A 72,089-nucleotide genomic window follows, 5' to 3' on the forward strand; every position below is an offset into this window, starting at 1 on the left:
ACTTTTTAGAACGTCGCATGCCTTTCTTTAAAAACATCTTATATTTTGATTGAACAAACCTTAACAAATAATAGATAAAGAAGAAAAGTAAGCAAATTTTTACTAATTCAAATTTAAAAAGAAAACCTTTTTATTTTGTCACTTTACCCTGTCATATAATGCAAAGTGCGTTTAAATCAGTGATGCATTTTATTTTTAATGCAATATTGAATCAGAGGTCTGTCTTCAAACTTGCATTTAGAAATTTTCCATTGGAAAAAATAATATTTTTTCTTTTGAAATTTGCATAATCAAAAATGTAACAGTGCAACGAAAAACAAAAAAAACAGAAATAAACTGGATCATCATCGGCAACATAATCAAGATTATGGTTTAAACAATTCAAAACGCATTTAAAGTGCCTCATCACTTTTTTTTTGTTTCTTCTTTCGTGTTCGTCATCGCCATCGTTGCCACCGTCATTTATTCTTACACAATCAATCGCAATAATGCACTCAACCGGTATGTGTTGATGGTATAGCTGTGGCCTGTGGCTTGGTTTGTCTTAGCTTGGCTCTTGGCAATCAACTGCCAACAGTTTGACGGTTTTTTAGGATGACGAATTTATTTACCAAAAAAAAAAAAAAAACAAGAAACCAAAATAAAAATAAAAACGCTATTCGATGTTGTAACGTATTTTTTTTTTTTTTGTTTTTATATTTTGAAGTTGGCATATGTTATGTAAGAGAAAAGTCTGCATATGGCTGGTTGTTGGCGGGGTTTTTTTTCAGCTTCAACTTCTTGAAGGTAAAAATAAACTTATGTTTTCTTTCGAGAAGCGCACCGCCACCGAACAATGTTTCGTTGTGTGTATGGTATAACAAACTGTGGCTATATTGGTTTGGCTTATTTCCGGTTGAAGCATACAGACCGTGTGGTTACACCAATATCTTCTTTCTTTGGTTTTGATTTTTTCGTTTATTTTTTTGTTTTTTTTTTTTGCTTGCCTGGTTGTTTTGTTTGCGCACAACCTAACCAGCATATGCGTCAGTTATGCTGCAATATGCGGATGGAATGGAAATTTCTCTTCTTACGCAATATTTTTAAATACAAAAAAAATATATAAATCTCAATTTGAGAGAAGCAGATTAAAGTCGAGATAAATTTATATTGTTGTTTTGGTGTTTATTAATATGACAGATGCTTTAAAATGATAAACAGGACCACTTCAAGTTGTAGATTGCATAATTTTTTAAAGATTTTTTTTTTTGGTGTCAAAACGGAAGGAATTTGAGTGACTGTATTTTTTTTTTTTTTTTTTTGAGATATCGTAACAATTTACCTAAGTGATGGACTTAATGAAATTATATGAGATAATATATTATATTTGGAAAGTTTATTTTAATTAACATAAAACAATCATGGAGATAATTTTTTATTTGGGGTAATTTGTCTGCACAAAGAAAATTATGTTAATGAAGTTGTTGTAGTAAATTTGGTCTTGACTTAAATTTCTAAATAAAAAAGAGGACAATGTCAGTGTATGTTGTCGGAGCTTTCTGGTGTTGACCTCAAATTTATTTTAAAGAATTTTTATTTTAAAGAAATTTAAATAAATAATTTCAAATAGAAAAGGTTTTAAGAAAAAGTATGTAGGGTAATGGTGTCTAGTTTATGAATATAATTTAAGAAAATTCTTTAGTAAGCTTTGTTAGCTCGAGAGATTTTTTTCCATTATTTGTCATAAAATACTATTATTAGTCGAATTGAGTCCGATATTTGTTAGATTAATACATTAAAAAAAAACTTTGTCAAAAAATTTTTCGAAAAAAAAACTCCAACAAAAGTTTAACTAACAAGCTTTGTTCTAGCTCTGAAAGATCATATAATTGCTTCCATTTTATTCTTCCTAGAAAATAAAATTATTTTATTAATTTTTTGTTGAAAAGAAAAGTGCATTTTGTATAATTTAATATCATTTATTCTGATAATTTAGATTTATCTCTTTCAAACGAAAGAGTTGATGCAAAAACTCTTTTTTAACGCAAAATCTCTAATCACACAAATTTAATGTCAAACTGAATTACTGATAAGTAATATCAAAAGACTTAGAATAATTTATGAAACTGCAAAATTTAAAATTATGAATTTTAGAATAGTGAACGAAATAATCATGGACAAATTTATTTGTGTTGATTTTTCTCGATATCATGAGTTTTCTAATAAGGATTTTTATCAACATGTACAATTTGACTATGTTCATTTCATTTAACATAAACTTTTTTTGGCGAAAATTTACTCAAGCAGGAGAGTTTTAAGCACAACCAGTCAATGATAGTTTTCTAACACAAATGGGATGTGCTTCTGTCTTCAACGAGAAAAACCTTTCAATTTTTCTTCTTAAGAAATTATAAACATGAAAAAATTACACATAAAAAGCATTTGCTCTAGCTTATTTAATAAGCTTGACGTAACTTCAAGAAAGTCTCTTTGTTATTTAATAATAGATAACTCCTACTTTAAAAATTAGGTAAATTTGAAAATTACTGTTAAGGGAATAACAACACTACATTTACTTACATTAAATTGAAGGGCATAGTAAATTGTTGATAACCTGACAATTTTGCGCTTGAGTTGTTTAACAGTTGTTCAGTGTTATAACTTATAACTTTTATACAACTTAGCGCCAATTTTGGTGCAAGTTATTAGTTTCGTTAAAGAAATAAAAAAAAATCACATTATACTTTACATTTATAGATCTTCAGACCAAAACTTGTTATAACTTTCATTTTCATTTCATTCAAGTATTTTATAATAATTCCTTAAGAAACTAAATTGCATAATTTGAGTAAAATACGCATTATGTGATTAGGGAGAACAAATTTGGAAACTTAACTGAAGGTGTTATCACATTTATATGTACCTACTTTATTTCAGTAGTTAACTAACAAGTTGGTTTATTTAATGGAGTTTTAGAAACCTTTAGTGGAAATATAATTTGATTATATAATCAAATTGTCTGCTATAAATATTGCTATAAATATTGTGTGAAACATAATTTTTTAAGGAAATGAAAGTTGACGCTTGTAATTCAGGATTAGGAAATTGTGCTATAATAGATTTAATGAAATCTTTATGAAATATAGTCCAAATATTTTATGTACTTACTTGTTGGTACCTTAACTGTCTTAAGGATAATACATTCTAATTAAAGAATACAAAATATATCTCAGGGAACATAAAAACTTTGTTTTTTTTTCTAAGCTAAATGTTTAATTGTTGAATCTAATGACATACAAATCGAATTTACATTACTCAAGAAAATGTTTTTTTCCATAATAATGAATGCAATGGTTTCACTGCATTCGGAAAAATAAAACCGAACCCATATGGAAAAGAAGACACATTAGGTACTATTAAATTCGAAGTGGATGTTTAGATGAAATAGGTACAAAGAGTCCCTAAAACCCTTAAAACGATTTCAGGTCAAGGTTTGTTTCTTGGGATGTATTGAAAATCCACAAGATTTATGGAAATAGTGTAACATTGGAATTTTAATCTAAAGAAAGGTCATATATAAAAATTTCGAGTTAAAATTTTTACACAAATTGTCATTTCCAATTTTTATTGTCGACAAAAATGCACTGTACTGCTGTGAAGCCTGTCTAGGCCAGCTAGTATTGATAAAACTAAACATTATACAAAAAAAAAAAATAATAATAATAATAATGATGGTTAACATCATTTCTAAAGCCAATACAAAGAGATTTTAAAATTAGCCATGATCTGATATACATATAATATGAATTTGAATCCAAAACTTTTTATTTAAATTGAAATTATAGTAAAATGGCACAAGAGGACCAAAAACAGTAGATTTTAAAAGTCCATATTTTATCCAATTTCAGCGGTAGGTATTCAATTTTTATCTATAATAATTTTTGAAATATAATGTATTTCGTTTCTCCATTACATGTTCAATATCTAAAAAAAAATGATAAAAATAGACTATTTAGTAAAAACATCAAAAATTTAACTTTTTTCTCTTTTTTGATCTTTTACAATATTTTAATTTAATTTAATTGGAAATTTAATTATCTATACAAAATTACTTCATACAAATTTTCAAATTCGACTTCTTTTTCAAGTTATAGACAAAAACACAAAAAGTAACAAAAAGAGTCGAAAATATTGATCGTTTCGTTACAAGTACAATAAATTGCACGACTGGGGTCGCACGTACTTGCTCTTATGCTTAAACTAACTATAATGTTAAAGCTTTTTATTCAAGAAATTTAAAATTTGATATTTTGAAGAAATTTCATAAGTAGTATAAAAAAATTTAATCTGTTTTTATAATTAATTAAACTCCGTTTTAAATTATCTTAAAAATAAAAACAAATATGCCATTTTATTTCTTGTATAAAAAGTTATTTTTAGAAAAAAATTTTCGAAAATTGTAAGAGCCGTTTTTTAAAAAAATAATTTTTTATGTATAAAAATTTTTTAACATTTTTCAAAAAAAAAGTTGGTATGCCATTTTGAAGAAATAATTAATGTACACATAAAAACTAAATTTCAAAATTTTTCATTGATCCGTTTTCAAAAAATTGATTTTTCAAAAAAAAATTTTGAAATATTTTTTAAAAATCCAAAAATGCGTTTTTTGAAAATTTTCTAAAACTTTAATATTATCTTTACTTACACACGTTTGTATACAAATTTTCATTTAAATCGAGTTAATGTTGTACGAAATATTCAGAAACGAAAAAAACCGTTCTATGACAGGTACCGTTAATAACGGTACAAAAAATATTTTTTTTATTTAAAAATTTGGCTCTTATGTGTAGTACTACACACAAAAATTTGAATCAAAATCGTTAGAGCCGTTTTTGAAAAAAATTAACTTTTCTATTTCCGTTATATGACAGGTACCGTTAGTTTTGGTCATAAAAAAAAATTTCAATTTCCCCTCTAGGGAATCACCAAAAACTGCTAACTACCAAGTTTGAAGAAAATCACTTCACTCGTTTAGGCTGCAGCTCCAGATAGAGACAGACACACAGACAGACAGACAGAATTGCCGGACCCACTTTTTTGGCATTCTCCATCATCGTAATGTCATGTAAAATTGTTATCTCGAGTTCGATTTTTTTTACGAATCCTAAATTTGCCCTATAGTACCTATATCGCAAGTAAAAATTATCATATCTTTATAACTCATTCATAGATTTTGAAGAAAATTATTTTGTTATCTTTGTCAGAAAGTGCACTACACAAAAAAAAGAATAACTTCGAGGATTCAAAAGATTAAGATTTTTTATTTCAGTTAGAAATTTTTTTTGGCAAAAATTTCTTTTAATAAATCGATTTTTTAAATGTTTTGATACATTGCACTTTTGGAGTGATCCAAACATAAAAAAAAAATGAGTTTGAGTGTCCATTTTGACTGTAAATATGTACAAGTTTTAAAATATTCATGCACTCGTTTTCAGAAACCCAAAATGTGTTTTTTTGAATATTTTAGCCAATATTAATGTAACCGTTACTAAAACGCTTATTGGGGTTGAAATCTGATGAATCGTTTCGGATGAAGTCAGAAATCAAGAAAAAGGATGTATGACAGGTACCGTTAATAAAAGTTAGTAACAAAACTTTTTTTAGTTATCTACATTTGTATCATTGGTGTGTTGCAGCATTTTTCATTGTTTTTGCGTACATCAATAAAATGTTATTTCTCATGTATTCCCATCATACAAAAAATAAACAAAACATTTCTTTTTATAATCCAACATACAAAACTTTTAAAAGACATTGCATATTATGAATAATTATTTTATCTTTCCATTTTTCAATATACAAATTTTCCATCAGACCACTTCTCCTTTTTCTTTTCTTTATAGTCACCATATTTGAGTTACTATGAAATTTCGTGTTGTTTCCCCTTTTTTCAATAGTATTGAATAATTACTTCCGAAACGGCAGCCAAATAAATTCCGTGTCGACAATAATAATGTTTTAAATTACTTCTTTCAGCTTACTTTTCCACAAAGTAGTAAATAATACTTTTTTTAATAGTTTTTAGCATGTTGCAATAAATTTAATATCCTACACTTTCCAATAGACGAACAAAAAAAAACAATAAATTTTATTTACATTATTAAAAAATAACAAAAACTATAAGAACATCCAATTTACAATCTCCAAAACGTGCATGTTAACCATATTCCCATTATATGAAGATGGAGAAATGCACAAGGTTCCTCGAATCTCCAAAACTCTGCAGTAGCATTAACTCCTTGTGAGTCTGCGAATCTGCGAGAGTCCATGTCCATTTAACAAGTGCAATGACTTCTTGTTAACATAAAAAAGGCATTCTCGCACAATATCACATGTTGCAAGTTGCAACATCATATTGCAATAAGCGCACACAAAACATCCTCCGAACAACGCTGTTAACATTGCACTTCATCCAATTAAATTTGAAGAAAGAAAACAAAAATAATGTTTTGTGAGTATTTTATATTTTTTCCATGAGCTTGCAGAGCTCCCTGAGGTGCACTCTAGGCACTCTATAGTAGGTAGCGTGATTAGGACGTAATCGTAAATTTAATGCTCGCTTAACACAAACTATTTCGTTTTCGCCGCAGTTAAATTGTGGAAATTGCCAAGCTCTTGAAGAATTTTATTTATTTTTTACAATTTTTGTCGTAAAATCACTCAAAATGGCGTGTGAAATGAAATTTATTTTTATTTCTTCTTTTTTGAAATTGCCAGTATGAATGAAGTGAGTATTGTGATGGTTTTTGAACTCTCAAGACTGCGCATCAATGAGAAAAGAGAGAAGTTTAATTAAACTTGTTGCAACTGTCATGTACATGACATTCAAGTTTGACAGTTGCAATTATCTTCAACTTCGAAATTTTCGAAATCGAATTTGTGCTTAATTATTGACACAAAGTGACACATGGTCGTTCTGGTAACATGACCATGTCCATGGAGACAACTTCAATTTTCAATTTAATTAAGCAATCGATTGTTGGAGAGCTGTGGTCGGTCAAACAGAAGACATGACAACCCTACAATTTTGCAATTTCATAATTTTTTGACAAAAGCTCATTCTAGCATATCGATTGCGCTCTGTAATTTTAAATTTGTTGAAAGGTTTTTCGATCTTTTGAAATATCTGACACTCGATTCAATTATTCATTTGTTTGTTGAAACAAAGAACAATTTTGCAATAAAAATTACTCAATTTCTAGGCTAATGGTTAACTATAAAATGGTAAATGGTACACAACGACGACAAACTTCTGAAATAATAATTTTCTACCGTGTCAATAAAAATGGGAGGAGAAAAGTGTGCCATTATGGTTTATTATTACTTTTTTCAGTGAGTTTCTTTTCTATTTTTATGGCTTCATTTTGACGAGACCTTAAGGTTGAGTGGTTTATTATTAGAAATTTCATAGTTATAATCCGCATAGGGAAAGCAAATCAAAATTATTATTATTTCTTTTATTGTTGTTATTGTTATGGATATGAATAGGAAAATAAAAGTACAAAGTGCCTACCTACGCCACAGACCAAGAAATGTGTCTTTGTTGTAAAATTTATGAAAGAGATTTACTTTTTCTATATGCACAATCTGAGGAACGAAATCTTCATCTTGATTTGTAAAATGATATTATTATCATTCTAATACAATAACGCACATTTTCTCGATCTTTTTTCAATTAAGAAACACAAACGCACTGATAAAGGAAATGTATAGCTAATTCATATTATTCATCTTGTAATTTAAGTATGTATGCTACATTGCTACCCATCTTCTAAGAAACTTTGACCTGGCAAAAAGGACTTCTTCTTGGAATCATTTCATATTAGGTACTTGTTGGTGCAAGATGATTTGTCGGCTTTACATTTGGCAGTTTTCTTGGTTTTTAGATCAGAAGGTGACGAGATCCGTTTAATGATTTTTACAAATTACTTTGTATAAAGAAATCATCAAATTCTTTCTAAAATTGTCGGTTTAGTTTAACTGTGAAGAGATATTTAAACTATTGAGAAAAGGATAATGATAATGGGTGGATCAGTGCATGAATGAATTCATCAATTTCGATTAATTCAGAAAGCTCAAGTAAACAAATGTCAAAAAAAAACTTTTAACGAAAACTTTATCTTAATTTTACTCAGCTCAGCTACAAAGTTTGTAGATTAAATTTTTTCTCTAAAACTTACAGATTTCGATATACTAGTTTATATGACCTTTGACCCTTTTAAGCTGAAAAGCGGACGGATGAAACTTCTCGATTTTTCATAGTACGAACACACCGAAAAAAAAAATTGATAATAACAACTATCAAATTAACATTTTTCAGTGACAAAAGTCGTCCAACAATTAAAATATCAATTTTGATATTTTATCATATCATTTTCACATTTTTTAATTTCAGGTGGGATAGTGAAAATTTCACTTTGACAATTAAAACATCAATGTTGACTAGATTTTACGTTTTGGTTTATTATAATGAAACCTATTTTCTTCCTTTTCTTTTTTATTATTTTTATTATTTTAAGAATTTTCTTTCTTTTTTCAAAACATTACTGAAAGGGAATATTCTTTTCAAAATAATGGTGATATTATTTTTTCTATTATAGGTGATATAATTGTTATGTTATTTTCTCCCAAACTACCTACATATGTGAAGTAAAATCTTAGTGCCGATCAAATTTTCTCAGTAAATCATACATTTTACTTCGAAAAACACAAAGCGCCTTTTAATTAGTACACATTAAGAATTTTTTATTTAATATTTTTCAATAATTTGGAATGAGAAATTGATATGAAAAAATGATAATAAAATATCAAAAAAAAATTCCAAAATGTGACATTTAAATATCATCCTGATAGTAAAAATGTTGTTTTAACATTTTAAATATCATAAAAAACATTTTATAGTACATTTTTGGCTGATATTTAAAAAATGTTAATTTGATATTTTAAAAAATGTTAAATTGATATTGGTTTTTTATTTCGGTGCATGTATACCAAAAATCGGTAGGTACTATGTTTCGATTTTATTCTTTCTTAGACATTTGTTTGTCTATTTTATTAACGGGTATGAAGACCTATATTTTTTTATGAAAATCGGAGGAATTGATGAATGCAGAATTTTTGCTCTAGTTGATAAAATGTGTATAGAAAAAATATTTAAGTTGATGTCATACAGTAGGTACCTATATATAATTTTGACCATAGTTTAAAAAAAAGAACAAAACTTATTTAAAATGCCTAAATCTTAATGGTTAAATATTTTGTTTGGGGTTTTTAATGACAGCTTTGTTGATATATTTACTAATTAAAACCTCTTACATATGTACATATAACTAATAAATAGTAACAAGTCTTTTATTACAGAAATCAAATAATTATTGTTCTGAGCTATAATCTGAAATTAAAAAACTTTATCACATCATGTTTTTGAAATATTCCCGTAAGAAAATCGAAAATGCAGTGTTTTTAAAAGTTTGTGAGTTTCTTAACGAACTAACTTTTTTCTCTTAAAATCCATATCTTATCTTCATTTGTGTTAAATAGCAAATCTCGAAAAGCTCTTAATCGATCGCTTTCAAATTTTGAAAATTTGAGTTCTCGAGATTCTTTATTTTTTTAACAAGAAAAAAATTATATTCTTGGCTCTTAATTTTGATTTGAAACATCAATTTTTTTTTTATATTGCATTTTGGTGTCTGCGAATTTTCAAAATGGTATTTAAGGATTTTGTTGAAAATTTTGTTCCAATTTTTTAAATTTTTTTGGCTAAAAACCGGTTAAAAGAAAACTTAAAAAAAAAAATATTTTATAGCCTAGGGCAAAAAAGATAATGGAATATGTCTTTCAAATTTGGAATGAAATGATTTCAACCTCATTTGCACGAAGTGAGGTAGGACATGGAATAAAGTATTACTTATATCATCCTTTTGAACATTTTCTCAGTTTAAGTTTTAAATTGTATGCAATTTGGTCTAATCGAAGACTATTAGTCATTAGTCATTCGAAAAATATTGTTTCATTTGAAAATATTGTCGAATCACAACATTCAGACGTAAGAACAAATATCATATTTTGTAGCGACCTTTCCTCAAAAAAAAATCTTCTTAAACATTTTATTAGCATTTTCCTACCATTAAAGCAAAGCAGTCGTCCATTTTATTTACTTAAGATAAAATACCGCGATCTTGGCTTTCAATTAATCTTTATTTATTCTTTTAAAACCATTTTAACTCTTTCAAAATAGTCTTTAGTCAGCGTATTTTTGCTGAATCTTTTTTTTTTAAATTGTCAAAACAGTTTGCAGAATCCTTTTAGGAGATTGTTTTTTTTTTAATTCCATTTTTGACTCGGTTTACATTTCCTCCGTCGACTCTTGAGTTTAAAGAATACATAGAAATCATTTATGGTATTACAAATTTGGGAAGCAACGAGCCTTTGAAGGGCCAAGGTCTAGTGGCTAACAATTCTCTACCATTCCTATGTTCTTTAAGTTAGTTTTCAATGAAGGTGATGTGCAATTTTCTTCCAACTCCAAACGGTTAATGTTTATTATGTTAATTTATTCATGACAATTAAACTCTAGGTGTCTTTGTCAACTTCTTGCAAGATCCAGTAACACTGGAAAAATGTCTAGATGGTATAGAATGAATTTGTGTCCAGATGTTCTGGAGTGACTTATACATAATCGCACTATTCTCATTGTCCCACGAAAGGCAAAAATTTGGAATTTCAATCTGGTAATTTCACTAAGAGCCGTTTGCTGAATCTTAACATAAGCATTTAAGTTCAACATAGAGCCTTATTTGTCAAAGGAAAAAGTAGAGAATAGAAGTTTATGCTCAACATAAATTTTTTATTATATTTCGATTCGATTAATAACTTAATTTAAGTTATGCCTCGTAAGATAGAAAAAAGCATTCGCAAGCAAGTGCACAAATTTTTAGGTCGATAACCCATTTTTACCTTACCTACTCATACCAAACACTAAAAAACTTGCTAACGTTGTAGGTACATTTATATTGGTCTTGAAATTTAGCTGTTAAGGTTCTTAAGTAGTATTAGTATTGTAAAACCAAGATATAGCCCGTATAAAACCTACATACGATACGCATTTAGTTTAAAAGGTCTATACAATGTAGCTTTTTGCTCACATGTTGAATGAAACATAAAAAGTAGGCTTAATCACTTAAACTCCCATAAAAAGCAATAATTTCTAAAAACTCCAAAAAAAAAACCTCTTATAACATTCATTATCTACCTTCGAACGACCACGTATAATGTTTTCATCACGGAACTACCACAAAGTCAAAGCTCAACATTTAAAATAATTAAAAAAAAAAAAAAACAAAATTAACAAAAAAAAATTAACTAAAAGAAATATCAATGCCATCTCTAACTAACATAAAGTCATTGTTCGTGAAAACACGAAGCACGTTGAAAGTTTTGTATTGTGAACTCTTTGACATCTCTCGCAAAAAAGACGGAAACACAAACGACACGAATAAAATTTTCATCTCTCTACGCCACTGGCTTTTAGCTGGTGCTGATGATGATGATGATGATAATGATGATGATGACTTCAACTCTAAGATATGACTCTGACTACCTGACTCGTTTTTCTTTACGACAACTCAAATCCTCCTGTCATCATTTTGCGAAATTATCTATGTCCATTGTCAATTTGTCGGCATAAAAGATTTGTTATTAAGACGAAATACAAAAAAAAAAGTTTTTTCGTTGCTAAAGATAAATCAATCTGGAAGCTCAACATCCTCATCTTCACTTTTTTTTTTTCTTCTTCTTCTTCATTTCCGCTGTGTGTTATATTTTGTGCATCATCACCCAATATGCACCGAGCCGTGTGAGTGTCGTACGCCATTTTTCATAGTTTCGTTTAAGCCAACTCCAATCCATACAACCGAACGAATGAAGACGACGACGACAACAACGAAGTAAAAGTTTTCACTTTCGTTTTCACTGAAGCCGCCTTGTGTAGCACGGGTATAAATAACTAAACTACCATGCAGAATAGCATGTTATTTGCAATGTTTTTGTTGTGCCGTAATACCTGGTCAGCTGCCATTGACCGGACCGGTTCGGTTCGGTTTGGTTTGTATATCGTATATCGGCTTGGTTGGGTATTTTCCGAGATCATCATCAGCTATACATATTTATATTGAAAATTCATTGCACTTTGCATTCGCAGTTGTGGTTGTATATTCGTTTAGTTTGCAATGCGTGTATAACGTGTTTTTTATTTGGACTTGAGAAATACAGTCTTGGTCGCTTGGTTAGAGACTGAACAATATTGAAGTTTAGCCAATACAAAAGAAAATTTCGTTAAATTAAGTTGACACTTAACACGTAACTTTTTCACTCCATGAAGGGCAAGTTCTAATGATTAAAGGTTTTAACCATTCCCTTAAAAAATGAGGCATGGGTTTTAACGTAAAGATATAAAATTACAAAATGCGATGGTTGAAATGTTTTGCCATGAATGCAATAGCAGTAGGTATAAGTACTACGTATCGATTTTTTTTTATTTTTATCGTTTTAATTTTTCGGTTAATGACAATCACAACAAAAACATTACTGTTAAAAAAAGAGCCAAGTTCTCCTATGTTGAAATTATGCTGGCACAAAAAGTACTGAGATGTAAAAGTGTACCAAGTTCTAAAGTTTGGGTTCAAATTCGTATCAATAAAATATTGATTGTTCTCTTGACAATTTTTCTTAATTATCGATTTTTAAAGTTATTTCAAAAACTGCCAAGTAAACAACTTGGCTCTTTTTTTAACAGTAATGTTTTTGTTGTGATTTCACTACTTTTTGCAAGGTATGGCTGTAGAATATAAAATCTCTATATTTGATGAAAATTCAGTGAAAATGGGTGGTTGCCACGCCCCCTGCCTGAAATTCTCAAACTTTAAATTTTTTCCTTTGTGTAAACTACCAGCTCCACCATTCTACCAAATTTCAAGATTCTACGACAATCAGAAGTGCTCTATAATATTTGATGAAAATTCAGCGGGAATGCCGGTTGCCACGCCCCCTGGCTGAAATTCTCAAGTTTTAAATTTTTTCCTTTGTATGAACTACCAGCTCTACTATTCTACCAAATTTCAAGATTCTACGACAATCAGAAGTGCTCTATAATAATTTATGAAAATTCAGCGGAAATGGGCGGATGCCACGCCCCCTGAATTGAAAATCTCAAATTTTTTTTTTTTGTATACACCACAAGTCCTATCACCGTGTAAAATTTCAAGTTTCTACGATATCGGGAAGTTCTCCATTTTGATGATCTGTCAGTGAGTCAGTGAGTCAGTTACGGTTTTTGCGATTTTTGAAGCCCTATATCTCAGAAACTACTAGGAGGCTGAAATTTTGTTAGGAGTTTGGTTTTTACGAGCTCAACAAATGTAGTGAGTTTGAAATTTCTAGCATCTTTGGTGTGGAAGTTAGAGGGGGGTCGAAAATGGCCTGAGTTGTTTCCTGTAAATAAGGGTGTAGTGCCAAAGTTGCTAGAGAACTTGGCTGGGCACTACCGTGCCCCTTGATAAAATAGAAAAAGAAATCGAAAATGTTACCCCAGTCTCACTTCTTCATCAAGGTCTACTTTTTGATGAATTTAATTTTTTTTTTTTTTCAAAAAATCATTATTCCACTATACTATAACCGTTTTTCTAACATCTCCCAAACGATATTTGCAAACCTTTTTTATAATTTTATTATTACTCAATCACAAATTTTTTCAAAAAAATAAATTTTTGATTTAAAAAAAGATTGGTTTAAGTGGTTTTTGTATCTATACTTCAAAATGATATCTGAACTTTTTTAACTAAAACAAAAAATATTTATAAAAACCATCTCCAAGGATTTTAAATTATTTATTTCCTCAAACACATTTGTCTTCTGAATAAAAATATCAAGTCGCTTAATTTTAAGGATTTGTTTCTTTTTTATTTTTTGAAAAACGAATGTTATTTTTTTTAATTTTTGTAAAAATATTTATATAAAAAGTTTTCTAAATTTTTATACCATGAATACGTAAAGCATTTTTGTGCAAATCAGTCGTCATGCATTTTATTTCTCATAGAAAAAAAAAAATTGGCCAAAAATAAAATGAATTATTTTTCGCATTTGCGAGATTTAGTTTTAAGTCACTATCTTGGTTCAGTTTCAATATTGCTTTCCATATTGTAATATTCAATAAAAGTTATAGATATTGAAAACAAATAATTTTTCAAGTTCTTACTTTAGAAAATCTAGCAGATTTTTTTTAAGTAAGGAGTACATGGTCAACTTAATCAATATTTGAAGTAAAAAGAAGTCAAAATGTCCCAAAGGTGTCATCATGTCGTTTGATCGTCCGCAAAAAATGCTTTTACGAGTTCGATGACAATCAGTTTTGACTTTACGATGCGTTGAGTGAAGTAAATAAATAGCAAATGCAGTTTAATGCCCTATCGAATGTTTGAAAAATAAAAAAAATTAAGGGCTTATCATTTTATCCTTAACATTTTTAAATTCTTATTGTAAAAGTAATCAGTATTATCCTATGAAAAAATTGAAATAATTATTATAAAAAAAAGTGACTTTTTTTTAAATAATCTCATTCACGATATTAAGAAGATTTGTCCGCTAATTTAACACAGAAGTCTTCTTGTTAAAAAAAGTTTATTATACATAATTTGCTTAGGACAACTTACATTATATTTTAGTTGTATTTATAAAAAATGTGGTGCTCTGCCAATATCCGACTAATAAAACTAAAAAAACATATGCTTTTTAAAAGCAATCGAATCTTTTTTTGAAAAATTTCAAATGATGGATGACAGCAAACTCTCAAAATCAAAATTATTTTAAAAAAGGTTATTCAGAAATTAAAGATTAAGTTGTTCATAATGATGCTTTTAAAATGAGAAAGTATCATATATTACACTTAACAAACACTTTGATGCAAAAAACTTATTCATTAATTTTTTTAAATTTTTATAGGTTTTAATTTTATAGGTTTATGTTATTTTGGCTTTTAACAAACAAATTTAATGATTTATTTTTATTTATGTAGGTATAAAAGATAATTTTTAATAAAAAATAAAAAAAATATTTGAGTGTGTTAAGGCATAAATATCTGAAAAGATTCAGTGCGTTAAATTTTGTAGTGTTATATCTCTTCAAATCTATTTCACGTCAGTTGTACCTCAAGGTAGTCATCTAGGTCCCCTTTTATTCTTATAACTTATAACCAGCGAAATAGTAAGATGCTTCTAACATTACCTTATTTGTCAAGTTAAGATAAGGAGTTATGAAGGTATAATGAAAGAGATGAACGTAATTACATACCGGCCAAATACATATCCCTATTTTTGTACATTACAACAACATTAAATGTACCTATTCTTTAAATGTTTGTTAAAATATAAAATCCAATACAACCTTTTTTTTTACTTGCTCGTGAAAAACTAAACGGATTTAGATGAAAATTTTAAGCCAAAAGGTCTTAACCAGCATTAATAAATCATTAGATTTGAAAAAAGATAGTTTTTGGGTTCAAAAAACAAAGACGTTTTTAAATAATTTTTTTTTAAAATGGTATAATGGTTATTATTATATAAACTAAACTGAAAAGTTGACTTTTGTTGTGACAAATAAAATGATCAACTGGGTCTTAGAAATTTCTCTAATTGTTCAAGGCTATATGAGCGATTTATTGGTTAACATTGATAACATATATTTTTTTTCTTCGATCAACATTTTTTTAAAGTGAACATGCGAAAAATATTTGTTATACAAGGCGAATGAGCAACTTTGTCCATTGCAACACTAATTTCCCACTTAAACGATTGACAGCAATTTGGTAGTATTTTTTTCCGGAATTTTATAATTTTGTGTCATTATCGTGTTTAACGACAATAAATTCACTGTCAATGTCATTTTCAATCCTAAAATTAAAGAAAATGGTATTCAAGTGCATTTATTAAGTGGACAGCACTGTACTATTAAACGACGTGTGTCCCATGACTGTGCAGCACAAGAAGTTGTTTTTCACGTTCGCGAAATGAACTCACTTTCGATTTCTTTCAGCTCACGCGGATGGACGGACTTCGGTCGGATGCACGAGATAAACAACTCATCATCATCGATGGGTTCCACCAGAGGATGATCAGTTTGTTGTATTTTTTTTTTTTTTCATTGCAATGTTGCGCATGATTCCGGAATATAACTACAGTGGGGTAGACTCAAAGTATGTTGGAGTGTGCAACTGCATGTACTCTCTGTAAATGACTGTAATTTGCTGCAGATAAACACACACGCGCGCATCGAATCGATTTCATAACAACTTTCGTTCCAGCCAGCAGCATCAGGTAGTACATAGTTGTAGTAGCTGAAAGGAGGCGAGTGATTAAGCTTGGTCATTATATAGAAGGCCATAGATGGACACAAGTTTTTTTTTGGGTGAGCCTTACAGGAGCTCAATTCATAGTTTCTTCTATTTTTTTTACAATGAAACATGCGCCTAGGAAAGTTGTAACTACAAAAGTCTCCTACTCAAAATCAGTATGGGGCCAATCACCCATAAATCTGCCACCAATACCTCTCTCCGATTATGACGGATACTCTTGAAGATGCTTCAAGCTTCAATAATTATGCACATTAAGTCGCTATAATTTTTTTTTAGTTTCGTGCTACCAACCGTCATCGACTCGTTTGGTATACGCGTGCACGTCTTGCCTCCATTTTGGAATTTCTAATGCGCGCCAATGCGGCATAGGTGCCTCGCGCGATCATAAAGTAACGGCATCTATGTCGTAATTGATTGATATCGTACTTCATCGCATCAAAAAAAAATATTGCTGCCTGCCATTCCGAAGCTCCAAAGTGTCGTAAAACTCGTTTCTTCCAATATGTTGCTGATGTTGATGATGATGGTTGGTGATGATGCTGGCTTCGTCTTTTGGTGCAATGGCCACACAATCGAGCGGCAAGCGACAATCACTCCGCTGATGATGATCGTAATCAACAGAGTTTAATACTCCCATTGAAATAAAATAACAACAACGAAAGAAGAAGAAAAAAACAATCCCAGAACTGAAGAAAGGTGCGATAAACGATGATGGAGGAGAAAGAGTTAAATGGAACACACCGCATCATCAGCAGCGTTTACTGCAACTTTAGAGGCTTGAGACTCTGACTGATGGAAGCACACGTAATTATACTCGATGTTGATTGTTGATGTTTGTATACGAGTATTTCTGTTGTTTTTTTTTCGTGTTGCAATGGAATGCTGGGCTACCACATCAACATTAGAGTAATCTATTGTGTATTTTGATTGATTTAGTAACGGCCTTGAGATGAGGTCGAATTAGAGGAATTTTTTTGTAGGTATGATTTTTTTGTATTTGAAGAGAGAAAAAACTTTTATCGATAGAAAAATGTTGTAGGCATTTGAAACTAATTAAGCTGGGTAATTTATTTTATGATGTTAAAATTCTTCATTTTAGTTGCGTGGACACATTTTTGTTGGAAATTAGCGTTTAGTAAAAAATTTTATATCTCAGTATTTAATTGTATTATTAACTAATGGCTTACATTTACAAATCTTTATTGTAATTTACATAAATTTTGGTATAAACTTTGGAAGTTGTGCCGTTGTTGGAAGGTTTTCGAAAAAAAATTCTACTTTTTGCAGTTCTGTCAGTAATTTTCTCTTACCAATTTATAGGTTTTTATACTCTTATAGTAATTTCTCATTTCACAAAACAAGTTTTGGTCCAATTTTATCAAGTGATGTTAAAATTAGAGAAACAGCTATAAAAAGTCGTGTTGTTGTGTTAATAATACAATTGAACTGTACACTCGGGCGTATGCGTACTTTTTCATAGTACATATTCCCGCAATACGTTGAATTTCTCTCATCGAGTGCAACGCTTAAATTTTGAAGCAAGCAATATATTGCTGAAATAACAAAACATGCTAGGTTACCTGCCCTATATCCCAACAGTAGCAAGGGTTGCCATGTGTTGAGAGTTATTTATAAAATCTTTATTTAACTATTAATGCTAAAAATGAAAAAATGCAATGAAAAAGAAAAATACAGCCCACAAATCAGTTAATCTATAAAAGATAATCTAGTTTTTTTCATTAACTATGTCAGGATAATATACAATTTCCTGAAAAATAAAATGCACAACTGGGTCGCGAGTACTTGGTCTTAGAATTCAAAGTTCTAAAATTTTTAAGACAAATACAAATACAAAATTTTTAAATTTAGCTATATGAAAATAAAAAAAAAATAAAATTCGTTTTTCAAATGAAAAAAACCACTCTTTATATGAAATCTATCTCCAAAACAAGGATACAATTTGATTTCTTTTATAAAGATGCATTTTTAGAAAAAAATTTTCAAAATCGTTAGAGCCGTTTAAAAAAAAAAACAATTTTTTATAAATAATTTTAAAATAAAGTTGGTACTATTAATCACCATCTAAATCCAAAATTTCAAAAAATTCAATGTCTCGTTTTCGAATATTTGATTAAAAAAATTCGAATTTTGTTTTTAATCCAAATTTTTTTTGTCAAATTTTAAAAGGCTTTTGTTTAAAAAATTTCGCTGAAATTATAAAGCAAATTGTTTGGGAGAAAATAAGATTTAAAAAAAGAACAATTCTATGGGAGGTACCATGAATAACGATTTTTGAAAAAAAAAAAAACTTTTTTCGTGAAAAAGTAGACCTTGTCTAAGAATTAATACTTGATTTTTTTCATCGAAATCGTAGAAGCCGTTTTTGAGAAAATTAAACTTTTCCAAAATTGGTATATGACAGGTACTGTTATTTTTGGTCCAATTTTTTTTTCCAAATTTTGAAATTTTTAAATTTTGAAATTTTTAAATTTTATGTCCTTTGTGTCCTACAAAAATAATAGACCAGTGCCAATTATTTTTGAAAATAAAAAAATTATTAGCAGCATATGGGTGGTGGGAACATTTTAGGATAAATGGTATATGAAAGGGGAAAAATAAATTGTGGGTGCTTGGGTGGGCGAAAAATTGGGGTGGGTGTCAAAAATCATGGTTTTTACGATTTCTGTCAAAACTAGACGTCCTATCGAAAAAAGTCAAATGCAAAAGTTGTAGGTAGTATAAATGTCTACAACTTTTACTCAAACAATTTTTTTCTATTATTATATTATACTTTTCTAATGGTCATTGACCTTTTAAATTTGAATCAAGCACTAAAATAGCTCTTACGTGCAAAGTTTTTGAGATATTGAATTTTGAACGTCCAAAACTCTATTTTTCTGATTTTTGGCATGGTAATATGTCAAAAACGTGATGTGATAGAATTTTTCTGACTTCGGATTTGAGCTCAGCGCACAAAAAACCATTAGAAAAATATACTTTGATTTCTATAAAAAAAACTTTTTGACTAGTGAATTCGAACAGGGAAGAAAAAATCGAATGCCTTGTTCGAATTCACTAGTCAAAAAGTTTTTTTTTTTTATAGAAATCAAAGTATATTTTTCTAATGGTTTTTTGTGCGCTGAGCTCGAATCCGAAGTAAGAAAAATTCTATTACATCACATTTTTGAGATATTACCATGCAAAACATCACAAAAATAGTGTTTTGGACGTTCAAAATTCAATATCTCAAGAAATTTTCACGTTAGAGCTATTCTAATGCTAGATTCAAATTAATAAGATCAAAGGCCATTAGAAAAGTATAATTTAGTTTCTATGGAAAATTATTTCTCGCCAATATTACTGTCATTTACGGAAAAATCGATCTTTTCAAAAATCAAAAACTTTTTCGGTAACTTTTTTGATTGAAAAATAGGCTATTTTTTCAACTTAAATTCGTCAAAAATCCAAAAATTCATTTTTTGCTCAAAAAACATTTTTAATAAATAGAAAACATAACAAAGTAGTTTTTAACCAAGTTTTGTTAAAATCCAACTATTTTTGTAAAAGATAAAAATAAGAAATAAAAAAATCGTATTTTTGCATTTTTTCAAATATTTTTGATGTTATAGAACAAAATTGTTTGAGTAAAAGTTGTAGACATTTATGCTACCTACAACTTTTGCATGTGACTTTTTTCGATAGGACGTCTAGTTTTGACAAAAATCGTAAAAAAAAATGATTTTTGACACCCACACCACTTTTTCGCCCACCCACCCCCATTCCCCCAATTTTTTTGTGGACAGTTTATTTTTCCCCATTCATATACCATTTATCCTAAATTTTCCCACCACAATTATGCTGCTAATAATTTGTTCAATTTTTGCCCTCTGAAAACCGGATTGGCACTGGTCTATAATATGTATCACTGACGATAAATTCAGAATTTTTGACTAATTGATCTTATGATTTTGAACTAAATTTAATAAAATTGATTCTAATCATAAAAATAATCTAGTTCCGGAGCTTCTGTGGTTCATTTTTGTGATTTTTTGTAGTGGAATTAAATTTTTCCAGCTAAATTGATTATCTTTTAAGGACTAACCTATACCTATCATTTAACCAACAAGAAAAGATTATTTTTCTTCAAAAAACGCTAATACAATTTTGATTAAAAATTTAGGTAACTTGTTTGATAATTTTTTTTTTTTCCAAAAAAAAATTTCAAAAATTATAAAATCAATAATAAAAGAAATGACATCCGTCTAGTTTTAAGATATTGTCTCTCCCGCATAAACGGTGAGCTAGTGAAGGGAAATTAGGCGTTATTTCCGATTTAAATTTAAATTTTTATGTTTTGAGTGAGTATTTAGTTACCATTTCATATTTTTCAGTATTTACTTTGTTCTTTGTGAAATTCATTCTTATGTCTACTGTATTTGAACAAAAAATATGTTATTTTCTAAAGTGGATCTGTATAGTTCTCCAGTGTAACCAGTTTATAGGGACCTAGTTTCCTGTCAGTTTTAATTACACAATAATTTTTTTCTGAAAAGAATTTGAAATAGATAATTTGGTACACGGTAGAGCTATTATGTAACTGTTATTAAAAAAATGTTAGCTAAAACCAGAAATACAATAATTTTATACCGGTTCTATTCTCGGTTAAAAATCATTTATTTTTGCGTTTGATTCATTACAATATTTACCAAAACTTTTTATAAATTTTTCTACAGGCATGGAATTATCTCCTTTTTGGAAAGTCATATTACCAATTTTCCCATTTCCATAAAATTACCCAAGAAGTCAATTTAATTTGTTTATTTTCTATAATCTAGCACAAAGTATTTGCTTCTTTCTCATCTGACCTGTTCTCAAAACACAAAATATACAATTAACCTTTACTTTTTTTTTTATTAAAATTATTGCTTTAACAACAAACAATTTTAACAACCGGTCCTATATTTCCATTTTATTTCTAATTTCAGATTCCACATCCACACAAAGAAAAATATCTCCTGGACTTAAAAAAAAAAAATAATCACACACATCACATGTTGTATATATGGGATCACTAACCGTCACTAAATGTTGTATGCAATTTGATAGCACTGGAGGTGAAATTTTCCATCACAACCAACAACAACAACCGCCAATTAAATCAAACAACATAGCTTCCAACAAACAAAATCTTTCCATCGGCACTTTTTTTACTACCAACAAATTTCAATAACAAAATAGCAATTTTACCTCCGCATGTGTAATCGGTAGTTGCACCAAGAAAAAACAAAAAAAAACACCAAAACCACCCAACAAACATAAACAAAACCAAAAAACAAAACAAAATAAAACGAAAAAAACCTGAATCACTGAACTGACGACAAGTTTTATAAAACGACGAGGAGGATCAACTCACTTAACATCAAAACGCGAACACGACTTACCACCATCACGAGATATCCCCAAGACCAGCTACAAATCAGTGCAAGTGGAAACGTTAGTTGCAGTGTTGCACCACCTCAACTTGGGTGCTATCATCATCATCACCATCATCAACAACAAGAGTCAAGTCCATTGACTCTTCCATCGTGTGCTCTTGGCCAGGGCCAACCAACCAACCAACGTCAGCTAAATCAAGATCAATATCACGATATCCAAACAAGTGCTGCCACTAATCATTGGTTTTTTCCCCTTGTTACCGGTTCGGGCATGAAGCTATGACGAGCATCATCGAGGAAGGAGTTTTTGGGCACGAATAAGCGGAAACGTTATGAGCCTGGTGCACAACATCATTTTTACAATACTTGAATTCTTACTTGAACTGACTCTCAAAACCCACCAAAACCCTTCACGCAACTAACTACTACCTAAACCTCCTTATACTGACCTCAATGTAAGATGTTAGAATCTAATAAATGGCGTTTCCTAACAATTGTTGCCGGTTTGATACTAACCAACGCAATTGACAGTCCCGTGCGGACAGGCCAATTACATTCTCTTGCCGATCACAGTCAGTTTAACCAAAGAACTGCCAGTGTCCAGTTAACTTCTGGGACCCATAGAACAGCAAGGAACTTGTATGCGCCCTTTAATGTCTTCCCAAAAGTCGATGATATAAGCTTCCCCCGGAGCCATCGCCGATCAGACGGAAGTCTTGTCAAGTCGTTCGGAGCTTACCGAAACGGAAGAAATGCCCAAAGAAGGTCTGACGATGGGTCTCAGACTGTCTTCCAACAATCACCCGAGAATCAGACTCGAACTGGAAGAAACTATGTCTACATTCCACTGCAACAAGGCGGATCAAACGAAGGCTTGACAAAGCGGAATATCACATTCGGACAAATCCGACCGCCAATCTTAGATGACCAGGTTCCTGTCGAAGGCTACAACGGTGAGTTGTTTGTCAACGATAGAACGGAAAGAAGTCCCCAATCCGAAGATAAGATCGATGTTGATGACTTGTCAGGGCGTCGCATAGGCTTCCAATTCCCCAACAGCTATAGCCTTAATACAGACTTCCCATTCCATCCGCAGGGTTATCGCGAAGATAATCCAATTTTCACTGACACTGGATCGTACGAACGTCCGTACAGTGAGGAATCCCTTGATGGCTCGAGCAGCGGTCATTCTGTAGAATTCCCGGGCCTGAGTGCAAACACTAAGCCCTACTCTGGGAAGTTGTACCGCGATGAGGTCACAAAGTTTGGGGACGTTAATGGTCCCATAGCAGCTGCGCCGCGACCTCAGAGAGGTATATTCTTTGGTGATGGTGAGCGAGATCATAGGACGGGTGGGCCCCGGCCTTTTGCTCCACCAAAGATATTTACCCCCGATTACAATGAGTTTGGTAGTGATTATGCGGGATCGAGGAAGTCCCGTTATTATCCCTTCAAGTCGTCACGATCTCCCCGAGTGGTATTCCCTGCGAATGACAATCTGGGAACGACGAGTGCATCGAGTGGCAGTGGAGCGTACTTTAGTGACAATGTGGCTTTTAGGTAAAACCTTTCACACTTGGCTTATAGAAGCTTTTTCGTCATAATTATAGAATGATTTACTTGTGTTGTTATTCTTATCCCCGTGTAGAGATCAGAACTTTGGTTTGAATGAATTGTCGGCTATTCAAGAGGTGCGCAATGAATTTGGGCTCCAAGAAATTGATGGAGTTAGTGTGGACAGCGAAAATACTGGAGCACAATCGGCAAGCACTTTTAAGGAGAAAGGTAGGAGTTTTTTTTTGTTTTTTTTCTGTTTTCTACTCACTCTTTTCTTTATTGCGCTTCATTTTCCATCTTCACTTCATTTTTTCTATCATTTTCCACACTATTTCGATCATATTTTCTCTTGAATTGCTTTGTTTTTTGAAATCATATACATTTACAGTTGATACAAATACTGAATTAGAATGTCAAGGCCGTGGGGGTACTTGTGAATTCTTTTTGGGTTGTTGGATGACAGGTGGCTTATTGCAAGGCACCTGCGATGGATTATTACGTGGATGCTGTCATCGGACAGCTAAATCGACAAATTTGAAAACCTCCGATTATGTTAGTCAAACAATTGATTTGACAAATCTTCCAAACAAAAACTATGGACCAGTTTTGAATGATCCCAGTGAGTGTTGGCAAGATAAAATTTATGACAATTCAGTAGCTTCTGTAGTTTTTTTTTAAGGTTTGGAGGTTATACTACAATTACAAAGCATGTTTCTGTTGTTAATAATAAATATCAAAATTTTAAAATGCAATGCAGAAAAATATTTATACATTTTTTATAGACAGATTCGGGATGGAATCAGAATGGTTTATATTTTTTTTTGCCAAGAAATTTTTAATTTTTTTTTTGTAGCAGTCTTATAATTTTCTCTGGAAAATATGCATAAAAGGCCAAAATTGATAAAAAAAAAAAAATGTGGCCAAAAATATCAGAGCTCAGTTCAAAAATAAACTGATTAATTTTAAAAGCTGAACGAGTCGAAAAAATGGGACTCGAATCGAAAGACAGTTGAACTTTCAAGAAGATTCTGAAAAAATTTAAGCTTTTACTTAGCCTGCCACGATTATAAATTATAATCAAAAATTATGCTTCTGAAATTCAATTCCCATAATCAAAAGAAAAGGTAGAATTTTTTTTTTGGAGCTAAGTTATTTTTTTTTTATTTTTTGAAGGTTTACATGATATTCAACTTGATCTGTTCAAAAATTTTTATTTTTATTTTTGTAATAATAACTACGATATCAGTAAAACCCCAAAACTATAGCAGACTGGTAGCCGAGAAAAATATATTCAGCAAGTGAAAATGTATACCACCGTCAAGTACGGACAAACCTCCCTTTTTTCAGAACGTCCTATTTCAAGCAATTTCTCTACATTTCAGTTGCCAAAGGCATAATTGATCTTGAAAATAAACAAGTGAACTATTACATTCTCCATTGATATATAAGAAAAACGTTCCAGTATTATATACTAGGTATACGTTAAAATAAAAAAAAACTAGGTGTTTGAACCACAGTTTAACACAGCTTATTCACAGATATCGTTGAATAAAGAACTTAAACTAAGTTTTCAACTTGCCTCAAATTAAATTCTTTTTCAAGTTTTCCAGATCAATTCCTCAGTTATGAACTTTTTAACAGATTATGTTCATTGTTCAAGCACAAGAATATGTTGATAACCCTTAAAGCCTGTTTTCACTAGGTATAGCTTAAATGAGATATGAAAGTGAAGTATCATCATCATGATTAATGTTCATTGAGTTAATAAAATCCTGATTGCACTGAACTAAATAAAGTCTAAAATGCTCGTGGTGAAATCGTTTCCTTATTAAACTAGTATATAACTATTGTTGGGTTTAAAAAATATATATTGCTCTGTCAAAAATGTTTCTATAAAAAAGTAGTTTTTTTTTCACTTTCTTCGTTTTTATTTCAATATGACAAAATTACGATTGGATAGAGTTTCACCTTATGGAGAGTAAAATTCATTTTTACTTGCTCAATAGGGCAAGGATTGATTTCGTGTCGAAAAAAAATTGAGGTTTTAATCAAAACCAACATTACGATGATGGAGAACTCCGAAAAAGTGGGTCTCGCAATTCTGTCCGTGCGTCTGTGCGGTTGTGCGTCCATCTGTACACATTTCCACAGCCTAAACGGGTAGACGAATTTTTTTTCAAATTTGGTACAAATGATTTTTATGGAATTCTGAAAGTTGTTTTTTTTTTGTTTTTTTATATCTCACCTAGAAAGTGTACCTCCCATACAAATTTTTCAAGTTATACCAAATAACTCAAAAACGGCTCTAACGATTTTGATACAAAATTTGTGTATAATTAAACAAACAAGACCCAACTTTTGATTGAAAAAAAAATATTTTTTGGAATATTACTAACGGTACCTGCCATAGAACCGTTTTTTTTTTTTTTTTGTTTCAAAATATCTCTTACAAGACTAACCCGAGTTCAACGAAAATTTTTATAAAAAAGCGTTTAATTAACTGTTATATTAAAATGTTCGAAAATTTTCAAAAAACACATTTTTGGATTTTTAAAAAATATTTCATTTGAAAAATCAATTTTTTGAAAACGGATTTTTGAAATGTTTCGAAATTTTATTTTTTAGTGTAAATTAATTATTTCTTCAAAATGGCATACCAACATTTTTCTTTTTTAATGTTAAAAAATTTTTATATATAAAAAACTAATTTAAAAAAAAAACCTTTTCATACAAGAAACCAGATGGCATACTTCGTTTTGTAATCAAAACCTTTAAAAATGTAGTTTAATTAATTATAAAAATAGATTTTAGGTACTTTTTTACATAATGGGAAATAGTTTAATTAAATCTAATTATAATTTTGCCTCATATTTTTATAAAAAGCTTTAAGATAAGATATACTTTTACCATAAGAGCAAGTACGTGCTACCCCAGTCGTGCATTTTATTTTTTTAATAAAATCGTTGTGAAAATATTTAGTCTACATTACTACCCTCAGTTTAGCATAACTTTTAATTTTTATCAACAAGTTCTCAAAGCCTTATTATATCAAGAAATTGATATACATACATACCTACACATACATACATTACATATATTTTTGTTTTCATAAATTTTACTTTTTCCGTGGGCTATAGGTCTTTCTTCGATATACTTTGTTAGTACTAGTCGACGTTTCGGGTATGCTTATACCCTTCTTCAGGACTCTAATAAAGAAACATGACTTAAACATATTAAAAAAGACGTATAATTAATTTACCTATACTTACAATATTAGTGAAATATATTAAATATATTTTAACCTTTTAGGTTTCTAACTTCTTGGAAAGTTGCTTGTTTTTGTTTTTTAAACTTTAATATTTCAAAATTTCAATAATTGAAGTCTTGAAAAAGACTTTCGTTTTATCAAAATTTCAAAATAATGAAGTTTAATAAATTTCTATTTGATAAGAAATTCAAATTTTTATAAAAACAAAAACAAATCTTACCTAAAAATTCTAGTCAAAAAAAGATGAGATTTAATCTAAAATACTTCTTTGGACAAACTGACTATAAATATTGCTAAGTCCCTCACAATCCGATCTCCTGTTAACAGTATTATCTGTATCTAAAATATGCAACATTTCTAGCAACATTCTCTTACTATAGTGTTTTTCTGTTTGTAAAATGTCTACATTATTGAAATCAGGTCTATGTCCTTCATCTAAACAATGTAAAGCTAACGCTGTTTTTTGGGACTGTCCGCTATTTATATCTGATCTATGACCAGCTATTCGATTCTTAAGTTTCTGCATAGAAGTGCCTACATAGACTGAAGGACAATAGTTTGTTCCATCACCTAAGCATTTTATTTTATATACAATATTCGATTTTTCATTTTTGGAAAATTCACCTTTTAAATTCGAGAACAATGAAGTTCTTAAAGTATTTGCCGATTTAAATGCTAAGCGAACGTTGTCTTTATTCATTATAGGAGCATTCAACATTCTATTGGAAAGATTTGGAATATATAAAACACTTTTGTACGAAAATTGTGTAACATTTGTTCCTAAATTTGTTTGAACCAACGGATTAAAATGTTGGTTCAATAATGTTCTTATTATATTCAAAGGAAATGAATTTGAAAGTAAAGTATCCATGATGATTTTAATGTTCTTATGACGAAAGACAATGTCACTGATATCTAAAACTCTTTTAATAAAATTTTTAGCTGTATTATTATTTATTTAAAATATTAAATATGATCACAAGTATAAAACATAGAAAACTTAGAATAATAATAAATGTAATACAGTACAATATTTCAAAGTATGATATTAGAAATGACCCAACAAACAAAGTACAAAATCGTAACAACAAACTTGTTAAAGATTTATTCCTAAATACATTTATTAATGAATCTGAGAAAAAATGTATGACGACTTATGTTGCAAATAGTCCAAAAATTTATGGATTGCCTAAAATACATAAGCCAAATGTACCTCTTAGGCCAATTTGTTCTTCGCTCAGTGTTCCTTGTTATGAGTTATCCAAGTATATAGTTAAAATTTTAAATAATATAACTCTTAACTCAAAATATAATGTTAAAAATGCTTCGTCATTTATTTCAACAGTTTCTCCAATTATATTAGAACAAGATGACATTCTTGTTTCATTTGATGTAGTTTCTTTATTTACTAACATTCCAATTCCGTTAGTACTAGAATTAGTTGAAAAAAGTTGGAATACCATAGAAAATCACACAAGAATTCCAAAAATTAAATTTTTGGAAGTGTTACGTTTTTGTGTGATTGACAACAATTATTTAGAATTCGATAAAAAATTTTATCAGCAGAAACAAGGAGTTCCGATGGGAAGTCCAGCTTCTCCAATATTAGCAGATATTGTTATGGAAGCTTTATTAGATGACGTTTTTGATAAAATTCTAGATAAGCCAAAAATAATTACAAAATATGTCGATGACATTTTTATAATCCTGAAATCTAGTCATGTTAATACTACTTTAACTGCTTTAAATTCGTTTCATCCAAACATTCAATTTACTGTTGAGTATGAAAATAATGGAGAACTTCCATATCTTGATGTGATGGTTATAAGAAAAAATAATAAATTGATATTCGATTGGTATAAAAAACCAACATCTTCGGGTCGTCTTATAAATTATAATTCCAAACAGCCTAAACAAGTAATTATTAATACAGCTAAAAATTTTATTAAAAGAGTTTTAGATATCAGTGACATTGTCTTTCGTCATAAGAACATTAAAATCATCATGGATACTTTACTTTCAAATTCATTTCCTTTGAATATAATAAGAACATTATTGAACCAACATTTTAATCCGTTGGTTCAAACAAATTTAGGAACAAATGTTACACAATTTTCGTACAAAAGTGTTTTATATATTCCAAATCTTTCCAATAGAATGTTGAATGCTCCTATAATGAATAAAGACAACGTTCGCTTAGCATTTAAATCGGCAAATACTTTAAGAACTTCATTGTTCTCGAATTTAAAAGGTGAATTTTCCAAAAATGAAAAATCGAATATTGTATATAAAATAAAATGCTTAGGTGATGGAACAAACTATTGTCCTTCAGTCTATGTAGGCACTTCTATGCAGAAACTTAAGAATCGAATAGCTGGTCATAGATCAGATATAAATAGCGGACAGTCCCAAAAAACAGCGTTAGCTTTACATTGTTTAGATGAAGGACATAGACCTGATTTCAATAATGTAGACATTTTACAAACAGAAAAACACTATAGTAAGAGAATGTTGCTAGAAATGTTGCATATTTTAGATACAGATAATACTGTTAACAGGAGATCGGATTGTGAGGGACTTAGCAATATTTATAGTCAGTTTGTCCAAAGAAGTATTTTAGATTAAATCTCATCTTTTTTTGACTAGAATTTTTAGGTAAGATTTGTTTTTGTTTTTATAAAAATTTGAATTTCTTATCAAATAGAAATTTATTAAACTTCATTATTTTGAAATTTTGATAAAACGAAAGTCTTTTTCAAGACTTCAATTATTGAAATTTTGAAATATTAAAATTTAAAAAACAAAAACAAGCAACTTTCCAAGAAGTTAGAAACCTAAAAGGTTAAAATATATTTAATATATTTCACTAATATTGTAAGTATAGGTAAATTAATTATACGTCTTTTTTAATATGTTTAAGTCATGTTTCTTTATTAGAGTCCTGAAGAAGGGTATAAGCATACCCGAAACGTCGACTAGTACTAACAAAGTATATCGAAGAAAGACCTATAGCCCACGGAAAAAGTAAAATTTATTTTACTAAAAAAGGTCACAAAAGGAGGAATTAATTATTTTTGTTTTCGATCTTGATACATACTAAATGTGTAAGAAGTGACCATATTTCACAAAGACGTTTAACTGCATAATATCGTGTAAAATGCACAACATATCCATCAAACCCTTTAAATAAATCATTTAAACTGACAAAATATAAAATTGAAGCCATTGGTTATAAAAGCTTAGGAAAGCAAAGTGAAAGTAATTTGCATTTGAATTCGAAAAAAAAATGTATTGGTTTAATACTGCACTTTATGAATACAACCATAGGTAAAGGAACTTAACACCTGAGTTGGAATTGCATAAATATTTATAATTTGACAGGAAAGTAAATGTGCGTGAGGAAGAGATATTATTCAAGGTTATCGCAAGTTTTCCTGATTTTTTTTTTCTGTCTTTATAAATGAATTATGAAGGCAAAATATTATTACCTATGATTTTAATGGCATGCAATGTTATCTTATAACATTTAATTATCTTTAATTTTATGTTTATTGTTTTAACTACAAATTGCACTTTCATAATCTATATGTTTTATTTTATAAAATAAGAAACTACACAAAATAACAAAACTTTCAAAATAATTAATTCGATGCAGCATGTAGGTATCATCATTTTGCACGTCATTATTATTAACTTAATATGCTCTTAAAAAATAAATTAATTTCCTCAATACGAAATCATAAAAGTGTTTTTGAATTTTTTGAGAAAAAAAAATAAAGTTTTAAGTTTTATGTGTAGTTTAAGACAGCTTAAATAGATCTCATTCGTTAACCAGTCGAATATTTGTAAGACAATGAGTTAATTTTACATTTTTTGCTTTGGTGTTTTTTTTTTTTAAGGATTCAAGTTCATATTAGATGTATAAACGACCCAAGTTAGTGATTTGATAATAGGAATTGCGAAAAAATACCTAATAAAGAAGGAATAAAGATTATATAAATTAACCATAAATTGATACCAATTTCAAAATAAATAAAAAATTTATTTAGAAGCATCTAACCGAAAAAATATTATTCTTTGCTACTCGTAAAATGACTTAAGAGGAAATAAATTTCTTTTATTTTTGATTTTGCTCGATATTTGATAGTGGAGTAACTAAAGCAAATTATTAGAGAACCCGGCCGAACATTACAATACGGCAACATCGGCAATTTTTAATCTATAGACTTTAAAGTACTTTTAATTACCGACGTTTGAAAAAAAAAATCACAAAATCTAAGCTGTTCGGCCGGGTTCCCTAATATTGTCAATTTTTGAGCTTTAGTTACTCTACTATGAACGAAAATCGAAATTTAACTCACCATACATTTTAGTTTTAGAGTAAGTATATTTGAGTTATTTGTCTGTACGCAAACAGTATTTAAAGTATCAGAATTCATTAATGAAAATATACAAAATACTCTAACTTGCAGTCAGTTTGTCGCATTTAGTTAATTACGTGAAATTAAGCTCTAAATTAATTAGAATTAAATGCTGACTAAATTACTTTATCGTCAAATTTTGTTGTTTTGTGAACCAAAATGAATGATAGAAGCGTTAAATTGTCTTTAACCCCAAAGTCTCGCAATTCAAAACCAGATATTTAATGCTGCTAATTTAATTATTCCGTCTTACTTGAACAGCTGAAAATTTTAATATAGATCATTTATATGAAATGAAACTTTTCTTTACATTTTTGTATAAATTTGTTTTAAAAATTTAAATTTACCTACGTATGAACAATTTGTTTTTATAAATCTAATTTTTCCACTAACGTACGTAGATATTGTCAACATTTAGAAACAGCCTTGATATAATTTAAAAGAAACAAATATCTTAAGATATATTAAACATATTAAGAAAATCAGTTCCATAAAAGATACATTAACATTAATTTGACAGAATTCATATTTTGAACAAAAAAGTTGAATAAAATTGCATTGCATGCTAAAATTTTGCACTTAAATGATAAAATTTGTTTTGCTATTATTGTTCTCTCACTTTGCTTGATTTGAATTGATTTGGGTTTGCTTAACTTACTGGGATTTTGCTAACTACTGGTTGATAGTTTTTGTTGTTGTTTTTTTTGGAAGATCGCGGTTGATGGTTATAAGCTCGTGAACTTACATCTTCACTTGCTGGAGTAGTAGAGTTTTGAATTGGAATTGTTTTTTGTTTCGAGCTTATTTACTATATTTATGCATGTAGACTTGTGATAAATAAAAAATGTGTTTAACTCTTGCAATATCTAACTCTTTCTGTATAAGAACATTTATAAATTTAACATTTTTGCAGGTTGTGGTATATCACTAGCTAAACAAGCAGCCCAACGCCGCATTGTGGGCGGTGATGATGCTGGATTTGGATCTTTTCCATGGCAAGCATACATACGGATCGGATCTTCAAGGTAATTACGTGTCAAATACAAAAAAAAAAAAAAAAAAATTAAAAAACTTTACACTGAAGTTGGTATGTAATAAAAAAAAAAACTTCCACTTTCTCTTGAAGTAACACAGAAGCTGTGGCACTAATTGACATTGAAAACAAGGCGTATTGTGTACACGATAACTATCTCTGTGGTTATTCTTTCTCTGTTGTCATCTCAAAAGGGTTACCAACAAGGAGTTGTCTTGTAAGATTTCAAAACTTGTCATATTTTGTAATTGTGTCACTCTTAAAAAAATGACAAAGACGAAGAAAGTGTCATTTCGCTTCTTATCTGATTGTCAAGCTACCAAATTGAACAAGCTTTAAAATTGTCAAATTAAAGAAATTATTGTGTAGGAGTTGAAACGACAATTTACTTGTTTGACTTTTACACAAAAGAGTTATTTCAGTTATGATAACTGATAACCTCGTCAACTTGTGATTGAACAATAACATAAAATTAAATTTTAAGCTTTCGAAAGGCTTAGCAAGAGTTGAACAAATAGTGCATACAATTAAAAATAAAATAAACGACATAGTTTCAGTACACGAACTTGCTCTTAGAACTCAAATCAATTTAAATACAAATTTGGTATATTTATATGACAAAAAATATATATTAAAAAAAAAAAAAAAAAAACATTAAATTAGTTCTTTAAATGAAATAAAAACAACATTTTAAATGAAATAGAGATCCAAGAAAACTATTCAATTTAATTTATTTTATTGATGCATTCTTAGAAAAAAATTTCAAAATCATAAGAGATTTTATAAATAATCATTTTTTTTTTAAATATTTATAAATAAAGTTAGCATGCCATTTATTACTTCTAATTGATATTTAAAATCTCGAAAAAATTCAATATCACGTTTTAGAAAATTTCATTAAAAAAAAAATATTTTTCTCCAAATTTCGTTTTTTGATTGCATATATTAAGGCAATATAAATTTCTCTACATACAAAAACATTGGACAAATTGCACGAGTTATTTGAGAAATAGTCAGAAATAAAAAAAAAAAAATGGTTTTAAGGGTACCTACCGTTAATAACGATTTTGAAAAAAAATACTTTTTTCATTAAAAGATGGACCTCGTCCAAAAACTATTACCTACTTGAATTTTATACCTAATTAAAACCGTAGAAGGCGTTTTTGAAGATGCCACCAGGAAAATTTTTAATGGTCGCTCTAATTGTAGATCTTTTGTACCTTTTTAAAATTTTAAAGTATGGAAAATTACTAATTTTTAGCCTATACCATATCTAGGTATTTCATTTTTGTATGTGACACCTGGTAGCACTTTTGTACCAACTAACGCTCTTATTTATTAGACACCTTTTTGAATATTAGGCTTTTTATTTATTCTTTTTCAAAAGATACATTTCAGGGAAATGTTGATTAAATCGTCTTTACTTTGATTTTAGCTCTAGTCGTACGCAATTGCGATTCAAACAACAATTTACCAAAATTTTAAAGTGAAAATATATGCCTTACTTAAGTGGTCAGAAAAAAATACGTCATGTCACAGACAAAAAATAATATCAACAACACATTAATATGATTTGATTTTTTAATATGGTTCGTACCTCAGCTCTTTTGTTTCGAATTTCTTTTGAAGTTATCTTTTTTATTTGATAGAATTAATAGTTGTTATTATTGTGGTAAAATATGAGTAAGTGAACATATTTGAATTTGAATTCATTTTATGAAAAGTTTTATCTTAAAAGCTATTTAACGTAATAGAACAACTTACAAATTGAATTACAAAAAAAAAAGAAAAAAAAAATCAATAAAAATCGATTAAAATCTATAAAATTCTGTTTATTTTCTCATAAACTAGAATATTTTTTCAAATACTAAAACCCTTACAAAATTGTAATGCTTCGATCCAAAGATTTAATGAAAATTAATTTAATTAATTTTTTTTTCACAAAATTTCTGAGTATATTGTTCAACTGGTCTTTCAAGATGTTTCCCTAATTAATTGCCTTAAATTATAACATCTTAGTTTTTCTTTGAAGACTCCATGCAGTGCTAACAGCATTTTTTTAAACAAATTCCTAACCAATAAGTCTTTATATGTTTGGTCTACGTAGCGCGCAACATTCGTGAATAATGCTGATGCACCAATAAGCAATATGCATCCATTTATCTTGTCTCAAGAGCCCATCCTAACTCACCGCAAACATTAAACAAACAAATCACTTAAACGTTTCTTTAGCCTTACCACATTACGACGAGTATTATGACCAAAACCAACAACAACTCAACTCCACTATACATAGACTAACTGATTCAACGCGACGCAAGACGCGCAACATATATGGACAATTAACTCTTATTTTATGCTCTGTGTGCTCTTCTTTTTTGCAGATGCGGCGGTTCGTTGGTATCACGAAGACATGTCGTCACTGCTGGACACTGCGTGGCTCGTGCCACACCACGTCAAGTGCATGTAACTCTGGGCGATTACGTGATCAATTCAGCGGTTGAGCCGTTGCCAGCTTACACATTCGGAGTGCGGCGAATCGATGTTCATCCGTACTTTAAATTTACGCCGCAAGCGGATCGCTTCGATGTTTCCGTATTGACACTGGAAAGACCGGTCCACTTCATGCCGCATATTGGTATATTATAATTGAGTTTTTCTTTTTTTATTTTTTTGTTTATATGAAATGAAAAATTGTTAAACAATTAATTATCCTTTATTCCGGGGGACTTTTGGTTCTATGTTCGCGATTGGATAAATAAATCTTGAAGCTCCAATATGCTTGCCAGAGAAAAATGAAGACTTTTTGGGAAAATTTGGCTGGGCTGCTGGCTGGGGTGCCCTCAATCCTGGATCGAGGCTTAGGCCGAAGACATTGCAAGCTGTTGATGTTCCAGTTATTGAGAATAGGTTTGTGTGAATGGAGTTTTTGGTTTGATCTAAATCGATTTTCTTCCTAGAATCTGCGAGAGGTGGCATCGCCAGAATGGAATAAATGTGGTCATTTATCCGGAGATGCTGTGCGCCGGATACCGCAATGGTGGCAAGGATTCTTGTCAAGGGGATTCCGGTGGACCATTGATGCATGAGAAGAATGGTCGATGGTATCTTATTGGTAAGTTATCACCTTTTCTTTGAGTGAAAATTTTTAAAAATTATTTTTATTCTAGGTGTTGTATCAGCAGGATATTCGTGTGCATCACGTGGCCAGCCAGGTATCTATCACCGGGTGCCGTTTACAGTCGATTGGATTTCGTATGTCGTTGGCCTGACAACACAGCTCTAGAAAAAGGGCCTTTTGCTTCCGTTGTTATTATTTATTTTTTTGTTGAATATTTAATTTAATTCGATATTTAGATATTTATTCCAAAAGTGTCCCTTTCTTTTAAAGAAAAACAAAAAACAAAAACAAACTTGATTTCTGATACTAAAAATGGTACTTCCCTTTTACTAAGTTTAAATTATTCTAATGATTTTGTTGTATATACACTTTCTTCGCATAAAAACTAAAACAAAGCTTAGATTTAAAAAAAAAAAATGTTATCCTAATTGTGATTATTATTATTATTATTTTCTATGTTTATTTTATTTTATAAAATCATTATTATTAAAGTCAAAAATTAAAATTAAGATTTTATTTATGTAAATATAAACAAAAGTTGATAATTTAACAAAAATAGTTGACTTTATTTTATTAAATCTTCTAGAGAAGGAAAAAAAAAATGCAATGATCCTAGATTTGCATAAACTCAAATTTAAATTAAAGACTGAAAATCTATTTAACTAACACATATAATACAGGGTGTCCCAAAATTAATGGATCAAACGAAATACGCTCATTGGGGAACTTAAGGGCTCTCAGAATTTGTTAACTTGTTCATCCCAAATCCTTACGGTTTTCAATTCAAAGCAATTATTGTGAAATTTCGAAAAATCCCTACTTTGCAACAGTATTTTGCTTCCTCCGCACACTATTGATTTTTTGTTTCTTAAAATTCATTTACAAAAACATTGCCAAATAATTAGGAACAATTAATTAATCAATTACATTTCGCTGCAAATTAACGAATAGTTTCAAGTTTTATAAAAAATCTAAATTTATAAAAAATACAAAAAAAATAGAAGCTTTTGTTCAAATAAAAATAAACAAATAACAGTTCGAGAAAATGTGTTTATTTTTGGTTGTTTTTTGTTCTGAAAAACCCTGTTTTGTTGAGTTCAAATTGTAATATTTTGCGATCTAACTACACTGAAAATAATAAATTTCGTAAAATTACGAAAATCGTTTCATACACTACATTTTCGTTGGCCCAACGAAACTTTCGTTGGCTCAACGAAAATATGTAATTTTTCGTAATATGAAAACCTTCATCAATTAATGAAAACGTTTCATACACTTTTTCTCCCTTTTTAGTGCCAAAAAATCCAATTCAATGAAAAGATTCATCAATTAACGAAAAATTTCATACTCATTTTAAAGAATAAAAATACGAAAATCCTTACTTTATCAAAGTTTTAATTAAGTAACGAAAAAATTCATTAACTTATGAAATTCAACATTAACTAACGAAAATCTTCATAAGCTTATGAAAATTCTTCATATACTAATGAAATATTACATTGGCTTATGAAAAATACATCAATTAACGAAAAAAATCGCGGCCTTACAAAAAAAAAAACATAAACTTGGGTGCATTTCTGTTTTAATGATTAAAAATTGAATCTTGCTTTATATAGTTCACATTAGGTTTTTGTTTAAAAATCCATGTAAGTTGAGCTGAATATAAAAAATATTTGCGTGTTGACAAGGTGTCTCACGATAAGTCGGACTCATCGGTTGACTTAAATGAGCTCAACCTTGTCGAAACGCCAATTTTTGGTTTGGACTGTAAATTAATAATTTAACAAGTCCAATAAATAAATACTTTAATCTACTAAAAAAAAAATAATTAATACAACGAAAAGTTTCGTTAGGAAACGAATATTTTTTCGTAATTTAACTAAAATATCCATAAAATTTACGAAAAAATTTGTTAGCTAACGAAAGTTCTTTCATAAATTAATCAAAAAATACATTGACTAACGAAAAATATCACCGTGGTTAATTAAATTTTACGTTAAACGATGAAAAATTTCGTAAAGTGATGTAAAAATTCATTAACTCTCGATCAAAAATTCATTAACGTATGAAAGCCATTTCGTTGAGCCAATTAAATTTTTCATTGGCTGAAAATTAATTAAATTTTCGTTGGCTCATCGAAAAATATTTTGGTAAATTAATTGTTCCTAATTACTTGGTAATGTTTTTGTAAAAGAATTTAAAATAAAACAAAAATCAATAATGGGCGCAGGAAGCAAATTACTGTTGTCGTTTCAAAATTTCACAATAATTGCATTAAATCGAAGGATTTGGGATGAATAAGTTACCAAATTTTGAGAGCCCTTAATTTCCCGATGAGCTTATTACATTACTTTTGGAACACCCTATATAAGTCATAACATTTAATTTGTGAGTTAAAAAAAATGTTTGAAGATTCTTGTCCTAAAGAATCGCTCATTTTTATTTCAAAATAAACCAATTTCAGGGCTTATTTTGCGCACCTAGTTGTTATCGTAATAAATTGTTAGAAATTTGTGGAATCTGTAAACGCCAATATTTTAAAATTGGTAAACATTAGTATATGTATAAAGTTTTTTATGTATCCAGGGTGTATGAAACGAAACTGTCCAAAGGATATATGCTGAAGGCCAACTAAAAGGCTCTCAGAATTTGATTACTTGCTAATCCCAAATCATTACAATTTTCAATTATGTACAGTTGTTGTAAAATTTCTTAAAATTGTTATTATATATATTTTATAGTATTTTGTTTTTTACTATTCTTTACTTAAACATTGGTTAATAAAAATAAAATGCACGGCTGGGTCGCACGAACTTGCTCTTAGGGTTCAAGTTGCAAGAATTTTTAAGACTTTTTATATAGACATTTTGTAAAAGTAATTTTTCAAAAAATCGTAATTTCAAAATCGTTAGAGCCGTTTAAAAAAAAAACGAGCCCACAACGCGTCTAAAACTTTGCAAAACGCGTTTAAAACGCGTCCAAAAGGCGTTCAAATCGCTTCCCAAATGCGTCCAAAACGCTTCTTAAACGTGTCCAAGACGCTTCCAAAATGTCCAAAACGCGATGAATTATTTAAGCATTCTCCTTTTTTCATTAATTAAAACTAACAATACTTTTTGTCGCAGCAACTTTTTGTTACATTTGGTTGACTTTAAGACATTTTAGATAAGCCTAATCAAAACATTTTCTATACCTAGACTTAATTTTTGAATACCAGTTTAATTTTTTACCTTACTTTTTTTCTCCAGTTATATTATTTATGTGTCTTTCATTTCACGAAAACAATAATAAACAAAACAAGAAGTAGTTAACCCAGGTACTCCTACCTGATAATTTGCAAAAATTAAACCATACCAATGCCCTGAATATTTTTTTTATTTTCCCAATAGGACAATTGTGTCAACCTCACAACCGTGCGAATTTGGCTATGCACTGTGCAGTAAAATTTATTATGCAATTCATTGTTTGCACGAATCATTATATCTATGAAATTGCATCAAAATAAGAAAACAAACAAAAGTTACCACCAACCATAAGGCAGAGCTAATTCTGTGTGCACCAAAAAATCTCCTTACCAATTAATTCAATTTCTCACAAAAAAAAAAAAAATCCATACAAAGATCAAGTAAACAACACCAACATGCCACGACCGGGTCTTCCCATAACAGAGCCCGCCAAGGTAAATATCCATAAGCAAAAAAGCAAGGCAATATAAAAAGAACAGAACAAGCAAGTACAACAAAATGTAGATAGCTGTGTTATTTTTCTTTCGGTTAACTTAACCAAGTAGCATCAACTTCAACATAAAACAACATCACGACCTTATGGTCGTTCGTTGATGGTCTTACAACACCTATTTTCTACTCAATCGAATTTATATACCGTAAGCTAGGCGGCCTAGAGAAAATAGAATACTTCTTCTTCGACTTCTTCGAGTTTTGTGCCAAAGACAATCTCTTTAGATTTAAGTTGTATTACAGAATCTATACGAGAAGATGTTACATCTACCAGTCGCGTGGCAATTACATGGTCAGCTTCTTAGATGCATCGGGCTAGTTAGTTAGTTATTGACGACATCTTTATATCTACTCCAACAGCCTCATTAGCAGGTGCAACAAAGTTCTCTCTTCGTCATATATTTCAAATAAACCAAAATGAAGTTGAAATGACTCAGGGTTGTATTTGTTGAGTTTGATGGCCTTTATGACGACATTTTCAGATTTTAATATATGCGCGGAAAAATATATTTTATTACAATATTCATATCCGAACAACACAACACAAGGTTTATAGATGAAATAATGTAAATTAGGGCGGTATTATAGCCAAAAAGTTGAAAATAAGCAATTTAGTTACAAAACACACTTAGGAGCAAAAAAACGGAATCAAGTAAAAATAAAATAATGTTTCTTAAAGTCTCATGGTCTCATCTAAAAGATTGAATTTTTTACTTTGAATTGTTGGTAAAAACATAAAAATGCGTACCATAGTATCATCGCTATCTGTCAATAAATTGCACTTCATTTTTTTTAATGTTAAATTTTCTTGATACTCTCTGTTTTAATTTCAGTTTTTTTTTTTACTTACATACTTCTTTTATGTTGATTGGATCTTTATAAAGTGAACCGGTTTTTAAGTTCCTAGCATTGATTTAAAGCTTTTTAGGTACACGGTGTAACACTCAAAATATACGCGAGTGGAGACCTATCACGTTTTGTAAAGCTAGTGGCACTGATTACGAAACGGTATTTAAAAAGTCCCTAACACCCCCAAAATCTGGAGTCAAATCTAGCTTCGTCAAATTTCTACCCATTTTCGGTTTTTTAACAGTTTCTGATAGGAGATAAATATACCTTTTCAACAATGTATAAAACATGTAACTCGGTTAAACCACCTAGAATTTATAAGCTGTCAAAGTTCAAAAATTCCATTTTTTTTTCGTCATTTACCCAACTTCGACATCAAATTAAAGTATATATTTTCACAACAATATGCTGTTTTAAAAATATATTCGAAAATAATATTTATTTCCAAATAAAATGAGGTAATTTTTATGAAAATCAGTTAAAAATTGACGTAGAAAAAATTTACGATTTCAACCCAGATACAGAAATTCGAACTTTTAGGTATAGAATAAAAATGTTGTTTTGGCACTTAATAGGATAACTTGGGCGCCAGGATTTGATAACGGGATTTTATAGAGGAGTTCAATACAAACATTTTTTTCTTTGGGAGGGGGGTCTATCTCCCCCCGTTTAGGTGGGAGGGGCAGTTTTCTAAAAAAAAAATATCAAAATAAAAAAAAAATATTAAAAAACAACGGCAACACTTACTGTAATAAATGATACCATTTCCGAAAGGCAAAATTATACATTTAATCCTAATTTTTAAATCAATATATTGTAGCCGATAGTTTTTGAAAGTTAAAAATAGGCGAAAAAATTTGTTTTAAAACTCATTTTATACTATTTTTGTCCAGACTGTGAATTTTAATAAAAAAATTACTCACACAAAAAACTGCCTTAATTGATTTTTTACAAACAGTAAAAACTATTATGTTTCTATGTCTTCTAGTTTTTGAGAAAATTGAAAAATAAAAACAAATAAAAACAAAAAATATTTTGAAAAACGAAAATCTGATAAAATAATCTTTCAATTATTATTTAATCCAGTCAAATAAGGGTTTAACCTCGGAATGAATGTTAGTAGACATTTTTTTTGCTCAATATCTTCCTTTTGCCATTCTATAACATAACTCAAAAGTCTAGAAAAATCTCATGTCCGCTTGTCGCGATTTCAAGGTCAAATCGCGAAATGGAGATTTTCAAAATTAGCAAAAATAGGCTATGGTATTATATACACATATGATACATGATTTCAAGGTATTTTTTAATGCTGATTCCAAAAAATCTAAAATCAAGACAATCTGACGTCTCTGGAAAAAGTTATACCTGTTTTTCATCTTTCAACCCATATTATTATAACAGTTGCTAACTTACTACCGAAAAACCCTTAAAAGTAATGGTAGCGGAATCATATTTTGCATGAGGGTTTTCATATCCATTATCATTAAGAATCAAAACAATGCAATGCAAAAAAACATTTATATCTATGACAAAATGGTATTTTTTGAGAAAAGGGGAAATTTTGGGATGTGCACTAAAAAACATCCTGGTACAATCTTGGAATTAGTGCTATTAGGCTAATTTTTTTGTTTCTATCTTTGTTTGGATATTCTATAACTTATGTCAAAAATCTAAAAAAATCTCATGACCGCAAGTTCTTATTTTCCAGGTTAAACTAAGTTAGGTGCAGATTTAAAAAAAATAATAAGAAAATTTTAGATTCTTATATGTATACCAACATAACCCATATCATTTCAAGGTATTTTTTAACGCTGATTCCAACAAAACCCACAAACAAATCAATATGACCATCCCTGAAAAGTAATGTACCTTATTCATGTTGATCTGACACAAATATCTGAAGAGTAGTTTTTCAATTTTTTCAAATCTGCACCTTATCTTCAAACCAAGAAAATTAGGACTTGCGGACATGAGATTTTTTTAGATTTTTGAGGGTAGTTAAAGAATATCCAAACAAAGATTAAAATGAAAGAATTAGCCTATTAGCACTTATTCCTAAGATGAACAAGAATCTTCTTTAGTGCATATCCTAAAATTTGCCCCTCCATCAAAAAATACCATTATTTCGTAGGTATATATATTTTTTGTAGTGGATTGTTTTGATTTTTAATAATGATGGATTCTAAAATCTTCATGCAAAATTTGGTTCATTTACCATAACTTTTAAGGGTTTTTCGGCAGTAAGTTTGCAACTGTTATAATAATATGAGTTGACAGATGAAAAACAGGTATAACTTTTTCCAGAGACGTCAGATTGTCTTGATTTTAGATTTTTTGGAATCAGAATTAAAAAATACCTTGAAATCATGTATCATATGTGTATATAATACCATAGCCTATTTTTGCTAATTTTGAAAATCTCCATTTCGCGATTTGACCTTGAAATCGCGACAAGCGGACATGAGATTTTTCTAGACTTTTGAGATATGTTATAGAATGGTAAAAGGAAGATATTGAGCAAAAAAAATTTCTACTAACATTCATTCCGAGATTTACCCCTTTTTTCTCCTTATTTTACTGTATTAATTATAGTTTTTACAGAACGAAAAGTTTGATTCCTTTTTTTTTGTCCTAAGTGTAGTTAAAAATGACTATTAAAAAAACTGGCTCAAAAACTGGAAAAGAATCGATCATGTAGTTGCCAAAAGTTTCAAGAGGGTTACTCAAAATTAATGAAAAAATTGTATTTAAAAATTAGTTTTCGCACAATGAGATCACCAAGGAAGGGTTATCCGGGAATAAGAGGTCGGATTGATTGCTCCTCAATGACATTTGCTTTGAACATTTTCGAGCAGTATACAGTATAGCTTTCTACGAAAAAAAAAAAAAAAAATAGGGAAAATTATAATTAAATAAATACGCATAGGAATTTCACCAGTAATGTAAAAAATATATAAAATCTGTTTTTTTTTTACTTTATGAAACACCATTTTTTAAAGTTTTGATAACAAAACAATGTATTCCATCTAATTTCTTGTATGTAAAGGAATTTTTAGAAAAAAATATTTAAAATCGTTAAAACCGTTTTTTTTATAATAAATTTTGTATATGTAGGTAACTGGGTTGGGGTCGAAATTCTGTATTTTGCAAAATTCTGTTTAAAATACTGTTTGCCAAAATACTGTATGTAAAAATTCTGTATGTGCAAAATGCTGTACGAACAAAATTCTGAAAGTCAAAATTCTGTATAGCAAAATTCTGGTTGGTGCGCGCGCACTTTTTTACATTATCAAAACGATATTTTTTACAGCATTTTTGAATTGAAAATACAGTATTTTGCCGTACAGAATTTTACAAAACAGAATTTTTCAAGTCAGTATTTTGTTCATACAGTATTTTGACGTACAGAATTTTGTATTTACAGTATAATTACGTACAGAATTATGGTCTTACAGTATTTTGACCCCACAGAATTTTGTCGTTCAGAATTTTGACAAGCAAAATTATGACCCGCTCCCGTAGGTAACTATATAAAAATTTTATAACATTAAAAAAAAAAGTTGGTGTGCTATTTTTAAGAAATATTTAATTAACCACTTCTAGCCCCATGTGACATTTCTGTAACAAAACGAAAAAAATAGCACAAAAGCTGTACAAACTATATTTTTCTTATTTTGAAGCTTCTAACATAATTTTTAAGTATTGCTTTATCGCAATATTTCTAAAAAATGGCACCAATAGTTTTTAATTGGCAGTTAATGTTGAAAGTTGGGCTTTTTTTGAAAATAAGCAAATTTGTGTAAAAACTACGAAATTCAGAAAAAATAGTTTTTCTGGATAAAAGAACTGGGTTTCATTTTTGGATTTTAGGAAAGTGCCTAAAAATAAATATCAGATAGTTTTTTGTTTGAATTTTTGCATTTTTATTAAATTTACGATCTTGGGTTACAAGGGGTTAAGAATCTAAAACGAATTTTCAAAATCTTTCAAAAAATTGATTTTCCAAAAAGAAATTTTGAAATATTTTCTAAACAACCAAAAATGTGCTTTTGAAAATGTACTAAAATTTTAACATTACGACTACTTTAACGCTTTTGCATAAAAAAATTTCGTTTGAAATCGGGTTAGTCATGTGCGAGATATTTAGAGACCAAAAAATGTGTTCATGGCAGGTACTGAGGTACCGTTAATAACGGCTCAAAAAAGTTGAGTCTTTTTTTTTAAAGGCTATGAGAACAGCAGTGGCGTAAGCCATGAAATTCAATTTAGAGCTACGAGAGATTTAAGAAACAGGGCTTTTTAAAAAAAAACACTTTTTTGAGTGCCATCTAGTTTTGAGTGCAGCTAGCTGCATTAATCTATTTTTGTATTAAAAGCCGTATTTTATTGGTACTCAGTATTTTATTTGTAAACATTTTATACTATAAAAATCAAAAACAGATTACTTTTATTTATTTTTTATAATCCTATATTGTTTAAGGGTCAAAAATGTATAAGTCTATAAAAAACAAATTTCTCTGTAAACCAACAAATAAAAATTTTTTGTTTATCCTTAGCAATCATTTGTTGTTGTTTATACAGTGTAAAATTTTACTGAGCTAAGTACTGAGTTACCAATAAAACACGCATAAAGATATATCGAAAGACCCATTTTTATGAAAAACTCATTTTTGAAAAAAAAAAAAGTGAATTAGGTACGCTACTATTGTTCTCATAGCCTCATTTGTAAAATTACACACCAAAATTTTAATTAAAATCGTTAGAGACGTTTTTGACTTATATTTCCGTTATATGGCAGGTACCGTTAGTACCTAAAAAATAAATTTCAATTTCCTTTCTAGGGAACCATCCAAAACTATGAACTATCAAGTTTGAAGGAAATCAGTTTACTAGTTAAGGCTGCAGCTCGAGGTATACAGGGTGTCCCACATTCACCGCCAAAAATGAAAACCATGTAGGTATTCCTTAGGTCATTTTAAGTCGAAAAATTTAGTAGGTAATTTTCTCGTTTTCATACCGTTTTCGAGTTATGACGGTTTTTATGATTTTTGCTCTCTTTTTCCTTAACTGGATTTATCTTCGCAGAACTATATGTGATTCGAAATAATTTTTTTACAAACAATAAAGAATTTATTACAGTTTTAGTTTGTCCCAAAACTTTTTTTCTGCGAACAACAGTTTCTCCCAATTTCCTTTTTTTTTATCATTTTTTTTTTATATATAATTTTATTCAAAAAAACTTATTATCGCTTATTTTATTAAAGCCCAGTATAAGTTTTTTTTTTTTCATAAAAAAGACTATTAAAAGTAATTTTTAAAAAATAAACAAACTGAGTGAATTAAAAAAAAAAATTATTATTAAATACAAAATTAATTAAAATAAATTAAAAACTTTTGTTTGCTATCGAAGTTAAGCAAACTTGCTGTTTGCTTTTGGTTATTACCAGAACCTAGGGTGTTATCCGTGCTTAATTACCATTAAAGAAAGAAAATATTCACGAAAAATGATAAATTTATGTTGAAAGACTAGACTATTATTATTTTTTAAGCCAACATTGTTCTTTACTCTTTTAAATATTGTCAACCACCTGCTGTCGATTTTCCAACAGATATTTCATAACTTTTTTAACTATTTAGCACCAAATTGTTCCGGTTCGTTAACTATTGGTGTTGATTTGTAAAGATTGCTTACAAATTGAAATTAAAAAAAAAAAAATTGCATGACAAATCCAACCCTGGTTAACTGCACGGATGCTGAAGGCTAAATCTAAACTCTATGCGATGGTTGCTGTTGTGTTGTTGACTTTGAGAAAAATATCTTTTCTACCAGTTTGATTCTGCCATCCAAACCGATCACATCATAATCTTTTCGAGTCGTCAATTTCAACAAGAAGTAACGAGTGCGCGCGCGAAATAAAAAGTGGCAAAAGAGACGTGATCAGGCGGAGTGTTGCACTTTTAAACAAGAAGAAATTTTTCTACAACTTCTATAAAACCACCATCAACTAGTACCATCATCATCTTCACCACCCATCTCTTGTGGCTTTTGTGACAACATAAAACGTGTACACTCTGTTCTGCCATGGCAGTGGAAAGTAGATTGCTTCTTCAAGCGGAAAACTGTTAAGCTATTCAATTTTTTTGAAAAAAATTAGACTTTTAGTTTGAGAGCGAAATTCAAAGTCGTAGTCAAAGTCGATGGTATTCATATTTTTTGTATAGTTGGTATTGGTTTTTTTTTTTTATTTTTTTTGTTACTATCTTTTGAGCCGAAAGCTATATACACGGGGAAGTTTGATTTGTCTAAATTGTGTTATTAAAGTCAGAATAGATGATGAAGCACAACAGCAACATCATCAACAACAACATCACCATCACCATTACCATCGCCATCTCCGCCATTCAGCAGCAGCAAGCAGCAACCTAATTTGTTATAAGGAAGAGTGAAATAAAAATAAAGATTAATTCGCCGCAGACCTAGTGCCCTAGAAATGTGAGCTCCTCTCTGATGGCTGGTTGGTAATAGTAGCAAAGCGTGCGTTCCGATAACGATTCTTGTTGAATTATTATTTCTTTTTTTTTTAGTGTTTTTTTGTGAAATTTGTATATTTTTGAAAGGTCTTTTGTCGGGGAAAAGAAGAGATATCGGTTTATTGTTTTTGTTAAGTTAATTCTCTTTTGAAGCTATAAAAGTGTTAGATATTGTATCTTATAAAAAATAATGTATTGTTAGACTAACATGAACGATGCTGTCATGGAAATTTCATCAATCAAATGTTACTTTTGTGTTCCTTGAGATTCTTTTGCTACTGCATCTGATTCAACATCATTCAGCTGACGGAGGTTTGTGATAAATTTTACATAGTTTTTAATTAGTTTTATATTCTCTCTTCTTAAATATGCTTCTAACTTTGTGTTGTTTTAAGTTTTTATTTTTGTATTGATTGATGGTGTTTTCGTTAATGGAATGTTAGATGCTGCGAAAGTATTTTAAATTCTTTACAATGAAGGAAAGAAATGGAATTCGTTTTTGATCATTTTTTGTTAAATAAAACAAAGGGATACTTCATACTAATACATACCTATTGCATTCAAATTAGTTCAAAACCTTATGAAATTGTTTTGTTTGTCTGTTTTGCCCAAAACAATTTGATTGTCTTTTGAGAACTTTATCCTGTACAAAGGAAAAAAAAAGTTTGTGCATTATAAAATAATTATTCAATGTTTTGTGATTAATATTGTTACAATCTTCCTGTAAACTAAGCGAATTAAGGCCTTCAACGATTTAAAAAAAAAATTGGACTTTTGGTTTATAGAAATGTTATGTATTGAAATTTATTTTTATTGAACATTTTGATTTTATATTATTCAAAGTTGATTGTATAACATAAAATTTTGTAATAAGAACTCATAAGAATTTTTTTAAGGAATCCAAAATAAAAAAAATTCTCATATTGAAAAAAAAATGAGTCAAACACAAACTTGAATTAAAAATTCTAAAGATAATAGTGGATCGTGTAGGTCTGCAAGTTAAGGTTTTTGGGCTGTACATTAACATAAGGTACAGTTAAAATTACTTTATCTCTCAAAACAATAAATCAATCATATTGTTTTGACTTAGATGTTGATTAATTCTGAAACATACTTATTGTTCTTTAAAAATCTCAAAAAAATATTTTTTCTTACAACAGTTATTTAGTGTAAGGCTCCTAAAATAGTAGGTTTTTTTTATAGTTAAATCCAATTAGTTTTGTGAACTAATAAAACTTGTTAAGAAAAAATTTATCACCAGCGAAAAGATTGTGATGACTTAGAAAATGATTAAAATGCACGACTGGGTCGCAAGTATTTTCTTTTATGGTAAAAGTTACTTTGAAAACTAAAGCTTTTGATAGTTTTATTGTTTTAAAATTTACAAAAATAAGTGGGTACATTTTTAATTGGTTTAAACATCAAAACGAATTACGCCATTTGATTTATTAAAGCATAAATTTATTTGTTTTTTAAATTGTTGTAGCAGGTCTTCTAATAAAATAATTTTTTTGTGTATAAAAATATAAGAAAAATTAGAAACAAAATTTGAAAAACAAATTATTAAGCTGTTTGGTTTTTTTATTTTTTTTAGTCCTAAATTGAAAATTTTGAAAATTTTTCTTAATTTTTAAATTCAAATCATTAAAACGTTTCTTTCGTTGATCATTTAAATGGTTTACGAGAAAGTCAGAAATCAAGAAAATTGTCTGAAACTTTTTGTTGAATTTCAAAAGTAGGACCTTATGCCACAGTACATTTTTACTTGCGATATAGGTACTAATATCAAGTTATGCATTCGTACAAAAAAAAAAGTTGAGATAACATTTTTCCATGACATTACGATGGTAGACAATGCCAAAAAAGTGGGTCCCGGAAGTCCGTCAGTCTGTCAGTCTGTCTGTCTGTCTGTATAAGGAACTAGAGCCTAAACGGATGGACCGATTGATGTCAAACCTGGTATGCAGCGTTATTTGGCGACTCTCCAGAGGGGTTTTTGGAATTAATTTTTTTGGACCAAAAATAACGGTACTTGTCATATACCGATTTTAGTAAAATTGAAATATCTCAAAAACGGCTCTAACGATTTTGTTTAAAAAATTCAAGTGTTAGTTTAAAGTTAAGGTCTATCTTCTAATAAAAAATTTTTTTTTGAAAATCATTATTAACGGTACCTGCCATAGAACATAGTTTTTTAAAAAACGGCTCTAACGATTTTGAAAAAAAATTTTCTAAAAATGCATGTTAATATATCAATCAAAACTACATACTTGTTTTGGAGGGCAATTTAATTTCAGATTTTATTTTATTTTTTTTTTTAAACGAATTTTATTTTTGTTCCAAATTTCTATATAAAAAGTCTTAAGAATTTAAGCAACTTTAACTCTAAGAGCAAGTTCGTGCGACCCCAGTCGTGCATTTTATTTTTATCAAAATCATTTGAGCTGATTAAAAAACAAGCAAACATCGTTTTAGTGATTTTGGCTGAGCTCGTCACTTTTTCGCCTTCTCCATCATTGTAATGTCATGTATCATTGATGTTTAAGTGTTCGTTTTTTTTTACGAATCCTAAGCTTGTCCTAAAGTACCCGTTCAAGTTTCAAAAATTGTTTAAAATATTTACTTAGAAATTTTGTAAATGTACTTTACACATGTGCATTATGTAGGTGCAGTGAAAAAAAGAATTTTAAAAACATAAAATTCGGTTTTCAGGGAACAAAAAACAACACCTTAAATGAAATGTATGTAGGTTCAATAAGAATGATTCATATCATATTGAAGAAAGTAATTAGTTTAATTTCAAAACTTTTACAAACGATTTAAAAAAAAATCATTTTTTATGATAAAAAACACTTAACAAAAGTATCCTGTTTTCGAAAATTTGATTTTTGAAAAAAAAACATAAATATTTATTTAAAATCCAAAAATATTATAATATAAACTTTATAAATATTTTTGTAATAAAAAAATCGCTGAAATTAAGTTGGTCGTCCAGCATATTTTTTTTACCTCTACTTTTGGGACCTAATAGCAATTAGAAAGAAAAAACTTTAAAAGTGCACAAAAAAAACAAAATAAAAAACAACAATAATCTTAACATTTTATTAAAGTGCTATTGAAGAAGGTACTCAAAACGATTTGTGGTTGTTCTTAATTACCTTATGATCGGATAAGAATTAAAAATATGTAGCAGTGAACTTCTTCAACAATTCATTTGCACAGTACATTTTTCTTTGTTTTCTTTGATGTTCTTCAAAACTGGGAATAATTTCCGTTCCAAATTGATCCGAATCGTTAGTAAAATAAATAAATAAACTATCTATTTCTTGCAAGTTAAATTTTTTTTTGTTTTTGGTCAACCAAGAATCCAAAATACAACAACTCTACAGATTTGTTGTTCAAATACAAAAATAATTTTAAATACTGAGGTAACGATTTAATTCCGGTCAATCACATTTCAAGGCCTTAAGTGGAGCCAAAAAAAATGCATTGTTACTATCTTTTATATAATAATGTAAAAATATAGTAGCAACAACTTTTCGTGACTTCCATTCGTGAAATTCGCTTTCCATTAAACAAAGATATCCTATATTTCATATCTAAACTTTGGTCTCTAAGGTTGATATGCCAAACAAATGAATTTAATGGTCCACACAGGTAACTTACCAATGAGTTTCCAAAATGCTTGATCCAGCAGTAACATTTTATCATAATAAGACTAAAAACTCTGAGGATTTATTAAAATTGCATGCAAATATATAAATAATTCTATTCTAGTTCTCACTGTAGATTTGTTCCTCAAGATTAGAGATGTTGACTTCGTTTAAAGAAATAACATTTTTACAGACATTTCTGGTAGACAAAAGTCTACCAATTGACATTTATATTTTTTGGCCTTTAAAGTCAGTCACGACTCACGACACGACTTAAATTGTATCATGGAAACCTTGTAATAATGAAACTGAAAATTCAGTAGCTAGGCTTTTAAAAAACCAGGCCAAACTTGATCTTAAGTTATACAATATTCTTTTCCACAAACATTTTCAATTTTCATTTCATTTAAGGAATCCTTAACAGTATTCTGGGTGTTCCATCGGAGTGTTTCCATCAAAATGGAGTATGGCCATGCAAGTTGTCATTTTCCTGTTGGATTCAAGGTGGTAAGCATGCCAAAGGATGTGGCAACAACAAGTGGTTATTTTCTTGCTGCATATCTGAAAATGAAGTAACTCCGGCAAACTTCGGATTCAACCTCATGAAAATGAACGATCTCTCAAAAAGAGTTATGCTGAAACGCAGAGATGACAATGAATTGTTTCCAATGGTAACACAAAACAAAAACTCATGAAAATATTATAATGTTTGACTTTCCTTTTCACACAGGTTGAATGCGGTTTACCTAGAACTTTTCAAAATACCCTTCAAAAACGAATCATCGGCGGACGTCCATCAAGGTTCGCTGAATACCCTTGGCAAGCTCACATACGCATCGCTGAATTCCAATGCGGTGGCGTTTTAGTTTCTACAAATATGATTGCAACTGCTGCACATTGCATTCAACAGGCCCGGTTGCAAGATATATCGGTGTTTCTGGGCGAATTGGATACACAAAATTCAGGAACAATATTGGAACCGATTCCGGTGGAGAAACATAGAGTTATACAAAAGATCATACATCCGAGATTTAAATTTCGAATGACACAACCAGATCGATATGATTTGGCTTTGCTGAAACTTGCAAAACCAACTGGTTATAGGTAAGTATTTTTTTGCACCCCCTGCAAGTAAAAAAATATTTATTCTAAATTCTATTTTAAGTGATCATATTTTACCAATTTGTCTCCCGATTGCTCCGATTAATCTGACAGGGAGGAAAGGAATCATCGCTGGATGGGGAAAAACCGAAGCCAATATGGGTTATTCGGGCACAAATATCCTCCAAGTTGCATCAGTACCTATTATTGGTAAGTTGTAAATTAATTTTCATAAAATTAAATTATAAAATCGATTATTACATTTAAGATCCACTGGACTGTGTTCGATGGCATGAAATCAAGAAAATCAGTGTTGAATTGTTTGGTGAAATGTTTTGTGCGGGGCACTCTGATGGCCATCAAGATGCTTGTTTAGGTAAGTTCATATCGAAATATGAATATTTGTTTATTATCTTTACCATTTCCGACTTTGTGTCAATGTATAAATACTAAAATGTATGAATGCGTGTGTGTGTATTCAAGAATACTTAAAATAAAGTTTGCTTCTCAGCTCTTTTGTTTAAAAAAGTATTCAGAATGCGTTAGTGTTTTTCCTTAAAAATACTGGTGCAGTTCTAATTTTTTTTGGATTAATAACGTACAATTTGCATTGCTTTAAACTCTCGCAAAGTCAAACCCTCATTATAAGGTCCATGGATGTTAATAAATTGTATTTGCAATATTTATCCATCTGTAGGTTTGCGTCTATTTCTCATGACACTTTGGCTGGCGTGAATTTACGTTCGTTTAAAAAAAAAAAAACATTTGTCTTTAACCAAATAATTGTTTCTATTTTTTTCCTGACGAAAAGGATAACTTTTGGAATGAGCACACAAAAATTCTTTCGGAAAGAATTGTTCAATTTAATTTCTGTTTTCGAAAAAAATCAGGGTTGGCGGTTTAAAAAAAAATAGAAACAGGACTTAACTACTTTGAACTTTTCCTGTAAAAGTACTCTTAAACCAATATCAAAACCGTTTAGTAAATTCAACACTTAATGTTGATGTCAAGGAATGAAGAATATAAAAAAAATGAAAATTTAATAAGTTAGTATTATTACATATTGTTATTAACTAATTATTTATTATTCGATGTCTGAAACTTTAATAGTAAACCAAATTTTGGCTGTAATTCTCGTGTCAGTAGACAAGCAATTCATATTCAAGTGAACAAATTTGTGCCAAAAATGACATATCTTCATGCATAAAGCTCACTTCGGACACAACAAAAAAAAAACTAATTCTACACCGAAAAAAAAACCAATATCAATTTAACATTTTTTAAATATCAGCCAAAAATGCTCTATAAAATGTGTTTTATGATATTTAAAATGTTAAAACAACATTTTTATTATCAGGATGATATTTAAATGTCACATTTTGGAAATTTTTTTTGATATTTTATTATCATTTTTTCATATCAATTTCTCATTCCAAATTATTGAAAAATATTAAATAAAAAATTCTTAGTGTGTACTTATTTAAAGGCGCTTTGTGTTTTTTCGAAGTAAAATGTATGATTTACTGAGAAAATTTGATCGGCACTAAGATTTTACTTCACATAGTTTGGGAGAAAATAACAAAACAATTATATCACCTATAATAGAAAAAATAATATCACCATTATTTTGTAAAGAATATTCCCTTTCAGTAATGTTTTGAAAAAAGAAAGAAAATTCTTAAAATAATAAAAATAATAAAAATGAAAAGGAAAGAAATAGGTTTCATTATTATAAACTAAAACGTAAAATCTAGTCAACATTGATATTTTAATTGTCAAAATGAAATTTTCACTATCCACTTAAACTTAAAAAAATGTCAAAATGATATTTTAATTGTCAAAGTGAAATGTTCACTATCCCACCTGAAATTAAAAAATGTCAAAATGATATGATAAAATATCAAAATTGATATTTTAATTGTTGGACGACTTTTGTCACTGAAAAATGTTAATTTGATAGCTGTTATTATCAAATTTTTTTTCGGTGTAACGTCCATGTGCTTTAAGAAACATTACCTACTACATTCACTAAATTTGGAGTTGAGGTCACAAATCTGTCTGGTCCAAAATCTAGCTTCTTAAATCCTGCACATCTAAAATTCTGAATTTCAAAATTTTGTCTACAGAAATTCTGTAACAGAGTTTTGAGGTCCAGAAAAAGACAGCTGGTCAAAATTTTGACTTCAGAATTCTGGTTTTCAATATTCTGTCAGCATTTATTTGGAAAAAAAAAATTCTGCTTATAAAAATCAAAAATATATTAATGTAACTTGAACATTCCGAACTGTCGAAAATATTTTTTCAAAATTCATTGACTGACTTTCTAACTACTCACATCGATATAAGGCCGTTGCCAACTGATTTAAATCTATGCTGTGTGATACAAAATAGGTATTACTCTTTTCTCACTAAATTTTTTAAATATTAAATTGTATTTAATAAATTAATAAGTTTTTAATTATTTTTCAAAAACGTTTAACATTAAAAATCTTTTCGTAATTGATTTTTAAATTCATTAATTTATCAAAAAAGGAGTATTTAGAAAAAATTACCAAGTTAGTAAAAAATCAAATAAGTAGCAAATTTTGCAAATCTTCCTTAAATAAGTGAGAAGATGTTTTTACAAAAAATTCAGCAAAAAATTGCAAAATTGCTTGGAAAATTTTTTAAAAGGGCGAGTTCTTAAAATTTAACCTTTTTTAACTTTTTGCAGAAAGCTGAATTTTTAAAAAATGTTGACCCTGGCAAAATTTTGACCCAAAAAAAAATCACAATTATAGAATTTGAAAATAGAATTTTAATGTTTTTAGAATTTTGAAATCCAGAGTTCTGAGCTTATAAAATTTAAGAATGCAGAAAATTGTGAAGTACAGTATTATGTTCATACAGAATTTTTGATTCATATACACAGAATTTTCATCATTCAGAATTTTGGACTAGTTCCAAACAAATGTATTTAATGGGGCTATATTTTAACGAGTTCTTCTATATCTGTCCCATAATATCATATATGGAAATTAGTTGTAATACTAATTTCGTTAAAAATGAACTATAGTTATATAAAGCTATGGTTGTCTTTAAAGTACTATATGAAAAACACCTGTAAAATATTTCAAAAAAACTTCCCAAAATTTAATTACCAAAATCCCGAACGATCTAATTTCGTTTCACTGTTGACTATTTTTATTGATTGCTGATGAATTCTGTACCTAAGACTTATTTTAGAGTAGTTCCTTTCTTTTCTCTATCCTTTGTGTATCCTGATTGAAAAAAGTTGTTCCTTCATACTACGCTCTTAATTGAATTATAATTTTATCCTTAAAATGCGAAAATCGCATTGGGACATCTAAGTGCACTAAATTGAGAAAATCGTGATAAAATTTTTAAGGAACTCCACGAAAAAAATAAAAAAAAAACAAACCCAGTTTTTTTTTATAGATTTTACTCAAAATAGAAAAGTATATCAAACCACTTTTTCTTCAAAACGAATGAATACTCACCCTATTAAATATTTTACTGCATATCTTTAGGAAATTGAACTAATTTTTGAATTTCTATTATCAGTTCTAATAAAACATTGCATATTTTCAGGCGATTCTGGTGGTCCATTAATAATAAAAGATCATGGTCGTTATACATTGGTTGGCATTACAAGTGCCGGCTTCGGTTGTGGTGTTGATCATCAGCCTGGTATTTATCACAACATACAAAAAACGAGCAAATGGATACAAGAAGTTATACTAAGGAATTCATGAAAACACCAAAATGTATGGAATTATATATTAATTTTTTTAAATTTATTATAATGTCGTGATATGAAATAGAATTATATTTTTAAGAAATCAAAAAACACAATTTAATTGTTAATTTATTTTAAATTAAATATTAAGTTATTTTATAAGACTTTTTTGAATTAAAGAATATTTATAAAATCCATCAGTAAAAAATTTTCTTTTAAAGTGAATTATTTTGGACATTTTAACCAGGCAAAAAATATTGAAAGTCCATTTCTTTAAATCTCACTTTCATATTTGGTTAAGTTTTACCCCATAATTATAATCCAATAAATTTTTTTATAAGACTTTTCATAATCACCAGTTGTAACTTATCAATTTTCATTCATTTAAATGTGTGAAGCCATCATTAAAGTTTTACTGCTGTTAGTTATTATTACAGCGCATAAAAGCAATAAAAGAAAACATTTGTTGCACAAAAATTTGCAACAAGCACAGGCTAGCACGCAAACGGAGCAATCAATTTTATTATTTTTTCTTTTTGTATCAGTTTCCTTCGTTCATCTTTGCAGCAATAATATACCAGCACCAATGACACTGTCCAACAACGCTCTGCCAATGCCGAACTACAACCAGCAAACTTCCACTTCCAATATTTTTGTATCAAGATTTTGAATAGAAATACAAAAAATAAAAAAGCTTTCACTTTCACTTTTATTTTTCAAAGAAAATTGTAGTGGAACTAAAAGATATTAATGTGTTGGTAAGCTTGAATTTTTTGAAGACGATAAATCCACTGTAACTTCGAATGACAAACAGTCTTGCCCTCAAAAATAAATTATAACCTCTTGTGCACGCTGCTTGCGCTTATTTCTTGTAGACAAGTTTGAGTGTGGTGACAAACACGATGTCATTACGTAAAATCTTCAGTTTTCTTCCATCATCTTTTTTCTTGTTATTTTTCTTTCTTTCTTCTCGTACGCGGGGGAGGTCTTCTTACAAAAATTAAACAAACAACTTTTGAAAATACACACCTGCTGACTAATAAGGCAGGTAATGACATCTGATATTTAATTCACACAACAACAACTTGAGTGTTGAGAAATGAACCTAAAAGTGTGATTTTGTCTTTGCGTCGATGCGTTGTATTTTGGCTTCCGTAATCGGTGAACTATTGGAATTGTGAATTTGACCAGGTTTTTATGCAATCGATTATGTGTGTTTGCTTTTTAGCCGGCTGCTGCTGATAGTTTGTTTTTGTAATTTTAAATGTAATTTGTTTGCCAACAAAAACACTTTTTATGATGATTCATTTTTGATTCAATGCCAAGTGATCATAAATGGGTCATTTCCTTACTAAGTATGTGATGAGTGGCGCGACATTATGAATGCAGCAATAAGTGTTTTTTTGACATATTCGGTAAAGTTGGTGAAGACATTGAGTAATTGATGGTTAATAGTTTTTAGTAATTGATGTATATAGATTAGGTTTGGGTTTTTTTCGTTTGTTTGTTTTTTAATAAGATGGTTGACATTGTAACAAAATGAGCGTACTTAACTTCGAACCTCTTTAAATTAATTGTTATACTGTATAAGAAGAATTATATAGTATTAAGACTTGATGGCATTGTAGACTGAGATTTGATTTAATTCAATGCAAAATTAGAACAGTACATAAAAATGCGAAAAATTAATATTTATCTGAAAAAGAGTTTGCTTCTCAGCTCTTTTGTTTATACAATTAATGTATAAAAATCGGGATTAAAATTTGCCTTTGAAATCTTCCAAACGATTCTGTTGCGAAACGAAAAATTACATGCATATACTGTGCCTATATTTTTATTAAGCGCTGAATAATGTTAATGTCTTGAGATGTAGGGAAGAACTTGTTGAAGGAAAGTCGATGAATGGCGGTACATTTTTATTAAAAAATTCAATTAAGAACGAAAATATCATTTTGAATTTATAATAATGTATTATCTATTAAGTTCAACAGAATAAGATGTTCCTTTTTTAATAAATATACAATAGCAAGTTTTAAAAAAAAAAATTTAAGAAGGAAATCAATATGGAGGAATAAAAATTTTGAATGTTATATTTTTGAATTTTCTCATAAAGAGAACTACAATTTTTATTTTTTTTTTTTTGTTGCAAAACCATTTTTATATTCCGTGAATATAAATCAAAATTTTCAGAGATTAAATTTTTGATTTAAAAAAAAAATTTCGAAAACGGGACATTGACATATGTGTTCATTAGTATGACATACCAACTTTATTTTAATTTTTTTTTTTTTCTAAAAATTATTAATACAAAAATAGTTTTTCTCAAACGGCTCTAACTAATTTTTTTTTTTCTTAAAATGGATCTTAAGAACAGAAATTTAACTGCATACTTTTTTTGGAGCTAAATTTAATTTAAAATGTTGTCTTGTATTATTTTTTTTTTTTTTTTAATTTTCATATACATTTACCAAATAATTTTTATATAAAAGAAATCTCTTTTTTTTAGAATTGTTTTCCAATACATATTAAAAAAAATATTTATTACAAAAAAAATTGCATTAAATAAAAAATAATTATTGAAACTGAAAACAATTGCATTCAAAAAGAATAATATTTCAAGTGAAAAATATTTGCATTCAAAAAAAATATTTATTGCAAACAAAAAAAAAATTGCATTAAAAAAAATTGTATTGCCATTGAAAAAATTTCTTCATTGAAAAAAAAATTTAATGCAAAACTTGTGCATTAATTTTAGGTATTTGTTTTTAATATTCGTGGAATTTTTTTTTTAAATGTTGGCTATTTGACCATAAATAAGGTTCAATATTATAATTAAAATAGCCAATGAGTTAAAAATAATTTTTTTTATGAAAATATTTTCCACTTGCAATAAATTTTTTTTTTAATGCTAATTTTTTTCAGCTGCAATAAATGTTTTTTTAATAATACAAATTTTTTTTATATGCACTTGGTTTTTTTTTATTTCAATTGCATTTTTTTGTAACTGATAGTTTTACAACCCTGCTTAGTTTCAAAGTTTACATATATCATATTTATTATTTCTTCACAAATTGGAGATAATTTTATATTGATGTCAATAAAATACTATCCCACTTTTCAATAATTTTAGAGAATTAAACCAATTTCAGCTCTTCTAAGGACCTGAAGCTGGTTAAAATCTCCTTAAAAAAATCCCAAATATTTTATTATTTTAATTTTAAATAGGATGGAAATGCTTGGGATGTTAAAATTTTAAACTCACTCCAAATTGATAACAAAATAACAACAAACAGAGTGCCCACATACGAACTTCAGGTGTTTTGTAAGTAATTTTGTTATAATTTTGAAAATAAAAAAAATGGAATTTTCGGGACACGAAAATTGGTTCGAGTTAGAAGGAAATTCGAGTTAGAGGAAAATCCGAGTTAGATGGACACATTCCGGACACGTCAGGGACACTTTACGGACATTTTCGGGAATTTTCGGGACACGTTCGAGGCACATTTTCTTGACATATTTTTGCCATTAAAACTTTAAAGATTTTTTCTTAAGCCATAATTGAGAGAATATAAAATAAGACCAATTAAATAAAAACAGAGGCCGTCTTTTAAGAAAGTATAATTTATTTGCAATTTCTTGTCTCCTTATTTCTAAAAATATTGGTTTGTTTATTTTTAACAATTTATTTGTTAGTTTAAAATAAGTAAATAAATGCAAAAACAAAAGTTTGAAGTTTTCTGCTCAGCTCTTTTGTTTTCTCAATTCTCAATGAAAAAAACTTACTATTTTCGAATTATACCTTTTTAATTTGAATTTTCTAACCAATTTAAAGATAAATCAATAACCTTTCTATGACGTGATGTACTCCAGTGTATATTTACCATAATCAATATCTGCAAGTAAAAAAAAAAAATAATCAAACCGGAATTATTGACCATATAAAACTTGAAACAATTCATTGAACTGACTACAAAAATACACATATTCCTATTTTTTTTCAATTTGATTACAGAGTTGAACGTAAATAACTTACCTTAAACTAAACACGTTTTTGCTTAGATATGGTTTGGTCATAGCATAGCACATTATTACCAATAAAAACATCTGTGTGTTTATATAAGACGACAATTAATCACTTTCCCTGTCGTTAGCCATGACCGTGATCTTGTATTATAAATGGAAGTGCAAACTTAAGTTTATATTTCTCTCTCTTTCTTTCTCATGGTATGATATGGATTTCATGCAGAAGTTAGAGATATACAATTACTAGTTTGTGGTAGCAACAAACAATCTCAGACGCAACTGATACTCTCTTCTCAGGTTTTTGTCTCTATATATTCATAGAGCAAAGCCTCAGAAGTATAGTCTTAAACTTGAGGTAAAATAAGTCAACAAAAAAATATAATTGAAAAAAAAAACATTACAACAAATAATTATTATTGTTGCATTGCCTGTTTTATAAGAAATTTGTATAGGAACCTGGTGCTAATAGCTGGTTTTCTCTTTTATGACTTTAACTTCGACAGCATTAAAAAAAAGTTCACTTTTACGAAAGATGCAAGCAAAAAAAACCCAGAAACAGGAATTTCACGCACTCTGCTCTTTATCACAAAACGCCCACAAGTCGGAGAGATAAAAAACAACAACTTTTGTGCAAGAAATCGGAAATGCAATTCCGCTACCGCTTCTTCGTTGCCATTTCTGCATTTCCAGTTGTCATATAACGGTCTGTTGCTTCTTTTGTCGTCTGTATTTTCGGTAAAGCTTTTTTACTGAGATTACAAAATGATGTTTTTTTTTTCAAAATCAGCCATCAATACAATCATGTATCGTTGTGATGGTATAGGACAAGCTTTATTAATAGTAAATGATGGCAAATGACACACCATCATTGCATCGGCAAAACGCGACTCACTGTCCCGAGTTGAATAAAAAAAAAATAATACTTTAAAAAATGTTTAAGCATAAAAATGTATTAGTTATCTTTTTGTCATTTTGTCAGATTGGCTTTTTTTTGTATTTTTCACTTTCCATTTCGTTTGGGTTGTTTTGTGTTGTGTCGTTGATCGTTTTGGTTGCGGTTGCGGTGCTTCAGCGGTGTAAGCCGCTTTTTGAAAAAATCCCATCAGCATAACATTAAAAGCCTTCGGTCACTGTGGGAGCGCAAAAATTGTACCTATAATTCAAGTGTAGAAAGAGGTGTGTAATTATTTGATTGGACGTCGAACGTCGTCCATCGTCGCAATTATTATATCTTTTGCGGTTATGTCGTTTCGCGAAGAATATTAACAATTAGTTTTTTTGTTTTGTTTATTTTTTTCTCAACAATTTATAGCTTTCTTTTAACTCTGTTAATATTTTCTCAGTGCGGTTACATAATTTAATAATTTTTTTAATAAAATGTTAATTTTTGTAAATTAAAGGTCCCAAAATTGAATTAACACGGAAGATTAATTGTGATCTGTTTGTTGATAGTGAATACAAGTTTAAAAAAATAAAAACAAAAATTTTACGCTAATCAAAGAAATCGAAAGTTCCAAGCAAGTAGTGTTGCAATAAGAAAATATGAGAATCAATGAGTTTTTAGTGTTGATTGTTAGTTGTGTGGTTTTAAATGAATTAACACATTTATGTGAAGGAGTTAATTATAATTCAGCTTATAATACAGTTGTTGGACCAGAATTAAAAAATGCAATACAAAAGGATTTACCAAAGGAGGCGAAATTTTTTGATGAATTTAATGCATGTACGTACTACAAAAAAAAATATATATTACAAACAATTTACAAATATGAGCTGAAAAGTCAGATAATAAGTAATTTTTGATTTTGAGTATTTTTTTCCCCTACATATAAGGAAAAAATATTTAATACACAATAGTTTTGGATCTTGGTCCTTCAGATCAAAATAGGATTGTCAAAATAGATATTGTCAAAATTTAAGGAACATTTTTTTATACCTAAATTTTAATGAGTTTTTGATCAATATTTATAAAAATGTTTCTAAGAAAAATAAGCTTCTCAATTGATGTTGTATGACTTTAGGATGATTCCCGTTTAAGGATATTGGTAAAAAAAAATTTTTAATTAGAAATAAAGTACGTATGCCATTTTGTCGTTACTATTTACCAATCTATTAACCAAAATTTAGAAATTTTCGTTTTCGAAAAATTAATTAAAAAAATTAAATTTTTCTTAGATTCAAAAATTGTTTTTGACAATATTGTTTTCTAGTAGAGTTACTAAAGCAAATTATTAGGGAACCCGGCCTGTTCGGCCGGGTTCCCTAATAATCAGAGCTGTTCGCTCTGATTTTGACGATTTTTTTTTTTCAAACGTAGGTAATTAAAAATACTTTAAAGTCTATATAGATTAAAAATTGCCGGTTTTGCCGTATTGTTTTTTTTTAATTAAAATTATTTTTTTTTAACAAAACCATTTTTTCTGCTTAAATTTCATAAAACAAATGATAGCAAAAGATTCTCTAGGTAATTTAAGGAAAATATATAAAAGGCAGTAAGGGACAATCTTTAATCGTTAGCGATAAATGCAATTTTCTAACATTCTGACCTCAAACACAAAAGAAATATTTTGAAAACAACGGCAACACCTACAATATTTTAAAATACATTTTTAAAAAGCCAGAAGCTCATTCTTATCTCTTAAATTTAAATCCACTTAATTTAATCAAGACTTTTTGAAAAAATGGTCCTCAAACTCAGAATTAAAAAAAAAATGTTATTAGAAAAATTTAAAATGACTTTTTTCCAAACTTTTTCTAATAAAATATGAATTTATTTAATAAAAATTTTTGGCCATAAATATTATCAGTTGAATTTCAAAGCAAAAAAGGTAAAATATTTCACACTTTTGAAAAAAAAAATGAAAAATTACTTCAATTTCAATGGTTTTTTTTTTATTAAAACTGAATTTTTGCATTGAAATAATTAATTTTCTCAAAGACTGTGGTAAATAGGAACTTTAAACTTTTGCTATTTAACTTTCAACAGTAAGGGTTATTAAATGAATAAAAAATAATTTTATGTTTAGATAACTTAAAAAAAAAAAAAAAATAAGTTACATTTTTTTTCAAAACTTTTATTAAAAAAAGTTCTTCGAAAATGAAATACTTTTTAATTTTTTTCATAAACCGTAATACATATTGACATTTCCTTTTATAATTTGAAATCATAATAAATGCGGCCAAAAAAATTTGAAAATAAATGCATTTTATATTACGACCAAATTTAAAAAACGACATGTTAAAATTTTTTCAATAAATTTTTTTTTTTTTTCAAAAATCTGAGTTCAGTTACCATTCTTTCAAAAGCCGTTCATTCAATTAACTTAATTTTAATTTTACATATATTACTAAGCTTCTAGCTTTTAAGAAATGTACATTTGAATATTGTAGGTGTTGCCGTTGTGTTCAAATATTTTTTTTTGTGTTTGAAGTCAATTAATAAGAAAATTGCATCTATCTCTTGAACTATGGAAGATTGTCCCTCACTCCCATATATTTTTTTTTTCCTTGAATTTCCTAGACAATCTTTTGGCATCAATTAATTTATGAAATTGAAGAAAAATTTTTGAAAAAAATTTGTTTTTGTTCACAAAAATCTTCAATTAAATTTAAAAAATCAAAACGGCAACACCGGCAATTTTTAATCTATAGACTTTAAAGTATTTTTAATTACCGACGTTTGAAAAAAAAGATCATCAAAATCTAAGCTGGTCGACCGGGTTCCCTAATATTGCCAATTTATTTTTAATATTTAATTTAATTAATTTAATTTTTCTATTGTATTCGTTTCTTTTCATCCGAACATGACACAATACAAATACTTGGCCTACAGAGAAACTTTTTAAATCATTATATTCGTTTTTAATTTTTGTTTTTAAAAAACTAAGTTTTGCTGAATTTTGATTATGTATACACTACAGGGTGTCTGGTAAAAAATAGATAAGCCTGAAATGGCTGATAGCTACACTTATGACTATTATAAAACCAACTAAAAAAAATTTCTATCGCAACCAGTTTAGAAAATATAAGCCTTTTTTCGTTTAGTGTATTTTAAATTTCATTATTTTGCGTTTTCGGTTACCACAACCACGAATGAATGAATTTTATAAATTTCTTTTTATAATTTTCTACAAGTAAATTATTATAAAAGCCGTGTTTTATTGGTGCTCAGTATTTTACTGAGTTAACATTTAATGCTGTAAACAACAACAAACGACTACTTTTATTTATTATTAATAATCCTTTACTTTTAATGTATAATAGTCCTTGAATAGACCCTTTTGAATGGAACAAATTCTTTTTATTGCTGATTATGATTCCTTGGCATAAAAGAATACTCTAGTTTTACTCTGGAGCTCCGGTCTATTAAATAGACTATAAGTTTAGAAACAAATTTTCTCTGTAAACCAACAAATTATAAACTTTTGTTTATCTTTAGCAATCATTTGTTGTTGTTTTCCGTGCAAAATTTTACTGAGCTAAGTACTGAGTTACCAATAAAACACTCCTAATAATAAGTTTAAAAGTTGTCATAAATGTTGCACCTTTTCTTTAAAACATTTTTGAAATTTATTTTTCAATGCAAAATGTAAAAAAAAATATTTTATGGAAAATTTTAAACAACTTTGGCATTTACAGGAAATTTCAGAACGGTGTAATAGTTTTTATCGTATCTGGAGTTATTAGGAAGTTATTGGTAATAAAATGCCAAAAAAGCCTAATAATTTAATAAAATTAATTTTACTGTATTATCTTAAGTTTTTTCACATTGCAGCTAAAAATTAAAGAATTCATCTGTTGTTTTTCTTAAGTCATATTTTACAATAATTTTTGTAATACCTACATAACCATTAAAAAAATATTATAACCGCGAATAGTGGCTATAAAAAATTAATTTTTTTTTTCAATACAAAGTGGAAAAAAATTATTTGTCTAACATACTCAGTTAAAAAAAAAAAACCAAAATTATATTTGTATACCCTTTTTAAGAGTCACTAATCACCATATTATTTATTCTCGATTTTGATTAATTATATTAAAGATTCTTAACAGGTTTTTTGGAAAAAGATTAGTTTAAGATCGATTAGAACTTGCCTAAAAACAAAACATCAGACAGTATCAAAAAATGCTACATTGCAAGTTTAAAGAAAATCGACCCCTCTTTCAAGACAGCAGCTTCTTTTATAGATAGACAGACATTAAGATTTTCGAGAGTAGGTAGTTACAAAATAAAAATGGATATAATTTATTCAATTTTTATAAAAACAAATATGCTGCTATGTGTGTATGTTCATAAATCCTTGTTCAATTTTAAACATTTTAGCGGAGAAATAACAATTAACCTAATTTTACTAAAAAAAGATATCATACTAAATTACTTGAAATAATAATGACCTTAAACTTAACTTTTTTTTTTTGAAATTATATTAAATTCTTATCACTTCATCATTGTAATGCTCCAATGCACAATATCCACGTTTAACTGGAAATTGAAAATAACAAAAGATAGACTGATTATGATTACTCTTGAAAATGCTTCATGTTGGTAAACAACAAATTATTCTGTCATCATTCTAAAAATGACCCACAATTATTTGACAAAGAAAGATCCCTTTTTAAGCATGTGACGGCATCAAACACTTTCTTTATTTAATTCAACAAACAAAAAATTACTAGCAATTAAAATAAATTTATGACCAACAGTGAAGAAAAAAAAGTTGGTGTCCAATTTAAAAAGAAAACAAAAGAATCTGCAAATTAAAATTAATTAACATTCTTCCTCAACACGAGTTTTCTACAAAATAAAATGAAGAGCAATTAATTTGAAAAGTACTTTTACTCATAAAAAGGTGTCCCGAGCATTTTTATTGTTTTATTCAAATTTCCAAACTCATAGTTAGCACAATCATAATCAGATCTGTCTTGATCAGTAATTTATAAGATGAACAATTAAATTATTTAAAATCTTGATTCAAAATGAAAATTTGAAATAGATTAGGTACATCAAATAGAATAACACAATAACTCAATGACCTCAAAATTAATAAAAAAAAAAAATGTTTCTTCTTTTTGAATACAAATATATAAACGAAATCGACCAATTTTGTTTATTATTGTCTGTTTATATCGTCAAGAATAATGGATCGCTAGTATGGTGCATCGAAAATAACTTCAAATTTTCTTCAATTCGGCTCAGGGAATCTGATATTGTAAAACGATTTTGGAAACATGATTTTTACAACAGAGACTTTTCGTGAAAATAAAGAGAAATGATTAAAAACAAATCAGAAAATTCGCAACATTTTCAATAAAAATATTCTTAAAAAAAAAATTTTTCTAAAAAATATATAATTTAAGAAAATATAAATCAGGATTTCATCAAAAATATATGTATGAGTATTGAAATTCAAGTTATTTTAGTAAGTGGTAAAAATTAAAATTTTAATTTTTGGTTAAGATTTTGTAATTTACTTCTTAAAAAAAAAAAATTAGCAAACAAAATATTTAAGCAGCCTCATGAGAGCATTTAAACTTTGACCAACTAAAGCTTAAAGTTTAAAAAATTTAAAATCTGTTACGACTCATTGTTAAAACATGGTTAAAAATTCTGTCGTGGTTTTTAAGACCGTTTTTTTTGTATGTATAGTTTTTTTTATATTGCGATTAAAGTACACAGTTTTTTTTATAATGAATAATCACTTTCAGTAATGTTATGTTTCATTTTAAACAAGTAAGAAAAAAAATATATACAAAAATAGGAAAGAAAAAATATCATTAGATTATATTAAACTAAAACTTAATATTTAACAAATAATCAACATTTTTACAAAAACTTTATATTTTAAAAAATCTTGATCTAAATTTAAAAATGTAATAGCTACATTCAAAGTATTGAAAAATAATAAAATAACACTGTTCAACAAAATTGAACTTTTTTTTTGCCACAAGAACCAAGATATACTTTTCTAGAGGTTTTTGATGTGCTGAACTCGAATCTGAAGTCAGAAAAATTTGATTGGCCTCCGTTTTTGAGATATTACCGTTATAAATTTCTAAAAAACTTCATTTTGGCTGTTTTCGAGGTTCTGTTTTTATGTGGGGTAATTCATTATAAACAAATTTGTACCGGTGATTATAAGAACAGATATTCTTGTTTCAAAAACTGTTTAATTTTTCCCGATATCTCTTTAATTGCTCGAGATATCTTAAATTTCAGTTAGTAAGCCAAAGAGAAACTAAAGGAGAATGGGCATTTAGGACGTTGAGCGGCCATCAATAAAATTGGTATCAAATGAAAGAATTATAACCCAGGAAAAACTTTTACTATGGACGTTTCGCTGTATTGCTTTAAGAATGCAAGATAATGCAGTATTAGTATTGTTAATGCATTGTTCAATGTATGAAGGAAAAACTGATTTATATTTTTATATGGAACATAAAATATGATGCTCTGTCATTTTCCCTGAACATGAAGACATTAATCTTGAAAATCCGACCAATAGAACTCATAATATAAGATTTTTAAGACAACCACTTCAGGTTCGAAAAATTTCAAACAATTCAAAGTAACAAAAAATTGAACAACGTAACTCTAAAAATAGGCTGGAAATTGTTGTTTTAAAATGTTTATAGTTTGGGTTCTAGTGGTTGGATATTCAAGATAAAGGTCTTCAGACTCTGGGAAAATGACAGAGAATAATATTTTCACTTAAAATACATATTTGAGTTATAAAATTGAGACATATATAAAGTGTTTAATGCAAAAATGCATTTTATCCGTTATTGAAATACGTCACAGGGATAAAACTTCTGCACAATATATGTAAACCTTAATTACATCAAAAAATAGCAATTTCATTCCTGGCCGCGTAACGTCCACGTTTCATACAAACTTGCCCATTCTCCTTTAATCTAAAGTCCCTGGTCATCAAATTTTTGCCACAAGAACCAAAATATACTTTTCTAAAGGTTTTTGGGTCGCTTAACTCGAATCCACAATCAGAAAAATTCTATTAGCTTCCGTTCTTGAAATATATCCGTTATAAAAAACACATTTTTTTGCATTTTATAACGGTAATATTTCAAGAACGGATGCCAAAAAAGTTTAATTTGGTTGGCATGTGTTGTTTCTGAGTCAAAGACCACTCCTTAAATTTTAAATATATCGGGCATTAAAAGAGATATCGGAAAGATTAAAACTTTTTTTGGAAGAATAAAACTAGTTCTAGCACCGTTACAAATTTTTTCATAAGGAATTACCCCACATAAAAACATAACCTCGAAAACAGCCAAAATGACGTTTTTTTGCATTTTCTAACGGTAATATTTCAAAAACGGAGGCTAATAAAAATTCAGATTCGAGCTCAGCACATCGAAAACATATTGAAAAGTATATTTTGGTTCTATGTGGCAAAAATCTTGTTGACAAGTGTAATTTTTTGGTGATGCTTTATATGTAACCCAAATTTTCGTAAAAACTACCAGAAAATTTTTAGCAGCGTAATTATTTTATACAAATTATATGATACGTTAAAATGAAAACACCAAATTCTTTTTCAAATGGTGGCATGAGCCAATCGTTGCAAAAATTTGGGTTTTATTTATCTTAACATATTCTATAAAATATGTGTTTCATTGATTATGTCATAACTCATAAGACAGAAAATATGTACTAAAATTAATATGTAGGCTAAAACAAAAAAAAGTTGAAAAAAGATTTGGGCTGCTTTGGGATTCGAACCTCAGGACTCTGGTGCAAAAGACAAATTGTTCACCCTGTTTTCATTTCTTTTTTTACTACTCTAGGTATATTTAATAAATTTGTTTTGATCTTACGATTTTTGAAAACATGCTTTAAATATTTATTATGTTTAACAAATTTTAGAACAACAACAAGGACTACAGTTTACTTCAGTTGTTCAGTTCCTCATTTTATTCTGCGCTGTAATGAACTCGATGGCGAGGGGATCAAAGCTTTTCCCACGTTTCTGCTGCACACAAGTGATCTGCCTGTGGGGTTTAAATTTATGATGTTTATAAATTTAACAATTTTCAGACAAACTTTTCTTTTAAACATTAATTTTAGTTTTATAATTTTCACTTCTACTTTTTCTCTCCCAAGACTTGATTAATAAAAAAAAAACACATTCCAATCTATTCAGTTAATTAACTCCAAACAACCTGTGGCGGTGTCGGAGTGTGTGTAGGTCATCATCACCAGTCTCAATACTAAAAAAAAAAAACTGTTTACGACCCATGCAAGTTTTCTGCACATTCCATATACGGGAAGTTGTATATATTCACATAATGCACCCAAACTTAAATATTCCCATGTTAAACCTCAAATTACACACAAACAAAAAAAAAAAAAACAAATTAAATCCCAAAAAAACCATTAGAGATGAATAAAAGTGAAACACAACTTAAACCAACTTAACCATAAGCTCAGCGATCCGTTCATTAAATCCAGCTGTTTTTCTTGGGTGGCAGTGGGCACACAACAGTGGGCCAAAAGGTGGTGCCAGGGAGACGAGAAGGTAAAAAAAGACAAAACAAAAAAAAAGCCAGCATTTCTTTCGTGCTTTGGTTTTAGCATTTCTTTTCTTCTTTTCTGATTTCTTTGATGTCTTCTGTCTTCTGCGGCTTTGGTATAATCAGACCATCTCGCCGTCACACTGCCGCACGTATAAGTATATCTGCACCATCATCATCATCATCTTCATCATCATCATCATCCTCAACAACAAAGTGAATGATGGTGATGGTGTAGCTTAACCGAAGTTAGGCACTTTTTAGTGACTTTAGTTCTGAGACACTATTCCCCCGAACTGGATGCGCTTTCTTTGGATGCGCTCGTGGTCTGCCTGCTATTTGAATTTTCTATCTTTTATTCGTTCAGAGACATCGTCGACGTTCGGTAACCCGCAAGTTCGTTCCACCATAATTCCTTCACAGTGAACCGCACGTCTTGAAAAAAAAATTTAAGTTTTCATTTCATTTTCCTATAACCGCCTCCGTATTTTTGTATACTGCATCGCAACTGCACAGCCATCATTGACCACTTAAGGTTGATTTTCTTCCCCCCTTACCATCGCACTCCCCGTTTGTGTCACAGAGGAAGAGTGAAACTTGAGTTTATAACTGTTAACGTCTCTGGTTAATTGTGTGAGAAGTTTTAAATACGAAAAAAAAAATCCTTTCACTTTGGTGTAATTTTAACGTCAAATTGTTAAAGTCATGTAAATGGAGTGAGAATTTTTTTTACAATTTTTTTTCTTTCGTTAAGTATAAGTTTTTCAATAGCAAATTGTATACAAAATTCAACGAAAAAAGTGTCATTTGGCAAAATTAAAAATAAATATGTGTTGTGGTAGTACTTCAAAGGATGTAAGGAATTTATTGGCCGGGAGTGTTTTTATAACATGCATTCTAGCAGCAGCAACAAGTGGATTCCCAACAGAGCAACAAGAACATGATTTGCTGTTATTGGAAGCTTTGTCAAGGAGAAATTCACCCAGTAACTACTATGGAATGGAGGAATCCGTAATGGATATGCTTGGGAGAAGTAAAATTTTTGAGTTTTTTTTTTATTTTGAAAATATAAGAAACATGAAAAGCTTTTTATTTTTAAATATGCTTCACTCCATAACCATTGGTAAATACAAATATAATTTTGTTATTTTTTCTGATTTTAACGAAAATTGCTTACATGGATGGATTTTACATAATTATTTGCTTCACAGCACAGTGAATCACAAATGCACAAAAATGTTGCACGTCATTTTTTAATAGACGAACGAATATAATAAAATATTTCAATACAGTGCACTGTGCTCTTTCGAAAAAAAAGATGTATAGAGCTTTTGGAATTAGTTACAATAAATAACTCATATTTCTTTTAACAATTAATTTTGAAATACTTATCTCTTAACTCATCTTATAAAAGGTCCTTTCAGAAACAAAATTTATACAACACGAAGAGATTTATTCTCAATTTGATCTCCTTGACATATTTTGACATGAAATCTTTTGTTTATTGATTCTCGTTAGAGTGATATATTCATGCCATTTTTTATCACTATATGCATTGTTTAAAAAAAAATTATCTGTCGAACCAAAACATTCAAAAAAATTATACACATTGGCTTATAGCCTTTCAAAATACTCAAAGTATTTGAAATATAAAAAAAAAAATGTTAAATCAAAAACTCGGCAGATATGTGTCAAAATATTTAATTTTTCAAATACCATTCCTCATACGTTCATATCTCAAGTTGTAGATGTCTTACATTTTCCATTTGTATGTTTGAGTTTCACAAATTTATTGTATCGATATTATTATTATTATATTATTCCAATTTCCATCTTGTTTCTATCACTTTTTGTTTCTATTACATTTTTTCAAAAATTCTTTTAGTTTCTAAAAACGTGCTTTTTCAAAGTCGCATAAACTTAAAATTATTAGAATATATACATACATACATATGTACATAATTCACAGATTTTAAATGGAATGATTCCCTTTTTTACCATTAGTAAGTAAAACTCTCTAGTATAACGATGAAGGTAGTCCAAAACTTTGAGTTTTCATAATTTTCAACTTTGAGATTTTCATACTTTTGGTTTCTCGTAAGAAACTCGAAAACGCAGAAACTCAATAACAATCGCACGTCACTATCTTTCCAACACCAATTATTCGAAACTAGCTAACCAATTTTTTTTTCAAGCATGTTCTTAAGTGAATCGTTTATTTCAGAAACAACATAAGTCCATTTTTCCCAAAAAATTTTTTTTTGGAAATTCATCATTTATGAATAGTTATTCATCTTGTTGAAATAAAGAATGTCAGACCCCCCAAAATAAGAAAACTGAAAGTAAAGGGTTAAAAATATATGGAAAGATTTCACACGGTGGTAACATTTGTGACTGTTAAATACATTACTTTTTACCAGTTTTAAATTATTTTGGCAGCAAACTTCACAAGCACGCTCTTTTAAATTGACTAAAATTAAACTCAGGGTTCAAAAGTTATAGCCAGATTTCTTGCAGTAGCAGCATTTTTAACTGTTGAATATATGACATTTTACAGTTTTAAATTATTTTAGCAGTCATCATGACACGCAAGCTTTTAAATTATACATCAATAAAAAGTTAAAGATTTACTCTATCTACTGCTATTTTATTCATTAAAATCAGAAAGAGGGTTCAAAAGCTATAGCTAGATAAAAACAAAAGTTTTACCAACAAAAAAAATTCGTTTATTTCAGAAACGACATAAGTCCAGCGACTTTAAAGGCTTAAGAACCCGCTAAGACTTGAAAAACAGTTTATATTTTAAAAGTTTTTAAATGCGTCTTTAGCTAACTCTGCATACTCTAAATTTGAAGTGTTGTGAAATTTAAAGATTAAAATCAGTTTTTTGTTGCTCCTGAAAAGTTAGTGCTCATGGACTTATGTTGTTTCTGAAATAAACGATTCAAGTAGCTGTCTGAGTTGCTAGTACCTGATTAATATCGATAAGCCCAAGAAATTGATGATCATTTGTCGTATAATTGCAGAGCATGTAATCAATACAATGAGGGGCTGTGGTTCTTATTGATTTCCTTAACTGTTAAAGTGATTAAGTTAAGTTATTAGTATGAAAATGAACACGTAATTGGCAATGTACAAGTTAAAAAAAATCCTTTCAGCTGCAAATTTCAATGTTGAATATCGAGTATTTTCAAATGCAGTAATTATTATTTATTAGGACAATATACATATTTTACTTTGCAAATCTGCAAAATACGAGTACGTACAATTCAAAGTTTTCTTTTTTTAATGGGCGAAGTTTTGGTTTTCAAAAGAAGTGCTTGGATGTAATAGCTTTGCACTTTTTGATGATAAAAATTGCACTTTTACTATTGAGTTAACATTTTTAGGAAAATTCTGTAAAGTACAAAGTAGTCCAGTAGCCCAGAATTTCGAAGTAGGTACAAATTTAATTTATTTTAACTATTTCCCTAAAATAGTTTTTTAATTTTTAAAATCAAAAATCTAGGTTTGTAGAATAGACGAAGAGATAAATAACGATCCTTGAAAAAGAAGACATAATTGAGGCTATTTAACCTGAGTTTAACTGATATTTAATGGCAATGGATATAAAAACAATTCTGAAAAAGATTTCAAGGTCAGCTCA

General features: G+C 28.8%; 3 protein-coding genes and 1 long non-coding RNA gene across 4 annotated transcripts in view; all 4 read left to right on the plus strand.

Moving 5' to 3' along the window:
- Positions 1-22,339: 22,339 nt before the first annotated feature.
- On the plus strand, positions 22,340-35,459 carry LOC129912255 (uncharacterized). Its single transcript, XM_055990421.1, has 8 exons — positions 22,340-23,439; positions 23,528-23,664; positions 23,825-24,055; positions 32,039-32,150; positions 34,543-34,796; positions 34,930-35,068; positions 35,119-35,273; positions 35,329-35,459. The coding sequence occupies exons 1-8, from the start codon at positions 22,340-22,342 to the stop codon at positions 35,442-35,444; spliced, it is 2,244 nt and encodes a 747-aa protein (XP_055846396.1). The 3' UTR covers positions 35,445-35,459.
- LOC129921183 (uncharacterized) lies at positions 29,366-29,775 on the plus strand. Its single transcript, XR_008773467.1, has 2 exons — positions 29,366-29,578; positions 29,642-29,775. It is a non-coding gene; the product is annotated as an uncharacterized LOC129921183 (long non-coding RNA).
- An 11,152-nt stretch (positions 35,460-46,611) lies between the features above and the next one.
- On the plus strand, positions 46,612-54,908 carry LOC129912256 (serine proteinase stubble). Its single transcript, XM_055990435.1, has 6 exons — positions 46,612-46,708; positions 50,461-50,720; positions 50,780-51,153; positions 51,215-51,360; positions 51,419-51,526; positions 54,742-54,908. Exons 1-6 carry the CDS (start codon positions 46,612-46,614, stop codon positions 54,903-54,905), a joined length of 1,149 nt encoding a protein of 382 aa, XP_055846410.1. The 3' UTR covers positions 54,906-54,908.
- A 14,363-nt stretch (positions 54,909-69,271) lies between these two features.
- LOC129912267 (serine proteinase stubble) overlaps positions 69,272-72,089 on the plus strand; it is a 14,730-nt gene continuing 11,912 nt past the window's right edge. Inside the window, exon 1 of the mRNA XM_055990447.1 lies at positions 69,272-69,476. Within this exon, the coding sequence (XP_055846422.1) occupies positions 69,272-69,476 (205 nt within the window). The remainder of the gene's footprint in view (positions 69,477-72,089) is intronic.

This window comes from Episyrphus balteatus, chromosome 1 (assembly GCF_945859705.1).
Source record: "Episyrphus balteatus chromosome 1, idEpiBalt1.1, whole genome shotgun sequence".
Classification (NCBI taxonomy): Eukaryota; Metazoa; Arthropoda; class Insecta; order Diptera; family Syrphidae; genus Episyrphus; species Episyrphus balteatus.

Bases quoted from the DNA above. Each gene is read 5' to 3' on its own strand.
- LOC129912255 (XM_055990421.1), top strand. From the start codon at position 22,340: ATGTTAGAATCTAATAAATGGCGTTTCCTAACAATTGTTGCCGGTTTG. The intron at 34,797-34,929 runs GTATATTATAAT...TAAATCTTGAAG, and splicing joins CCACTTCATGCCGCATATTG to CTCCAATATGCTTGCCAGAG. The intron at 35,069-35,118 runs GTTTGTGTGAAT...TTTTCTTCCTAG, and splicing joins GTTCCAGTTATTGAGAATAG to AATCTGCGAGAGGTGGCATC.
- LOC129912256 (XM_055990435.1), top strand. From the start codon at position 46,612: ATGCTGTCATGGAAATTTCATCAATCAAATGTTACTTTTGTGTTCCTT. The intron at 51,154-51,214 runs GTAAGTATTTTT...TTCTATTTTAAG, and splicing joins GCAAAACCAACTGGTTATAG to TGATCATATTTTACCAATTT. The intron at 51,527-54,741 runs GTAAGTTCATAT...GCATATTTTCAG, and splicing joins CCATCAAGATGCTTGTTTAG to GCGATTCTGGTGGTCCATTA.